Here is a 72089-nt window from a genome sequence, read left to right on the forward strand (position 1 = left end):
TACTGACGTCCTTTTTATTTGTGGACACTGCATGTCGTGCTGCAGGTCCTGATAGACGGGTAGACACAGCTCCCCCATCACAGTAGGCTATCCGGTTCAGCGTTATTGGCAAGATCCTTTCTCCGGACTTGCCGTGGTCTTGGTATGCATTTTTGTTATAGACATTATGGGTATGTCGGGGCCCTGTTCCGGCAATGTTGTAGCACTTATGTTCTTTTAGAGGCTCATAGACAGGTGTCGACTCATGTATGGTTTGGAATGCCTTGTCGGCTGATTTTTGTTGTATAGTCTTTCATGGCACCATGGTAGCTCGTACCTTATATATAGTTTCTTGACAGTCTTGTCGTCCCATGTTACGTATGTTCATGACATTATCTTTCATTGTTGGATGTTCATGATCCATGTCTTTCATTTATATTGGTCTTGTCGGCCCTTAAAGATAATAAGGAAGGTTAGAAAATGTACGTTGGTGCTCGGCAAGTATGGCCCGGGTGCTAGTCATGACCCTCCAGTTGGGTCGTGACAAACTTGGTATCAGAGCAAGTCTGTCCTAGGGGTTGTCTATGAGCCGTGTCTAGTAGAGTTTTGATTATGGATGTGTAGCGCGCCACATTTATAATCAGGAGGCTACGTGACATCTAGGGTTGTTACCTTCTTCCTGAATCTAGATCGTGCGTAGAGTTGAGTCGTAAGTGTTCATATCTAATATTCACTTGGTTTCATAGCATGTGGTTTTGATCAGTGATAGCAACACACCCTCTCCTCAGCTGACTTGGTGAGCCCCACTTTATTTCGGGGTCCTATATCTCTTATCCTTTGTACATAACGTTTTGAGGTGTAGCCGGGGCCTTGTTGCCGGCATTGTCGTAGCACTCTCTTTTGTTCCTGTTAGAGGCTCCGTAGACATAGTGTGGGTTGTATCTATTTTTGGGAAGGTTAAACTAAAAATGCTGTAATCGTATCATTTGTTCCACTTTAACTATGATTGTACAATGTACTATTTTGGAGACTTATTAATCACGTAACTAATGGAAATGAACTGATGTTATTCACATGACCTCTTACTATCTAATTAATGAAATGTATTCTTCTATTTATTCATGGTTGAGTTGGGTAGATGACACTATATAGGCTTTCTCAACCGGGATAACTCTATTGAGAGCCGGTCACGCTCCCCGAGGTCGGGGCGTGACACTGCCGATTTGAAATACCGAAGGAAATTGTTTGTGACAACGAGCCGCATTTCATAGGTTCAAAAGTCATAGAGTTTTTGGAAAGGTTAAAAATCAATAGAATTACGTCTTCACTGTACCACCCAAGTGCTAACGGACAGGCAAAATCAACCAACAAGGTGATTATTCATAACTTTAAGAAGACGTTAGAAGACGCTAAGGGCAAGTGGACCGATGAGCTACCAGGAGTACTATGGACAGATCGGACAATGGCGAAGTCAAGCTCGGGAGAAACACCTTCTTGCTCGTGTATGATGTGGAGGCTCTGATACAGGTAGAATTGAGGGAGTTGACTATAAGGTTTTCCCGAGCAAAAGAAGAGGCAAACCACGAAGCGTTGCTGGCAAAGCTGGACTTGCTCGATGAACACCAGGACTTGGCGTACGTAAGGATGGTGGCTCAAAAGCAAAGGATGAAAAGATATTATAATCACAGGGCCAATCTCTGCTATTTCGAAGTAGGAGATTTGGTTTTGAGGAAGGTGAGTTAGAGCACTCAGGAAGTCAACGCCGGGAAGTTAGGACCAGCATGGGAAGGTCCTTACCGGGTTTCAGCTATCACCTGTAAGGGATCATATGAGTTGGAAAATCAAGATGGAGTCAAATTACCCAGTAATTGGAACATGACTCACTTCAAAAGTTATTATTGCTAATGGTTCCTACCAATACTGAAAGTATGTGCTACACTCGTTTTTCCTTCGACCAATTTTTATCCCAATCGAATTTTTCTGGCAAGGTTTTTAACGAGGCAACAACTGAAAGCATACTACGAAAAAAACGTCATCGGCAAAAGACAAGACCTTTAAATATCAAGGCAATAAAATTTTCACGTTAATGGTAAACAATTATGTGGATGGTTAAATAATCTTTGGTTCGATGGCAAGCTTTGCCTTTCATTATTAAAAAAATGATTATTTAACCGTTCATAAGTTGCTTCCACCGGTGAAGCAGCACTTTGGGTACAAGACTTCCAGGGCTCGAAAATGCATGCTTCGTATTCGAACACTGGGGGAGATAATATCTGATACGGCACCAGAAATGCCTCGAAAACTATAACTGTGAGAACCAGAATCAATGTTTCATCAGGATATGGGGACTGCATGATCAGCCTCGTAGAAATAAGTTGTACAAGTTAGCCACATGTATTGACAACTTTATTTACTTAAGCAAACGAATGCCTATGTACTTTTAAAAATAGAGAGAATAAATTAAAGTCCTTCTACTTTTATCTTATTTCTTGTCTGAATGATGAGTTAATTTTATCGTTTGAAGGTTAGCAAGAACATCAAATACTTGTGCCATAATGAATAGGAGACGTCGTCTTAAAGAGCACCATAAACATAAGGGTCCTCTCTTTATGAAACCCTCATAGTAAAGGGTTGATTTCTGAAGAATTTATGCCCGGTATCAAAAGCTATCGGATGAAAAATTATACCTAAAGCTTTAATCAACTAAACATAAAATGGATATTTTTGCATAACACTTAAGCAAAAAATTCTTTTATTATCAGGTACCGAACTTGATGAAAAGTTTGGCATAATTACAAAATATAAAAAAAATTATACATCATTGGCGCCAGAACCTGAAGGAAGAAAATGACCTACGTTTCCCCCGGTAGAGGAAGGCGGACTAACTACCGGTTCATGGCCTTCATATTCTTCAATCTCCCCTTCAGTTCCCGAATACTCGAAACTAGTATTTGAGGAGTCATTCGTAGCAGGCCGAGCAGGAAGATTTCACGAGCGGATAACTACAGTTCTTGAGCCTGGGCAATACAATCGTCTATGTTGGCGATTCCTATTTTGGCCTCCTGCATGGTCTTCCTCTTCATATTATATATGGCATAGGGCTTCTCGAAGACAAGGGAATCCTCTTGATCTTGGAGTTTTGCCTGAAGCTTATCGATTTTGGCATGGAGCTCTTCTCTTTTGGACTTCATGGCGCGGAGGCGGGCGTCGAGCTTAATATTTGTAGTTGAGTGAAGTCAATTTTGGTCCATGGACCTCTTAAGCCTCTCCTCCATTTAGGCCCTCTTCTCCTCGGCAACGTTAGACTCCACGGTTTTGGAGCATAAGTTAGCCTTCAAGTTATCGATTTGCTCCTCAAAGGTAGACTCGCGCTCGGCAATGGCGATGGCACCATAATGAATTTCGGCCCACTTAGCCTTATCTTCTTGAAGCTTTTCATGGAATTCGGCATCTTCTTGGCTGTGGGCCATTATACCTTGCTCGGTCTGCTATAACTGAGCCTCAAGCTCGTCCATCTCTACAGCTTTTTCCTCCAGCACCAGGAGGCGCGTAGCGAGTTGGTTCCTCTCAGCCAAAAGTTGATCCCACTTAGAAGCAAGCCCTTGTTTATCAAGGATCAAACTTTGCAGGCCCTGAAAAACAAGGAGGTTGGCCTTGATAAAAGAGATTAGAATTAAGGTTACCATTGTAGCGTATACATATCAAAAAAGAAATAGTTAGAAGGAAACTGGTAGGATACCTGTGCCGCACTATGCATGCCGTTGTTTATCAAGCACTCCCCATTAAGGAAACCCATTTTCTTCCAATCCTTCTTTGAATCTAGCGGCTTCAGGTAATTTGCAAGCTCCACCGACTTCGATAAAATATGACACTCTTTTGAAATCGAAAGAGTGGAACTTCGCCTCCCTCGAGGATCTTGGGAAGGGGTTGAGTAATCATTCCCCAAGTTTCCAGGGTCAGGAGACCTAGGAGAAGAAGCATCCCTTTCTCGATCATTTGTTGCCGGTGGAGGAGATGCAGTTGGTGCTGGTGGTGAAGGAATAACTGGCGTCGATGGGTGGGAAGTTGTTGGTGCAGAAGGAGAAGAAATAGCTATGCTAGAAGGAACGTTGGTTTTTATTTGCTCAATGATTGGGCCAGAAGAGGCTTAGGATAGGAGACAGCAATGCGGGCCGGGAAGAGAGAATCGACATTCTCTACCAAGTCCATCTCACCCCAAAGCGCTTGAGTTTCCTCTAGTGTTGGGTTTTGAAGCTCCCCTGGCTGAGCATCCGGTTAAGCTGATGAAGATCTCCTTTGAAGGAAAGCCTCTTTATCAATAGCTTCTCCTTCATCAACGAGGACCACTATGGCCGACTCGGTTGGTGTTTTCTTCGCTCTCTTCTCTTGAGTCGAGGAGGAGCATCTCCTTTTCGTTTTCTTGTTCTCGGACTAGGGCCTCTGAGAGGAGGCACCTCCACCAGAGACTCGGGCAAATCCACGAGCTCTGCTTCGAGCGAGGGCATTTTGCAACACCACCTAGCCTCCTCGGGGTCCTCTAAAGCATCCACTTCGGGACACGATACCCCCTGGAAGTCCTGTATCAAGCAAAAACGGATTTAGCAACTTATCCATGAGATTTCTTGCGTTTGAACAGGAATAAAGAAAAAGAAGGACGTGGCTTACCATGGTGCTTGGCCTTCCACCCGTATTTGGAGGCCATCTCCTTCCACCGTTGGGATTTTGGAGTTGTAATGTCCAGAATCTTCTGAACCCATTGGTCTAGCCTGGAACTCGTGGCGATTTTCATCGGGTAGCTAAAACAAAGGAAATTTAAAATCAACAATAGCGGTAAATGACCTTTTCACAGAGAAATAAAGCGAAAAATCGAAAACTTACTAAAAAGGTTCCACGACTCGGGAAAGGCTGGAGTTGTGGCCGGGATGATATCCCTGAAATCAATAACGACAAACCTCTCATCCATCCGTGGTCGTTGTCGTTGTCTATGCTGGTGAGGAGAGCGTGGTGACCACGCTTGCTAAATTTATTACTCTCCCACGGAAAATCTTGGGAGAGTACATGTTCATTATGTGTGCAAGAGTTGACGAAGGTAGGCAACCATCCGCCAAACATATGGGTCTACTTGTGCTAAGCAGACCTGATATCGGTGGCAAAATTCCAAAATTATTGGGGCGAGCCCTTCACTCGACCCTAGGGAGAATGGACCCAAGGTAAAGGGATACATATAGACATACATAAACCCCTCATTGGATTAGGTAACTCGCTCTACCACATCTGGGGCAAAGATTTCGATATTGGGGTAGTTGCAGTCCTCCTTCATAGTTGGGATACTTGAAGGGCGAATGAAGGAGAGAAACCTGTGATTTGGCCAAAACCGGTGGCCTTGGGAAGTTGCAGATGGAGCTTTTTCTTAAAGGTTATTTGCGGTTCTGAGTTTAAGGGGTATTATGGTGCTAACAGTTGGAGGTTCAGACTCAACATCAACCTTCTTGTCATTATTTTTCTTCGGGCCTCCACCGAAGAAAAGACCAGTATTATTGAAAAAAACAGTGTATGAAGACATGGTGGTAAGAGGCTTGTGTAAGGAAAAGTTCTTGCTGAGAAAATTGAAGGTTGGTAAAATTTTCTACGCATATGCAAAAAAGAAGAAAGACTTATGAAAGTTGTGAAAATGAAGAAGTAAAAATGATGAATAGTTGAGAAGTTATAGACGGCAAAACTCGTGATCATGATTACCTCGAGAACCGGCAAAAATATTTGATGTATCGTGGGGAAACACGTGTTCTAGCTATTAAATGCAAGAAGACGTGCGCCCTTTCAAATGTCAGAGACTGTTCAGGAACTTTTCCGCCAAGTAAGGAATCTTCACCTACTTCCCGGTAACACTAAATCGCATCACCGAAAAGTAGGGGCTATCTATATTAGTCGATAACAGGTGGTCAAATGATAAGATGACACGTAGAGCCGAAGATAGACAAAGGACGAGTTGAGAAATAATTGGTACCGAATGCGATATGTGTAACCGGTACCAGATGAATTCTGAAGGGAACACAATTAGCGGTAGAAGTTCAAAGATTTTCCATCAGATAGCATTTCATGAGATAATATTTGCTAGCATTAAATGAGGAGTCGTTACAGAGAATATTTGCATTCTAGGCTGCCGTTACATACTCATCAGTGGCCCTTTTTATTACCATTTAAAGAGAAGTTTGATCCTAGGATCTTGTTTCCCTAGGTAGAACTGTAAATAGTGGGACCAACAGCCATTGTAAGGACATGAAATATTCCACACGTAAAAGCTATACTATTTTCTTTCATACTTTATTATTTAAGCTCTCACTTTAACAATTTCATCGTTGCTTTAACTTTACTTTCATTTTTGCTCTCGGAAAGGCTGAGTTCAGAATCAAGCTTTTTATTTTCTTTAATTTCAATCGCTAAATCTTAATGTCACGACCCATTTCCTACTATAGGCTGTGATGGCGCCCAACGTCACTGCTAGGCAAGCCAACGATGAACTAACCATATAATTATTCTTTTTAATAAATTTTCAAGTAGTTAAATTTCATTTATTAAGAAAGTAAGGAATAGAAAATTCAATAAAATAAAGCGAAAGCTAACAAGTGAGCAAATGCAGTGAAATAAATGCTCCAAAACCATAAAGTCTACTAGCATGTCGTTCCAAGACCTGGTGTCACAAGTGTATGAGCACTAGTAGAAAATACAAAACTCTAAACTATTGTCTGAAATAGAGTAGACAGAAAATAAGTGCAAAAGAGAGACTACGGGTACTGCATAATAGACTTAGATAGCAGCTCACCACTAGGCCTAGGGGTAATGGGGGTGCGCGCCGGAATGACTGCCAGATGCACCTTCCTCAGATCATGCACGATTAGTGCAGAAGTGAAGCGTGAGTACATAAACAATATGTACCCAGTAAGTATTCAGTCTAACCTAAAACAAGTAGTGATGAGGGGTCGACATCGAAACTTACTATGGGCTAACAATAAAATACAAGAATGCTATATAAACATAGAATATGTGAATAATACTATTAACAGAAAGACAACGGTGATTAAATAATTCTTTCACTAATAGTAAATTCCAAAATGCCTTCCACTAATACATGCTAATTCCTAATAAACTCCGAATAATTAAATAAATTATAATCTCTCAATACATAAAAATAATATCGAGTGCATTCGGGCTCCAAGCATTAACACGCACGATTTATGCCGAGGTGATACGACCCGATCTAGAATAATATGTATATTGCCGAGGGTCGAGCGGCTCGAACCATAGATGCATCTATTATACTGTCGAGGCGTTCGGCCCGCTCCACAAGAAGAGAGGATACATTATGAACATCCGATTTAAAAGCTATTATAAGGCTAATACACAAAGAAGCACAATTTCTATTAATGGTCAAGTAACCCGCCAAAACTCAAGTAAGTGAAATTCGGTCTTTAGAAATCCTTTATCAAGTTTCAGTGTAATTTAGGCACTTTAATTAACAAGTAGGGTGAAAACATTACAAGAATTTCATGATTTGGGTTCTAAACTACCCGGACTTAAGCATGATTAGTAGCTACGCACGGACTCTCGTCACTTCGTGCATACGTAGTCCCCCCCTAAAATTAGAAACAAATAGTAATTTATATCACCTATGGGGTAAATTCCCTCTTACAAGGTTAGGCAAGAGATTTACCTCGTCTCAAAGCTTACTTTCCGGCCACAAATTCACTCTAAGGACCCAACTTAATGCCGAACAATCCGAAGCTACCCAAATGTTATATAAAATAATCAATATACGCTCAAAAGTTAATAATTTAGCTATTAGAGTAATTATCCAACTCAAATTGGAAGATTCTTAAAATTCACCCCCACCCTCGGCCCCACGTGCCTGGATTCCTGAAATATTTGAAGATAATTGTTACTCATAACCTCACGAACTCAAATATGTAAATTTCACCTAATTCCATAACCATTTTCATGCTTAAATCCTATTTTTATCAAAATCTAAGTTTTTCAACTAAACCCACAATTTCTACACTTTATATGCTAAGAATCTACCCAAAATACATGTATTAAACTCATCTCATATAGAAATTACTTACCTCAAAGTGCTAGGTGAAAACCTCTCTTCAAAGAGCTATAAAATCGCTCAAGAGATGAAAAAAATGAGCTAAAATTGCCTAATTCCCGATATTAAAAGCCCTCACTGCCTCCAGTGATTTCCGCTTTTGCGGACTTTGGGTCGCACCTGCGACGCCGCTTCTGCAGGCAAAGGACCGCTTCTACGGAACACACATAACCCAGCACTGGGCGCACCTGCGGAAGGGAACTGCACATGGGAGCCCGCTTCTGCGGCTCGCCCCTCGCACCTGCGACCTTACCCACACTGGCCCCCGTCCTCTTCTGCGGATTTTCCTCCACTCCTGCGGGCACGTGCTTGTGGACCAAGTCCGCTTCTGCGACCCCAGGCTACCTTAGCCATTTTCGCATCGGCGGCCACGCTCCGCAGCCGCGACCACGCAGGTGCGGAATATTCCTCGCACCTGCGCTCCCAAACCATCTCTACCAGCCTCGCACCCGCGATGATCCAACTGCACCTACGGGACCGCACACGCGGCCATTCCCTCTGCAGGTGCGAAAACACCAGGTTCAGTAGTAGCATCACTCCTAAATTTCCAAGGTTCCAATCCGTTTTTGATCTAAATTTCACTCGAGGCCCCCGGAACCCCGTCCGAGCATATAAACAAGTTTGTAAACATACTACGGACCTGCTCGACCTATCGAAACACGAAAAACAACATCAAAACTAAGAATCACAACCCAAAACCAACTAGAATCAACTTATGAACTTCAAGTTCTTCCAACCTACTCCGAACGCGCCGAATAATACTTAAACTACTCGGAATGACACCAAATTTTGCGTGCAAGTCTTAAATCACCATACAGAACTATTACTAGGTTCGGAATCACAATCAAACCTCAATAACACAAAGTCCAACTTCAAACCAAATTTAAAAAAACTTTAAAACCTTCAATGCACCAACTTTCAACTTTATGCGATGAAACTCTCCCGGGTCATCCAAAACCCGATCCGAACATACGCCCAAGTCCAAAATTATCATACGAACCTATTGACACCGTCAAATCCCGGTTCTGAGATCGTTTACTACAAATGTTGACCCAAGTCAAACTTAACCCTTTTAAGCCAATATTAAGGAACTAAGTGTTCCGATTTCGACCCGAACCCTTCCAAGCCCGAACTAACCATCCCTGCAAGTCATAAAATAGTAAAAGCACATACAAGGAGTCTTAATTTGGAGAACATAGATCTAGAAGGCAAAACAACCGGCCGGGTCATTACATTCTCCACCTCTTAAACAAACGTTCGTCCTCGAAGGGGTCTAGAATTGTACCTGGAGTGCCGAATAAGTGTGGATATCTGCTTCGCATGTCCTCCTCGGCCTCCCAAGTCACCTCCTCGACTGGTTGAACCCTCCACTGAACTTTTACTGTAGAAATCTTCTTGGACCTCAACTGGCTCTCATCTAACTGAACTGTGCTGTAGTCTAACACATGCAACCTGTCGGCATGATACTTTCGGATCATAGACAAGTGGAAGATCGGATGAACTCCCGATAGATTGGGAGGTAACGCAAGCTCATAAGCAACCTCTCCAACTCGTCTCAACACCTCAAATGGACCTATAAACCTTGGGCTCAACTTGCCCTTCTTCTCGAACCTCACGATTCCTTTCATCGGTGAGACTTTCAAGAGAACCTTCTCGCCCACCATAATATAAATCACGCACTTTCTGATCCGCGTAACTCTTCTGTCTGGATTGTGCTGTGCGAAGTTGCTCCTAAATCAACTTTACCTTTTCCAAGGCATCCTTCACCAAATCAGTACCATATAACTTAGCCTCACCGACTCAAACCATCCGATGGGCGAACGACATTGCCGACCATATAAAGCCTCAAATGGAGCCATCTAGATGTTGGACTGATAGCTGTTGTTGTAAGCAAACTCGACCAAAGGGAAGAATCGATCCCACCGCCCTCCGAAGTCAATCACACATGCTCTGAGCATATACTCCAAGATCTAGACCGTCCGCTCTGACTGTCCGTCGGTCTTCAGATGAAAGGCTGTGCTGAGCTCTACCTGGATCCCCAACTCATTATATACCGCCCTCCAGAAATGCGAAATAAACTAAGGGCCTCTATCTAATATGATGGAAACAGGAACACCATGTAACTGAATAATCTCCTGAATGTGAATCTAAGCCAATCTCTCTGAAGAATACGTGGTCACAAGCGGAATGAAGTGTGCTGACTTGGTCAACCTGTCAACAATGACCCAAACTGCTTCAAACTTCCTCAAGGTTCATGGAAACTCAACTACGAAGTCCAAAGTGATGCACTCCTATTTCCACTCAGGTATAACTATCTATTGGAGTAGGTCTGGCCTCTGATGCTCAAACTTAACCTGCTGGCAATTTAGGCACATCGCTACTTAATCGACTATGTCCTTTTTCATCTGCCGCCACCAATAATGCTACCTCAGGTCGCGATACATCTTCGTAGCACCTGGATAAATAGAATACCGAGAATTGTGTGCCTCCTCTAGAATCTTCTCCCTCAATCCATCAACATTAGGGACACATAGATGACCCTGGAGTCGCAGAACACCATCTTCACCAATAGTAACCTCCTTGGCACCACCTTGTAGTACCGTCTCTCTAAGAGCCAATAATTGCAGATCTTCGTGTTGGCGAGCCTTGATCTGCTTGAATAATGAAGACTGGGCGACGACGCATGCAATAACTCGGCTGGGCTCTGAAATATCCAACCTCATAAGTCTGTTAGCTAAGGACTGAATGTCCAAAGCTAGTGGCCTCTCCTCTGGTGAAATAAATGCCAAACTACCCATACACTCCACCTTTTTTGCTCAAGGCATCCGCAACTACATTCGCCGTACCCAGATGATAAAGGATGGTAATATCATAATCTTTTAGTAACTCAAGCCACCTACGCTGCCTCAAATTGAGGTCCCTCTACTTGAACAAATGCTGCAAGCTACGATGATCAATGTAAACCTCACATAACACTCCATAAATATAATGCCTCTAGATCTTAAGAGCATGAACTATCGCGGCCAACTTCAAATCATGCACGGGGTAATTCTTCTCGTGAGGCTTCAGCTGACGTGAAGCATATGCAATAACTTTCCCCTCCTACATCAATACACAACCCAGGCCAACACATAAAGCGTCGCAATACGCAGTATACATCCCTGAACCGGAAGGCAACACTAACACCGGTGCTGAAGTCAATTCGGTCTTGAGCTTCTGAAAGCTCGCCTCACAATCATCGGACCATCGGAACGGAGCACCCTTCTAGTTCAATCTAGTTAAAGGTGATGCAATAGATGAGAAGCCCTCCACAAACCGACGATAATAACTTGCTAACCCTAAGAAGCTCCTGATCTCGGACGCTGTGGTAGGACGATACCAACTCTGAACTGCCTCGATCTTCTTGGGATCTACCTTAATACCATCGCCTGATACAACATGCCCCAAGAATGCCATAGAATCTTTCACACTTGGAGAACTTAGCATATAGTTTCTGTTCCCGTAAGGTCTGAAGCACCACTCTCAAATGCTGCTCGTGTTCATCCATGCTATGCGAGTAGATCAAAATATCATCAATGAAGATAATGTCAAACGAGTTAATAAATGTCCTGAACACCCGGTTTATCAAATTGATAAATGTCGTCAGGGCATTAGTCAAACCGAAGGACATCACTAGAAAATCATAGTGGCCATATCTAGTCCGGAGAGCCATCTTCGGAACATCTGAATCACGAATCTTCAACTGATGGTACCCCGACCTCAAGTCAATCTTAGAAAACACCCTGGCACCCTGCAACTGGTCAAACAAATCATTAATACGCGGTAATGAGTACTTGTTCTTAATGGTAACTTTGTTCAAATGGCAGTAATCAATGCATATCCGCATAGTCCCAACTTTCTTCTTCATGAATAACACTGGTGCACCTCAAGGTGACACACTCGGTTTGACGAACCCCTTTGCTAGCAACTCCTCAACCTGTTCTTTCAACTCTTTCAACTCTTTCGGAGCCATGCGATATGGAGGAATAGAGATAGGCTGGGTTCTGGATCCAAATCAATACAAAAATTGATATCACGATCTGGCGGCATGCCTGGAAGATCAGAAGGAAACACATCGGAGAACTCCCGGACCACGAGCATTGAATCAATTGTTGGAGTCTTTGTAGTAGTGTGTAAGGACCCGTAAAACTTTAAACAAAAAACTCGGTGTTTTGTGGTGCCAAGCTTGAACAGTACCCTACGGACTTAGAGGAAAATGTCTCGCAGAAGAACGCATTTCTGTGGCCCATTATGCGGCCGCATAATCACTCTATGGACCGCATAATGGCCGCAGAGTGAAGCAGTACGTTGGCCAAATTGAGGTTAGCTTTGCGGTTGATTATGCGACCGCATAACCACTATACGGACCGCATATCGGTCGCATAATCCCTCTTAGGTTTTTGCGGAGGGAGTTCTGCGGTGTATTATGCGATCGCAGAACAAGTATGCGAACCACATACTGGCCACATACTTGGGCCGAAAGTTCAGGCCCCTGAGGGCCATTTCTGCGGTCACTTTGTGGACAGCATAACCATTATGCGGTCGCATATGCGACCGCAGACCTGTGTCGGGGCACCAATTTTTTTAATTTAAAACTCCACCCCCATTCCGTTAAAACACCTCTTTAGTCTATTTTGAAACTCATTTCTGATATTTCTATAGTGGGAGAGAGAGGTTTCTAGAGGAAGGGCCTAATTTTTATCAATTAATCTTCCACCATCACTCAAAACTTGGAAATATTCAAGTAGAGCACCAAATTCTTCATCCAAAAAGGTAAAGACTTCATCACCCCAGCTCTTAATTTCAAACATAGCTATAATGGGGTATTAGTGTGATACTTCATAGGTATGAGGGTGGTTCATCTTGCATGCATGTGATAAAGAGTGTGGAAAAAATAAAAAGTGAACTAGAACTATGAACATTTTTCTAATTTTGGGTTCAATTTTTATATTGCAAAAATAGATTGAGGTTGATAAGGGTTCCGGATAATTGTAGAGTCTAAAGAATCGCAATTGAGGTATGTATGGCTAACTCTCTTCTTCTTAGACTCGAACTCCTGGTGTCCGAATAATTTGTGTAAGTTCCGACTTGATCATATTAAAATTGTTTGCCTTCGTGTGTTGGATTGAAAGATTCATGCTCCCAAATTATTCTAGATATTCACCATGTCATCATACTATTTGAGAACGTAATTATGATTTCCAAGATCCCTCCCTTATGTGTGCAATGCCTTGTGTGATGGTACTCATCGATATGAGTAATGATGTTGCTTGAACGAATAAAAAGGGAAAGACTTGAACTGTAAAATATTCCCAAGTACCAAGAACTACTTAATAAATGAGACTGTTTGTGCCATGTAACGAAAGATGGAAAAGAAATGTGAATTGGGTGAACAATTGAAAGAGGTTATGTCTCAAGTGAGATGGCTTAGCCGATCGGGCCGAGATCGAACGCCATGCTGTACACATGGTGGCATTTGTGTTGGAATTATTGATTTACATTATGGATATGGATATGTCTCACTTAAGATGGCTTAGCCGGTCGGGCCAAGATCGGACTCCGTGTAAAAATACGGTGGCATTGTGAGTTGTAGCTTTGGCACTAAAGATTATTAACATAAAAAGAGGGAAGAATTGAACTGGAAACTATATGATCCTTACTTGGTGTTTCTTTGTATTTCTATGAAGTACTTATTGATTATTGTGACTGCCTTCTCTTTGTTTCACTGTTCATTCTACTAAGATTGGTGTTTGCCTTACATACTAGTACTATTCGATAGTACTAACGTCCCTTTTGTCGGGGGCGCTACATCTTTGAATGGATGTAAGTGGTTTCATCGCAGATAGCGTTGATCGTATATAGTGGTGCTCTCCCTCACACTGATCACATCAGTCTTGGTGAGCCCCATTTCTTCCGGGGGTCATGTAGTCCTTTTGTATAAGTTTTCATATTTTAAGGTATAGTCGGGGCCTTATTGCCGGTATTGTCATGTTGCTCTTTTGTACCCTTAGAGGCTCCGTAGACGTTTATGTGGGTCATATATGTGTGTTGGGGTGGTCGTTGGATCGAGTTGTATTTTGGAAACTTAACTATGGCATAATGTATATAATGAAAAATGGACTAGCAACGTTTATGTATGTATACCTGATCTCTCCCCTATTTAGTAGATGATAACGCGTCCTCTTTTCAGATCATGAATGAGTCGGGTAGGGAAGGTCTAATAGGCTTGCTCGACCGGGTTCACTCGGTTAAGCGCCGGTCACGCTCCCCGAGGTTGGGGCGTGACATAGTGTCTCAAACCTAAGCTAGATAAGCCATACAACCCTTCTCGACCATGTATAGAGCCTTCAGACAAGAGATAACCCGACTAGATGCACTGATAGGTGAACCCTTCCACTCCAATCTAGGAAACTCTGGCATCGCCAAGGTAACAGTCTTGGAATGGAAATCAAGGATGGTGTGATATGGAGACAACATGTCCATGCCTAAGATGATCTCAAAGTCGGTCATATCGAGTAACAAAAGTCCCGCACTAGTCTCATAACCACAGAAAGTCACAATACAGGATCGGTAGATCCGATCCACAACAATAGAATTGCCCACTAGTGTGGACACATAAACATGAGTACCCAAGGGCTCACGAGGAACACCCAGGAAATGAGCAACCAGAGATGAAACATATGAATACGTATACCCTGGATCAAATAGTACTGAAGCATCCCTACCGTAGACAGAAATAATACTTGTGATCACGATATCTGAGGCTACTATATCTAGTCTAGCTGGACATGCATAGAACCTGGCTGGAGCTGAAAGTACAAGGGGGGGAGGGGGGGTGAGTTCCTTATTTTAAAATTAATTATTATAAGTTGACTGGTTTTCCAATTAGTAGACTAGATGTAATAGCGAGACAATAAGAAGTGCAGAATTAAAATACAGAAGTAAAGTGCAGGAACTAAAGACACCGGAGTTTTTATACTGGTTCAGATTCAATGTGAATCCTAGTCCAGTCCCCTTGGGTTGCAAGGGAGTTCTCTTTCAGTGATTGATTTTCTTCAGTACAAAGCGAATGGTGTAGTTTACACCAACAACTCAGTTTCTATGTCACTCGTCTTTTCTTGATACAATGCCTCACCAATAATTTTCTCTATTTCTTCTCTAACTTGTTACACAACAGATCTAGTAGAGCTACAATGTTTGTTTGAAGTAGAACAAAGAAAGGGTAATTGGTTTGATCAAAGTATGTCTCTCTAAGACTTAAGGTTGTGTATAAATACTTTGTAGGAGACCGTTACTTAAGAGATTTGTCAACCCAAGAGATTTGATCCTTGGAAAGAAATTGATTCTTTCCAAGAATAAGGTTAATTCCCGTTACTCTTCTTTGATGTGTGGACTTTGACAGCTTTTCATTTTAAAGTCTTGATAGCGCCGGATTTGCTCCTTAATTTTGGGTCCTTCCAGTAATAGCTACTGATTGATTATCTTGCCGGATCTTCAATGCTTCTTTTCCTTTTTAACTCTTCAATCAATCTTTGATTGATTTCTTCCTTCAACTTTGATTGTTTCTCTTTGTACAATTCGATCTTGGTTGCTTTCCTTGAGTCCCTACACCAAAAGCAATTATATTATTTTTTTATCATTAAAACTAAAACCTAACAATCTCCCCATTTTTGATGATGACAAAAAAATAATATATGTAAACATCAGTTAACTTTCCTGTATTTTACTCCCCCTCAATGAGTGCAGTTGACTCCCCTTTAATAGGTGCCGTTGGGACTATTTCTTTTAGTCGACTTCTCCCGTAGTATCTATAGTCGACTCCCCCTGCAATGGATGTACCTGCACGAATATATGTATAGCTTTTCCCCCCTTTTTGAAATCAGCAAAGAGGGGATAAAAACAACAATACACCAGATACTAAAGCGGAATTTGTAGCATGATATGCATGCAGAGTTAAAAAAAATCATCCAACGACTGGTTATCCAGTCCAAAACAACACAGAAAAAAAATTGTTTGAAACTTCCACACTAACGACGCAAGAAATAAGTAAGAGTGTTGCAAATCGCCTCCTTCAGTTGATCAAAGCTAGCATTAGCTGAGACAGTCACTCCATCAAGCCTGTCGTGTACTTCCTTGAATGCCTTGACTGCGTTTTCCCTAATTCTGAGAATTGCAACCCTTATCTTTCAAACATCAGACCATGTCTCCTTGGAGATTACATGAATGTCCCCAACAGTGGACTGAGTGGCAGCAAGAAGATCTTTGATTGTGGTCAGCTGGTTGTCAATGGCGGTCAGTTTCTCAGCAAGGCCAGGATTACTAAGGCTGTGATGGAAAATAGAAGATTTGGTCTTGGAATCAGGTTGAACATACTTGACCTCACCTTCCTGTATCTTAACCCAGGATCCCTTCACACACACATATCCCATACTAACAAACGCCCTAGAATTGTAAGATTTTGAAATAGAGATGAAGGGATATTCAGAGATAGAGATATTATGAGCTTCATGTGAGTGATGGCCATGCCATACGGCAGGCTGGTGGGATCATCAGCACTTTCAATCACAAATTTATGACCTAGGATGATAGTTTGATCTTGAGTTTGGTCATAAGGAAATAGACAAGAGAGGTATCTCTTTGAGAGAAGGTGGAGAAGGAGCTAGTACGAGGGAGCAGAGTAGTTGCAACAATGTGGGCTAGAACACGAGTTTCAAAGCTAACATCTCTTGGACCTAACTGGCTCAGGAGGGATTCAAATGAACACTCAGCAATACAACATTTTTCTTGATCAAAGGTGATTTCAAAATTATCAGGCCAAGAATTTTTGAAAAGCATGGGAAAACCAGAACACTTACACTGGAAAATTGAGTCAAACATGGCACAATCAAGAACGATGCGCTTTCCTAACACTAAGGATTCCAACTTATCAGACTTACTAGAGCGAAGATTGGCATAAAACATTCTTACTAGGGGTTCATAGACTTTAGGAGGGGGAACAGAAAAGAATTTTGAACAGCCTTGATAAACAAACAGATCTTTTACCTTACAGTTTAGGGCTTCCATGTCATCAAGGTCGACTACTCTGCCATGAGCGATTGTCTTATCTTTCAAATCAATAAAAAATCCATGTTTGGAGAATCTTATAAATTTAGGTTAGACTCTAAAGAACTTGAGAGATCTATTTTCGATTTCTTTGGAGTAAAGGATTCAGGAGGTTCTTCCAAAGGTCTTTTTCCTAGGGCTTTTTCTCCTAGAGGATGAGAATGATCTGAGAGTTCTGCCTGAGATGAGGTGAAGCCTTCTGAGTGGTCAGACCCTAGGTCTACTTGTTCTGGAGGCTGGGAAGAAGGTTTTGCTCTGGAGCGAATACTTTTCCTGGTGGAGGCTGAGGGATATTTAGAGTGTTTAGCCATGGAAGAAACTGGTTGAAGAGAGTTTCGGAGAAGGTTTCTGGGCGATGGGAACGATGGAGATTGGAAGAGGGTTTCAGAGATTAAAAGAAGGGGTTTCTGATGATTGGGTACAAGAAAGGAAAGGGTGTCAGCTGAACAGGCGTGATGATTGGTTTTCCTTTCTTGAACGCTGCAACTGATGTGAAAGGAGAGGCAAAGAGAGGGAATTCGGAGGCTCTATTAATGACTATGAAAAGATAAAGTTTAAACATTAGGCATACAAAACATAAAAATATCACATATGTCCTAATATTAATGATCAATGGAAATAATACTAAGTAATTCTCTTAAAAAGCAAAATCTGTCTTCAAGTAAAGGTTTAGTGAAAATATCTGTTAATTGATCAGTAGTACCAACAAAAGATAATTCTATATTTCCCTTAAGAACATAATCTCTAATGAAATGATACTTGATGTCTATATGCTTTGCCCTAGAGTGATGCACAGGATTTTTTGAGAGACATATAGCGCTAGAGTTATCACAGAAAATTGGAATGGGTTTAAAGAATAGTTCATAGTCACCCAATTGATGAGACATCCATAGTAATTGTGCACAACATTGTCCAATGGTGATATACTCAGCCTCAGTTGTGGATAGTGCAACTTACCCTTGCCTTTTACTGTTCCAAGATATCAGCGCTTTATCAAGTAATTGACATGTTTCGCTAGTGCTTTTTTCTGTCGTCCTTATCACCTGCAAGATCAGTATCTGAAAAACCTTCTAGTTTAAAATTGTTAGAGCGTGGATACCATAATACGTGAGAAATAACTCCAATGAGATATCGAATAATTCTCTTTATTGCAGTCAGATATGATTCTTTAGGAGCTGATTGAAACCTGGAACATTTATAAATACTAAACATAATATCTGGTCGACTAGCAGTTAGATAAAGAAGGGAGTCAATCATTCCATGATATTTAGTTTCATCAACAGGATTTCCCTATTCATCTTTGTCAAGACTTGTTGAAGGACTCATTAGTGTGTCAATAGCTTTAGCATTACTCATACCGAACTTCTGAATCAACTCCTTTGTGTATTTTGTCTGACATATAAATGTTCCTTCTTCAGATTATTGAATTTGAAGTCCAAGAAAGAACGTTAGCTCTCCCATCATACTCATTTCAAACTCACTTTGCATAAGATTTGAAAATTTCTTGCACAGAACAGGATTAGCACTACCAAAAATAATATCATCAACGTAAACTTGAATAATGAGATTACCTTCCGATGATCTTTTAATAAAAAAGGTAGTGTCTACTTTACCTCTTGTAAATCTGTGATCAATAAGAAATGAGCTGAGTCTTTCGTACCATGCTCGTGGAGCTTGTTTAAGTCCATACAATGCTTTGGTCAATTTGAACACATGGTAAGGGAACTTTGAATCTTCAAATCCAGGGGGTTATTTTTACATATACCCCCTTCTCAATGAAATCATTTAAATATCCATCTGGAAGAGCCTAAATCTTTTAAAGGATGCGTATGTAAGAAGAATTCGTATTTATTCCAATCGAGCTACTGGAGCAAAGGTTTCATCGTAGTCGACTCATTCCTGTTGTGAGTATCCTTGAGCTACTAATCTGGCTTTATTTCTCACAACCTTTCCAGCCTCATTTACCTTATTTCTGAAAACCCATTTTGTTCCAATTACAGGAGCGTTTTCAGGCTTAGGCAGCAGTTTTCACACTTGATTTTTGTCAAATTGATCTAGCTCTTCCTGTATTGCTTGTAACCAGCTTGAGTCTTTCAGAGCTTCCTCTATTTTCTTTGGTTCAATTTGGAAAATCAGTGCTATGTTTGCTTTGTTCTTGAGAGCTCCCCTGGTTTTCATTCCTTTGCTTGGGTCTCCTATGATAAACTTTTGAGGATATTCTGGTTCACCTCTCCATTCATTTGGACGAATTGTACTTGTATGAGTAGTTGACTCCTTCGGATATTTTGCTTGACTGTTGTCAATCTCATTAGTTGACTCCATTACACCATCAAGTTTATTAGTCGACTCTTGAGATTTGCTTGTCTCCTGAATTTTTTGAATTTGATCTTCATCACCTACAATAATTATTTTCTCGGCCGAAGTGTTATTTTCATCAAAGATAACATGTACTGATTCTTCTACACATAGTGTGCGTTTATTATAGATTCTAAAGGATCTACTATTTAATGAATAACCTAGAAAAATACCTTCGTCACTTTTTGGATCAAATTTTCCAATTGTCCTTACCATTATTGTGAATGAAGCACTTGCTTCCAAACGGATAAAAGTAACTTATATTAGGTCGTTTACCTTTCCACAATTCATAAGGAGTCTTCTTCAGAATGGGTCTTATGAGGCATCGATTGAGAATGTGACATGATGTACTTACTCCTTCTGCCCAGAAGTGATTTGGCAATGAATATTCTAGTATCATAGTTCTTGTCATATCTTGTAAAGTCCTATTTTTTCGCTCAACAGCTCCATTCTGTTGGGGTGACCTTGGAGCAGAGAGAATTGTGGGTGTATCCTTGATCATTGCAGAAATCTTCAAATGCTCTGCTTTCAAAATCTCCTCCATGATTACTTTGAATTGTTGTAATAAGATACCCCTTTTCTCTTTTGACCTTTTTACAGAAGATCTCAAAATTTTTCAAAGCTTCATCTTTGTGAGATAGAAAAATCACCCAAGTAAAGTGTGAGTAATCATCAACAATAACAAAGGCATATTGTTTTTCTCCTATGCTAGCAGTTCTAGTGGGTCCAAATAAGTCCATATGAAGCAATTGCAAGGGCTTTGAAGCAGATACAATATCTTTATTTTTTAAAGAGCTTCTAGTTTCTTTACCAATCTGGCATGCATCACACACATGATTTCTAGAGAAATTGAGTTTAGGTAAACCAATAACTAAATCATGCTTGGAAAGTTTCTCTATCAGATGCAAGCTTGCATGACCAAGTTTCTTATGTCATAACCATGGATCATCATATATGGATGTTAAACAAATATGACCATTTATATTTTCAAAACCATCAAGAATATAGACATTTCCATACCTTTTACCTAGGAGGATTATTTTACATGTCTCATCTTCAATAGCACAGCCTATTTTCTTGGACTTTACTTCATACCCTGAGTTGCATAGCTGACTTATGCTCAGAAGATTATAGTTAAGTCCGTCAACAAGATAAACCTCGGTGATATCACGGTTATTATTGAAAGGAACTGTTCCGGTACCGACTATTTTTCCTTTTGAGTCATCACCAAAGTTGACACTTCCTCCGTCTATTTTTGTAACTTCTTTAAATAGGTTTTTGTCACCTGTCATGTAACTGGAACACGCACTATCTAAGTACCATTTTCCTTTGCGACTCCTTCTGTGGTGTTCCTGCAAAACATAATTATCACTTCCTTTTAGGTACCCAAGCTTGCTTGGGTCTTTGTTGGTTAGTATTATTGGACTCATGATTGTTTTTGGGTTTCCAAATCCATCCTGAGACATTTGATTTACGAAATCGACAAAAAGAATATTTATGTCCACTTTTGTTACAGTAGTGACACGTAAGTCCTGATCCATTTTTGGATCTTTCATTTATGTTAGTACTAGTGGACTCTGTTCTCGCTGGTCCTTCTCCAGTTGACTTGTAAGTCGCCCGGTTCGACTTGACAAAACTATGATTGGTGGATTTGCGCATGCCATTGAGTTGTATTTGCAATTCCTGAAACTCATCTTGAAGTACTTCTTTTTCAATTTCGCATACTTCAAGCTTGAATTTCCAGTCTTTTACTTCTTTGTTGAGTCTCTTTAGTTCATTCATCATTTTTTGAGACTATTTCAAAGTAAGGTCAAGAATATCCTGCAATTCATTACATCTTTCACAGTAATAAGATATTACCTCGCTTGTTTCACCTCGCACCATGAAACAGTTCTCATTGTCATCTTTGCATTCGTCATCTGAAATGTCCTCATCATTCCAGCACCCTAGGAGTTTGTTCATGTCATTTTCCAGAATTGTCATGAAACATAGATTTGCTATCTCTTTGTGTTCTGAACTGTCTTCATCACTCCAGCTTCCAAATGATTTGTTCTTGTTAAAACCTCTGGAAACCTTTCTTTTTAAGATCAGGACACTCAGCTTGAACATGCCCAAATCTTCCACACTCATAGCATTTGCCATCATTTTTGTCTTGTTTGTTATATTGCCTAGTTCTCCTAGGTGGTATCCTGCCTCTTCTTGTATTCATGTATCTCCTCATTAAACTATCCATGTTCCTTGATACCGTGGTAATTTCTTCTTGAATAGCTTCAAGGTCGTCATCAATATCATTGTCTGCTCTTTCAGTTGTAGCCTTGAAAGCAACTGTTTCCTTCTTTTCTTCTTGGTTTGTTTTCTTGAGATGAGTTTTCTCGAAGGCTATAAGTTCTCCTCGAAGTTCATCGTATGATAATTTGTTCAAATCCTATGATTTAAGTGTAACCACTTTTGTCTGCCAAGTAGTGGGTAAACTTCTCAAATTTTTCCTAACTTGATCACCACTTGAGTATGGTTTGCCAAAAGCTTTTAGATCGCTAATGATTTTGCTAAATCTGGCAAACATCTCTTCAATGGATTCTCCTTCTTTCATCTGGAAGAGTTCGTAGTCATGAACCAATATGTTGATATGGGTTTCTTTCACTTTACTGGTTCCTTCATAAGTAACTTCAAGTTTATCCCACATCTCTTTGGTTGTATCGCAACTAGAGATTTTCTCATATTCCTCACCACTTATAGCATTATAAAGCAGATTCCTTACTTTAGTATTAACTTGCACAACTACCATTTGTTCATCAGTATATTCATCTATATCTTCAGGATCAGTAGGTGGTTGAGCAGCAGCCGGCAGAGGAAAGTTCCCCTTTTTGATAACTCGCCCGACCTTGACATCATAAGACTTTGCGTATATTTCCATACGCACTTTCCAATGAGAGAAATGTTGTCCATTGAAATATGGTGGCCTTACTTGCGATGTTCCTTCTTGGAAGAGTGCTCCGACAATAACTTGATTAGCCATGATCTTTTCTCACAAACTGTTAAGCAAAAGAAAAATGTGAGTCTTGCTCTGATACCAGTTGAAAGTACAAGAGGGGGTGAATTGCTTATTTTAAAATTAATTATTATAGGTTGACTGGTTTTCCAATTTGTCGACTAGATGTAATAGCGAGATAATAAGAAATGCATAATTAAAATACAGAAGTAAAGTGGAGGAATTAAAGACACCAGAGTTTTTATACTGGTTCGGATTCAATGTAAATCCTAGTCCAGTCCCCTTGGGTTGCAAGGGAGTTCTCTTTCAGTGATAGAGTTTCTTGAGTACAAAGTGAATGGTATAGTTTACACCAACAGCTCAGTTTCTATGTCACTCATCCTTTCTTGATACAATGCCTCACCATTATTTTTCTCTCTTTCTTCTCTAACTTGTTACACAGCAGATCTAGTAGAGCTACAATGTTTGTTTGAAGTAGAACAAAGAGAGGGTAAATGGTTTGATCAAAGTATGTCTCTCTAAGACTTAAGGTTGCGTATAAATACTTTGTAGGAGACCGTCACTGAAGAGATTTGACAACCCAAGAGATTTGATCCTTGGAAAGAAATTGATTCTTTCCAATAATAAGGTTAATTCCCGTTACTTTTCCTTGATGTGTGGACTTTGACAGCTTTCCATTTTTAAGTCTTGATAGCGCCGGATGTGCTCCTTAATTCCGAGGCTTTCCATTAATAGCTACTGATTGATTATCTTGCCGGATCTTCAATGCTTCTTTTCCTTTTTAACTCTTCAATCAATCTTTGATTAATTTCTTCCTTCAGCTTTGATTGTTTCTCTTTGTGCACTTCGATCTTGGTTGATTTCCTTGAGTCCCTACACCAAAAGAAATTATATTATTTTTTCATCATTAAAACTAAAACCTAACAGGAGCGCCACCTGGCTGGCCTCCACCTCTAGGACGGCATCTACCCACCTACCCTCCGCCTCTGGGCGACCAGACGGTTGGTGTGGCAGCTGGTGATGAAATCATAGGTTGTTGACCCTACTGCACTGCCTTGCCCCGAAGCCTGGGGAAGAACCTCCTCACATGACCATGATCCCCCCACTCGAAACAACCTCTCGGTACAGTGGACTGCTGACCTAAAGTCTGACCTTGATGACCTGAAGGCCCACTGGAGGAACCCTGAATAGTTGGTGGGCGGTAGGAGCTCTCTGGCATGGCGCTAAAATAGGGCCGCACTGGAACACCCCAAGGAGGTAGTGGTGCTGGATATGTGTGCCTGCTAGACTGACCCCTCACAAACTGACCTCAGTCCCCAGCTGAAGCACCATTGAACCCTCCAGAATATCGAAACTGCTTATCCCTCGTCACCTGCTCTCGGCTCCACTGACCAACACTCTCGATCCTCCGAGCTATCTCCATAACTAGCTCGTACGAAGTCCCCATCTCAATATCTCGGGCCACAGTGGCCTGGATAGCAGAGTGCAAACCTGCAACAAACCTCTGCACTCTCTCTGCATCGGTAGGAAATATCATAAGTGCATGGCGAGACAACTCAGAGAATCTCGCCTCATAGTAGGTCACCGACATATGGCCCTGCTGGAGCTGCTCGAACTGAAATCGCAACTCTTCCCTCTGAGAGGGTGGAATATATCTGTCCAAGAAGAGGCGTGTAAACTGGTCCCAAGTCATGGGAGGATAACCTGCTGGTCTGCCGAGAAGATAGGACTGCCACCATCTACGGGCCCTACCCTCCAGTTGAAAAGTGGTGAGGTCCACCCCGTGGGACTCCAATATCCTCATGTTGTGCAGTCTGTCCCTGCACCAATCAATAAAGTCCTGGGGTTCCTCATGTCGCTCACCTACAAATACAAGAGGATCTAGCCTGGTCCATCTATCCAATATCTTCTGCGGCTCGCCGGCCGCAGCTGGTCTAGGCTCAGGTATAGCTGCTGCAACTGGCTGAGCTCCGCCCACGGGTAGTGCACCCGGGGTCTGATATACAGCAGTTGTATGCCCTGGAGCCTGAGCGGTAAGGGCCTGTGCCCCCCTCCCGCCTGAGATATGGCTGGATCCACTGGAAATAAACCAGCCTGAGTCATAGAATTCAAGAACCGCAGCATACGACCCATGACTGCATGGAATCCTGGCGCGGACATGAAATCCACTGGGACTGGCTCTGCTGCAGGCACCTCGCCCTGCTCCTCAATAATAGGATCCTCTACTGGATCCACTGGTGGCACAACTGGGGCAACTCTGGGATGTCCTAGTCCTCTACCACGAGCTGGAGCCCTCCCTCGGCCTTTGCCTCGGCCTCTAGCAATAGGGGGAGAAACTTCTCCATGATCGGGTACATCTGTCGCGCGCATTCTCACCATCTGTGAGAGAATAAGAGAAAGATACTTAGCACAATATCAACTGCACGATAGGAGATGAAGAAAGAGTAGTTTCCTAACACCCTATAGCCTCTCGAAGATAAGTACGGACGTCTCGCACCGATTCGCAAGACTCTATTATACCTACTCATAACTTGTGAGACCTACGTGAACCAAGTGCTCTGATACCATATTTTCACGACCCATTTCCTACTATAGGTCGTGATGGCACCCAATGTCGCTGCTAGGCAAGCCAACGGTGAACTAACCATGTAATTGTTCTTTTTAATAAATTTTCAAGTAGTTAAATTTCATTTATTAAGAAAATAAGGAGTAGAAAATTCAATAAAATAAAGTGAAAGCTAACGAGTGAGCAAATGCAGTAAAATAAATGCTTCAAAATCATAAAGTCTACTAGCATGTGTTTCAAGACCTGGTGTCACAAGTGTATGAGCACTAGTAGAAAATACAAAACTCTAAACTACTGTCTGAAATAGAGTTTACAGAAAATAAGTGCAAAAGAGAGACTCCCGGTGCTGCAGAACGAACTCAGAGAGCAGCTCACCACTAGGCCTCGGGGTAACAAGGGTGCGCGCCGCAATGACTGCCAGATGCACCTGCCTCAGATCCTCCACGATTAGTGCAGAAGTGTAGCGTGAGTACATAAATAACATGTACCCAGTAAGTATCCAGCCTAACCTAGAAGAAGTAGTGACCAGGGGTCCATATCGATACTTACTATGGGCTAATAATGGGCTAATAATAAAATACAGGAATGCTAAATAGACATAGAATATGTGAATAATACTATTAACAGAAAGACAACGGTGATTAAATAATTCTTTAACTAATAGTAAATTCCAAAAAGCCTTCCACTAACACATGTTAATTCCCAATAAACTCCAAACAATTAAATAAATTATAATCTCTCAATACATAAAAATAATATCAAGTGCATTCGGGCTCCAAGCATTAACACGCACGATTTATGCAGAGGTCGTACGACCCGATCCAGAATAATGTGTACAGTGCCGAGGGTCGAGCAGCACGAACCATAGATGCATCTATTATACTGCTGAGGCGTTCTGCCCGCTCCACACGAAAAGAGGATACATTATGAACATCCGATTTAAAAGCTATTATAAGGCTAATACACAAAGAAGCACAATTTCTATTAACGGTCAAGTAACCCGCCAACACTCAAGTAAGTGAAATTCGGTCTTTACAAATCCTTTATCAAGTTTCAATATAATTTAAGCACTTTAATTAGCAAGTAGGGTGTAAATATTATAAGTATTCCATGATTTGGGTCCTAAACTACCCAGAATTAAGCATGATTAGTAGCTACGCACGGACTCTCGTCACCTCATGCGTACGTAGCCCCCACAATTACCCACAATTAGAAACAAATAGTAATTTACATCACGTATGGGATAATTCCCTCTTACAAGGTTAGGCAAAAGACTTACTCTCAAAGCTCTCTTTCCGGCCACAAATTCACTCTAAGGACCCAACTTTGTGCCGAACAATCCGAAATTAGCCAAATGTTATATAAAATAATCAATATACGCTCAAAAGTTAATAATTTAGCTAGTAGAGTAATAACCCAACCCAAATTGAAAGATTCTTAAAATTTATCCCTCCCCCCCCTCTCCCCTCCCCCCGGGCCCACGTGCTCGGATTTCGGAAATTTTCGAAGATAATTATTACCCATAATCTCAGAACTCAAATATATAATTTTTCACCCAATTCCATAACCATTTTTATGGTTAAATCCCATTTTATCAATACCTAAGTTTTTCAACTAAACCTACAATTTTTATACTTTATATGCTAAGAATCTACCCAAAATACATGTATTAAACTCATCTCATATAGAAATTACTTACCTCAAAGTGCTAGGTGAAAATCACTCTTTAAAGAGCTCCAAAATCGCCCAAGAGATGAAACAAATGAGCTAAAATTACCTAAGTCCCGACATTAAAAACCCTCACTACCTCCAGCGATTTCCGCTTCTGCGGACTTTGGGTCGCACCCGCGACGCCGCTTCTGTGGGCAAAGGACCGCTTCTGCAAAACACACATAGCCTAACACTGGGCGCACCTGCGGAAGGGAACTGCACCTGCGAGCCCGCTTCTGCAGCTCGCCCCTCGCACTTGCGACCTTGCCCACACTGGCCCCCGTCCGCTTCTGCAGATTTTCCTCCGCTCCTGCGGGCACGCGCCTCTGGACCAAGTCCGCTTCTGCGACCCCAGGTTACCTTAGCCATTTCCGCATCGGCGGCCACGCTCCGCAGCCGCGACCACGCAGGTGCGGAATTTTCCTCGCACATGCGCTTCTAGGCCATCTCCACCAGCCTCGCACCCGCGATGAACCAACCGCACATGAGGCCATTCCCTCCGCAGGTGTGAAAACACCGGGTTCAGCAGCAGCAGCACTCCCAAATTTTCAAGGTTCCAATCCGTTTTTGATTCGAATTTCACCTGAGGCCCCCGGAACCCCGTCCGAGCATACCAACAAGTTTGTAAACATACTACGGACCTGCTCGACCTCTCGAAACCCAAAAAACAACATCAAAACTAAGAATCACAATCCAAAACCAAATAGAATCAACTTATGAACTTCAAGTTCTTCTAACCTACTCCGAATGCGTCGAATCATACTTAAACTACTCGGAATGACACCAAATTTTGCGTGCAAGTCTTAAATCACCGTATGGAACTATTCTCATGCTCGGAATCTCAATCGGACCTCAATAATACCAAATCCTACTTCAAGCCAAATTTAAAGAAGTTTAAAACCTTCAATGCACCAACTTTCAACTTTATGCGCCGAAACACTCCCGGGTCATCCAAAACTTGATCCGAACATACGTCCAAGTCCAAAATCATCATACAAACCTATTGGGATCATCAAATCCCGATTCTAAGGTCGTTTACTATAAATGTTGACCCAAGTCAAACTTAACCATTTAAAGCCAATATTAAGGAACTAAGTGTTCCGATTTCGACCTGAACCCTTCCAAGCCCAAACTAACCGTCCCCGCAAGTCATAAAACAGTAAAAGCACATACGGGGAGTCTTAATTAGGAAAACGGGGTCTAGAAGGCAAAATGACCGGTCGAGTCGTTACACTTAATTTCAGTCTTACTTCTTTATTATTTCGAGGTCAAATCGATTCGCTTGTCTATGAACCATGTTACAAATTCAACGGTACCATTTTATGGATAAACAACTACATCTAATTAATACACGTGTCTCCCTCTTTTAATCTACTCAATACACGTGGTTATTATATCTACACCTAGAACCCTTTCTAAATGGGAACACTCCACTTTCCCAATTTCTGCTGAATTACTCTAGGTCGTAACAACAGGAGGCTTTTACCAAGAGCAAATTCATGTTTTTAAGTAGGTACAGAATATTAACGCATCCACAACATATTGTGACAATGGTTCAGAATTATGGACCGCGTTAGTATTTTTTGATATCTTTTTATTTCCTGGTACAACTCAAAACAGAGCAGTGTAAGTAGGGTTTTGATTTTCCTGGTCCGTGGAGTACTATATTTTGTACTGAATTTTTAATTTATTAGAACTCATTTTCTCGAAGAAATGGAAAAAAACTTATAAAAGAAATAAATCATTTTCATATGCATTATCCTTTCCTTGTAGGAATAGTCTTTGACATCTATAAATTGAGGATCTCTATTTTTTCACAACAATAATAATAACATTTACAATGTAGTCATTAAAGAATTTTATTTATGGGGAGATTTTTCTCTCAATAAATTTTTATTTTATATTATTTTTTATATGTAGGTCAATTGACCAAACCCCCATTATAATATTATATTTTAATATAATTCTTTTATTGTCTGATTCATCGTCCACTAAGCTTTGTATTGTTAGCTTTCGCATGCACTATTTTATTTCGATCCCAACATAAACATTCACCCACCATTTTCCCAGTTTGATTAATGAAAAATACTCCCAAATTTCACTCTGTTAGGGAGTTCTTTTCTTTTCATTGAAACTTTGTGTCTGTTTGTGTAATAAGATGTCTATCTATATAGAAAAGGTATGGTTGCACTGTGAAAACAAGAATTCCGAATTCCAACGAAGCGGTTAAGAAAAATCTGCAAGTATAAACGCTGTCTTTATTGTATCCGGCAGAGAAAGTTGATTTCAGGCCTCAAAATCTTTCTTGATTTGGTTTTCCTTTTAGTTTTATTATACTATACTAATATCTCGACACGCGTATTGTATGTCTATATTGTTGTAAAATAGATTACTATTAAAATAAAGTTTTGAGTTAAAGAAATATACAGTCAAACCTCTCTGTAGAAATGATTCTTTATAATAATACTTCATTATTACGGCCAAGAGTTGAGTATAATCTCTCATATTATGTTATAATATATGTTCTCTATAGCAGCACTTTATTATAGCAATAAAAAAATTTGGAAATAAAAGAGGTTGTTTTGGAGAGTTCGACCGTAAATGAAAGACTAAAGTATAAGTTTGTGAAAGTTTATGTGATTAATCAATATGGATTAGCTTATTTTTTGAGGTCTAAGATTGGATAAACTACAATGTGGATCCAAACAAATGGGATCCATATTATGTGATATACTGATGCCTAATTAAATGGCTAAATTTATGTATTTGGATCTAGTTGCACAACAGCAGCACTCATTTTTGTTGGGTCCATGGAACTTGCAGGTAATGTTGTCCTAAATAAAGCAGTAAGCATTTGAAATACCACGCCAATGCAATATCTACCAAATAATTCCTTACTAAAGACTGATTGGATTCAAAAGCAGATCTGTATATAATGATTCATTTTCTTTTTTTAATTCATGCTTTGCTGCAACAACCGAACTGAGGACATTCTCAGCAGCAATATACAAAGCAATCTCACCCTCCTCATTTTGCTTACATAACAATTTTTTTTTTAGAGCAAAGTTTATTTGTAGTCACTAGGGCCAAACTTATATCACCTGATAGTCACAAAATAATCTCATGCAATTAACAGCCCAAAATTAATTAAAAGGTTAGTCCAAGACCACTGCCACTCAAAACCCTAACTTCCTTCTCCCTCAGCGATCATACCCTTTTTCCTCAGCCGAAGAAACTGCTGCCGAATGCCGCCGTCGCAAGCGCCGCCTCCGTATTGAACCACCAATCAACGCCCTCCCTCGTGATCCACTCCCGAGGGGACTGCCTTCACCTGATGACCGTCGTATCCTGTATTGCTCCATTTACGCAAATTGGACCATAGAAAATGGTTCCTGTATTGGAAGGAATACAAAATATGGAATATGAACACTATGTTGGATGGAGAGGAGGGAGTCATTTTGGCAGAAATTTTTAAGCCAAGGTGCCATATTTTGCTGGGAATGGTGGAGTTTTATTGAAGAAAGACCATATTTGGTTAGATTTGGGGCAGTGAAAAAATGTGTAAAGTATCTACCATAGAGTTAGGGCAAAACTGTTACCGTATTTGCTACTTAGGATGAGTGGTAGAGTTAAATTTGCAGCAAATAGTGTGCTAATAAATCTTCCATTGTAATTTTTGATTTTTTTTCCCTTTTTCTTTTTATTATTATTAGTTCTCTCTTTTTTGGTTTGATTTGTTGTCATTTCAGAGATCGATATTAGGAATTTTGTCCTGCATATTCCAAATTACTGCTTAAACTTTATTTGTTGTGATTGGCTAAAGAGAGAGGGGCAACCACCCTTTGAATAAAAATCCCAAGCTCTCTGTTATTGCCTCATTTTTTTTTCTGGGCTAACTTTCTTTGCTAGGGAAATCCTTTGGTTTTCACCAGTCTACATGTATGTCATTAGTTAATTTTGATGGGAATCATAATTTCAGGTCCACCATTAGTATATATTTACATGGATATTTATGTATTTCTTTCGGTGAAAATAGATTTGAATATTGGTATATTACAAAATATATACAAAATAGACTGTCACTATACAAAAATTATACAAAATAAACTGTTACTATACAATTTATATATAATAAACTGTAACTATACAAAACATATACATAAATAAATTGTCATTATACAAAAAATATACTAAATAGAATGTTACTATACAAAATTTATACAAAATAGATTGTCACTATAAAAAAATATGCTAAATAGACTGTCACTATACAATTTATATACAATAGACTATCACTATACAAAATATATACAAAATAGACGGTCACTATATAAAATATATACTAAATAGACTGTTACTATACAAAAAAATATACAAAATAGACTGTCACTATACAAAATAGACCGTCAATATACAAAAAATATACAAAACAGACTGTCATTATACAAAAAATATACAAAATAGATATTTCGGGCTATTAGATGCAATAAGTTTGGGCCGAAGGGCCATTTCGTCTCCGTGGAAAAAAATATTGGTTATCAAAATTTTGAGGGGGTTATAGAGGGTAGTTTTTTCATTTTTTTTAAGCCTTCCTTATATATCAAACTTCTGAACCTTATGAGAAAACCACCCATTGTATAAGATGTCAGCTGCCGTGAATAACTATTTTGAACTACAGTTAAACTTCTCTATAAAGCCTCATTTGTTTCGAATTTTTTTGGCTGTTATAGTGAAGTGATGTTATAAAGAATATATATTATGACATAACATGAAAGATTTGTTCCAAAGAAAACTTGGTCATTATAGTGAGGTGTTATTATAATGAAAAACTTTTATAGAGAGGTCTGATTATATTAAAGGTTAATCAAGAACGCCCATGAATAATATCAAAAGTTAGAAACAATAACCCTGCATTTTTTGAAGTTGATATAATGAACAGAAGTGATTTAAGTGAATCAATAACAGAGTCACAACTCTTCTTGTTTCAGTCATTAGTATAAGGTCATTTGCAATAGGGGAAAAAAAGAAGCATTGGATCAGAACCACATCTACAAATTTTACTCAAAGAAAAATACATATCATACATAGGCCTTTCAGTAAAAATCATATGGGAACTCAGCCTGCGCACATATACAGTCATAGTGAGTAGAGGTACCATCCAATACAGAGCAAAATCTATAGTAACAAAACTATAGAAAAGTCAGCAGAAAAATACCTGCTTTACACATAAGAGAGAGGTAGACCGGTAAAATAAATACAATTAGTTTAGGCCGACCGGCTAATTCATTTAAATTTACTCCAAAAGCACAAAAAGTTGTACAAAAAAACATAGAGAAATTAAATGGCCAGCTAAGTCAATTTTACAGACAAGATATGACCGAGCAACAGATGGCCTGAACAATATCAGCAATTGAAACCGATCAAATACACAAAGGAGCAAAAGTAAGGAAAGAAGATTACCGTTTGAAGTTAAGAGAAGAAATTAAAATGATGACTCTTTTATAAAGGATTAATTAAGAGGCCGAAATTAACCGTGCAACGCTTTGAGATGACTAAAGACGTGACTATTGGAGTTTGTTTTTTTAATAAATAGCACAGTTGGGTATTTAACAAGGGTATTTAGGTATGCAAGCTTTTTTGAAGTATAGGGAACTTGCATTTATAACATATAAAATTCCAAAAATCAGTATTTACAATGTGTTGTAAACTCCTAGAACGAATAATTCCACCTCTAGTCTATACTGTGCAGGGACAATAATGATGTAAAAAGCATCATGTAGGAGACAATTCAGAGGAACTATCTGCGAGATTTTGGTCACATAAATGTCATCTATTTCAGTTGCTGCAACAACAGCTTCTCTAATGTCCAGAGCCCGTGATCAACCAAACGATCGTTGCTGTTGCCAACCCCAAGAATCCACCGGCAACAACCTGCATCCGCGATGCAGCATGTAAAATTTCTTTCTTTTTTAGGTTTGGTCTACTCTGAGAATGACCAACTGTTAAAAGATCAAATGTTGAATTATTGACAAACATGTGTATCAAGAAAAGGTCAAAGACATATGATGAAAGTCTTTTAGTTGTTTTCCCCTTTTGATAGGAAAATCTTTTCGTACTAGTAATCAAACACCAGAAAGTTATTTTCTTTCGGTCATACCAAATGCACCATGATGTCTAGTGTGAGGAAGATACAGGAAAAAAATAGAAACACACACACGCTAGTACTAACTAAATACTTGTCTAATTCCGACGAGAAAATGCAGCTCAGAAGATCTATTTCATTGGTAGAGTATGTAGAATGTAGAACTATGTAGGATTTAAACCCAAGTTATATAATTTTTTTAATTAAAAATTGAAGAGAAACCTGAGGAGGAGTGTGACCAAGGAGTTCACGTAGTGGTATGCTATCTGCAAGAGGATGTCCAGCAGGAAGTTCACACACAATTTGGTTCAGAACCTGAAAAAGAACAACCCAAGGATTTCAAATGAATTTCAGAATATGTTTTTGAAATCTGTTGCAACTATTCTATACAAATGTTATAATTTCTTTAGACGAATGCATGTAGATTCACAGGAACAACTGCTTGCAAATAAATGCAGATATCCACAACATGAGCTTCAGACCTCCGCTTGACGTCCAGCCTGCAATCTTACACCTGTGGCATCATACATCACCTGCCACAATAAATTACCACATGAGCGATCTTTTGCATAACACACAACACAACATACATACTACATAATTAGAACATACTGCAATATAATGCAGAGAGAAGTTTGGAACATACTACAGATGCATTAGGGTCTATTTTCACTTTGTTTCTCATGGTGAAGCAAATCACTTTTTTACTCTAACCTAGCTTCATTGGCAGTATGTCCTTCTTAATGAAACAGAGATTCTACTGCATAAACTAGTGAACTTCAGTTACAGAAAATAAGAGAATGTTTCAACCTTGTCTTGTTGTGTATAATAGATTAAGATAGAGTAGTTCATCCTAGATTTTGAGGTGCCATGAGGTTGGACAAAGACATGTTCACTATAACGGAACAAGCCAATCCCATCTTTAAAAAGGGCATCCCGGTGCACTAAGCTCCCCCAATGCGTGGTGGGATCCGGGGAAGGGCCAGACCATAAGGGTTCATTGTACACAATCTTACCCTGCATTTCTGCAAGAGGTTGTTTCCACAGCTCGAACCCGTGACCTCCTGGTCACATGGCAGCAACTTTACCAGTTACGCCAAACCAAGCCAATCCCATCTTACATGCCACTATTTTATACATGACAGAGTATGTGGATCACTTGCAACCTCAGAGTACAGACACGATACGTATAGAAAAAGTAGCAACGCTTTAAGTCACTAATACATAACTTGAATTCTATGTATTGCGACATGTACAAGGTTAGAGGAAAAGTGCATCTTTCTAAATGTGTATGCATTTTACAATGTGATTTCATAATGAGGATGGGAAAGAATTCAGAGAGAGAGAGATGATACCACACATGCTAAAACTAATGCAGTAGCAAAGAGCGATCCTCCAAAGCCCTCTTGCAAACCAACAGCCGTGGCTAAAGCAGTCACGGTTGATGTATGAGATGATGGCATCCCACCAGATCCAACGAGTTGCTTCAGATCCCAATGTCTCTCCTTGTACCTGTAAGATACTCGGGATTAATAGATATAATCCTTTTTAAGATGTCTACTTGTCGACTACACCATGTAATTCTTTGTCATTATGTGCAGAGAACAGAAAGAATAAAATGACATACATTATCAAACACCAGTTATAAGTAATATGACGTCTCTATCCAGATGCTGATGCTAGTATTACCAGTACCGGGTTCATTTGAACCCACTACTTTTGATGCGGAGCATAAATTTATGTGTGAAAATCTACTAAAATTATAACAAATAGTAGATATGAAACTATAATAACTTTAAAAATACAATCGGTTCAATGATAAAAACATTAAAAATTGAACTCATAAAGCTTAAATCCCGGATCCGCATCTGTCTCTATCATTCTTTCATTGACCCTCTCCCCCACACGCATACCCGCTCGGCATATTTCTCATCTAATCTGTAACAGAGAAGGGCACCTGAACTTTATAAGCCTGATTTTACACCATACCACATGTTTATGCAGGATGGAATTGGACTTGATCAAATAAGAACTGGATTTAAGAAGCACTACCGCATGATGCCCTAGAGCATGCCAATCCTCATACTAATTAAGTAATATCTTAAAAACCATTGCTTAATGTCCAGAAGCATGTCAATCATTAAGTTTAATATTTTGGATCAGAATTAATAATGCTTAAGTCTAAAACAACAAAACAAATGGTGTCAGATATATTGCCAAACGAATTGAAAACCAAAAGATACTTCTCAATCCTAACCACAAGCTTTCTTGAATAAACAACAACTAGTACGACTCTATCTTAATCTAGTTGGGGTTGGCTATATAAAGCATCTGTATCAATTTTCATTCAAATATTCAATAATCTCTTTGAAGGCAACAAAATTTCTTGAATAAAAACAAAACAAATTCTTAGCAAGCTGATACATATACAACAATAACGCCTCAATCCCAAACAAGTTGAGATCCGATTGCATGAATCTCTATATCCATTAAGCTCTATTCAGGTCTCATTTTCCAATACGAATGTACATGCATTTCATCATTAGCCCGACGCACAAAGCATCCCTGCGGAAGGGTCGCACCTGATGTAGATAGCCTACCCTAATTCAAGAATGTACATGCATTCTGCTATATTCAGGTTCATTTTCAATGATACATATATATATGGGATCAATAAGCAAAAGAAAATAAATAGAAAGTGTGCTGAGAGGGGGTACCAAGAAGTGAAGAGCTTGGCGGATTGTGCAAGAGCAAAAGCAAGAAGAGCAGAGACCAGGGGATAATTTGTAAAAAAGGAAGAATTAGAACCATAATTAGACACAATTGTGGTGGTAGTAGTAGCTGATATGTTGATGGGGACTGAGTTTTGGATCAATGTCACTGTTGAACCCCTCATCTCATCCATTTCTTCTTTTTCCTCCCTATATTTCTCCAAATTATGTAGGAAATTTGGAGGAAGAAAGGGAAGAAACAATGACGATTGATCCCCTCAAGTGTTCAGGTGCTTTTTTGGGTTCTACTCCCTTTTTGGCTTCTTTGAGGGAATGAAACAATATGGAGAAGTGGGGGTGTCATTTGTCAACTCTCACCATTAATGAATGGTCATCCGAGGTTGCAGTCAAAAGAACGTGCCACTTGTTCTCCTCATGCATGCAATGCGAATAGTCTCTCTCTAAATAAAAGAGGACCTTAATTTTCTCTCTCTAAACAAGTGATGCAGTAATTATTACTCCATTTGAAAAATCAAATAATATTCAGTTTTTAATTTTATTTTAAACAGCCTAAGGTTATATCAGTAGCACTTTTATGTAAATTTTAAATATAAAAATCAAGTAAATGATCTTTTTCAAATAATTCAAATATTGAGATACACAATAAATTTAGATGTTTCGACGGTTGTACTTCAAAGATTATTAATTAATGTTAAAAGTGAGGAACTTGTCCAAAAATTGGATGAGAGTAAAAATATTGCTGATGTTTTCCTGATATTTGTGTCATGCACTCTTACTGTGATGGGAGAGGGGCTAGAATGATCTTATAGAGGCAAAACATTTCTCAAGTTTGTGCAGAGAGATTATTTTTCATGTTTTTTGGTGATTTTGGTTTGCGAAATAAAAAAGAAAATGAACACTTTCCTTTGCCATTCACGATACCGTACGTGCTTAAAGCAAATTCACTTTAGAAAAACGTACGTACTATTTAGCATTAACCATCTGCGCTGGGAAAATAGCACAAAACAAAGGATATCCCCGACATTCTACACAATAATTAACCTAATAAAACAAGCATCAGCACATGAATCACATGATTTTAAGTCATGAATAGGGGCGGCTGAATAATGCACATTTGCTCAATGCTTGCAACAAAAAGGCTCTTGTTTTTCAAGAACAATCTATGTCATGAAAATTGAAATCTTACATTAAGCCGTGGCTCCCAACTATGGAAAATTCATTAAGCCAAATCTGATAGGAAACATCTCATCTTTAGATATTCCATTGTGACGGATGAATAGAGCAGTAAAGGCATGCTACTGTACCAGAACTGCACTTTCTATATATATACAATGCAAAGAAGTTTGTACACTATTTATCACCATTAAGCACCAGCTCTACAGGAGTTCAGCATTGCTACTTAAATTAGTATGCAGCAGCTGATGGGCCCAGTATTCTCGGTAGGGAACATAGATGTGTATGCGAAACACCAAAAAAATTCACCAACTATTAGATTTTGAACCCATAATTTCAAAAGTATAATGAGTTCAGTGCTAAGAACTTCAATGGTTAAATCCAGTAAGCCCAAATCCTGGATCCGCCTCTCGCCATCAACATCTACCAGCCTTCAACTTTGAGCATGGGAAGGTAATCTGCGAGGTACATCTTTTCCTTATGAAAGAGAGCCAACAAAGGATCTGTTCTAATAGAAATGAGGACCATACTCCTTAGCTCTTTCAAAGTAGTCCTCAATTGTGAAATGGAAATTGCCACCAACTGCGGGATATTGTTGATGGGCAGCTTTTGTATTCTTCAAGTAGTTGCCTTTGGAAAGCTGGATCAGAAGTTCTTGATGTTGTGAATCACTTAAAAAGTGCTAGCAGAGAGATGCTACCTATGTAGATTCATACTCACTGGAAGAAAAAGAAAGAAATAGGATGTAGCTTTCATACTCACTCCCAAGGAGACAAGAGGGAACTATAACAGCATATCTTAGATAGCCGACGGTATTTTCACCATTTTGTAGCTTTTAAGTTAAATCTCAATGTGTCATAACATCAATCCTGGGAATGACCTTGCTTAATAGAATCCTTCCCCACAAGATTCATGAGCTCTGCCTTTGCTGCTACCGTTATTGCTTTGAAGTCTGTTTGCATATACCTTCCCCTGAAACCAGCAAGCACAGGGAGCTTATTCAATATACTTAGTTGAAGGTTATGAACATGAAAAGTGAGAGGTTCAACAGGCTTTTTTTGTACGGAACTCTTAGTCAAAAGTGAAAAAACCACCAAAACACTAATTCTTTTAAGGGCTAAAAGAGATTGATCATATCAGCAAGATGCTAGTCAGAAACCCTTCAGCACGACGTGACTTATTTGATATTCTAGGATGAAGATATTGAATATAAACACTAGAGGTTAATGTAGTAGGAATTGTTGAAATGAAAATGGCTACACTTTTTTCTGTTTTATTTTTGTCGGTTGGAGGATTAAAAGGAGAATGATAAACTCTTGAGGGCCCTGATTCCTCATCAGATAAATTTCAAACTGCACATAGTTGACAAAATAATCATACTGACACCCTTGCTAGTCTGCAATCTTGCCATGTTTCATTGCACAGCTATAGAAAGAAATACTCTGCATGTATATGCTGTAAATGATAAATGATTAACTCTAATCATCTTTGGCCGAAAAAGATCCGAGCATATTTTTCTCAATAGATCAGCTTTAGAGAGGATGTACCAGAAGTGAGTTCTCGACCACGTAGCAGACGGGAATGCTGGGCTCGCAATGCCATGCAATATCCTTGTGATAGCTCTAGGAGTAAACTTGGCATGTGAGTTGCACTGTAGGAATACCTGTTCCATGTAACAAGGAAAACATTAAGACTGCATTATTTTCTTCCCTTGGGAAGAACTATTTGAGAAGAGAACTACCTTTATATCAGCTGTCAAAAATGGGCTGCAATTAAGAAATCGATTGTGTTAGCATATAGATTGACATCTTTGGGAAAAGAACTGATGCTGTATATAAAAAGACAAACTAAAGAAAGTGTAGAAATACGTAAATGAATAGAACAAGCTGCAGTCTGTCACAGAAAACAAATTATTCTGATCCCCAAAATTTGAGGATATAAAAGACATCACAAAATAAGACACCGTGTACTGGATGCTTGAAATCTGATAGACAAGACATCTAACAACTTGGGAAGTAGCAATTACATCTCCTATGCATGAACAAAGCAATAGCCCAGAAACTGTGATAGGTTTCTCACCTGCTTCCACCAATCTTCTTTGGAACGTCAACTTCAGTACCACTTATAAAATACTCTGCAATTTTCCTTTGCAAGCAAGGTGTGTGTTGACGGCCAAGGCAACCATGCACCTTGTCACATGCTTCTGCTGCAAATACAGCAGCATCGTACATCGTGTCCATCTTCCTTACCTATGACAAAAGTCACAATCACAAGACTGGGAGACAACAAGAATACTATGTCATAAAAGCTTATATGCCTGATATTTTTGCATGAACAGCAGAAAGCTATACTAAAGCCCTTCAACTAGTAGGCAATGATACCCTGGTGCTCAGGATTGTCCTAACATATATGGATCACTTGGAGGTGACTTACATGTAGTCTAGGTAACAACTAACGCAAAGTCATGATAATTTACTGTAAGAGATAACCGGACAAAGGAAACAAAGGCTTAGGTGTTATCATTAAATTGAACGTGTTGTCTATTAATTTTAACTTAAACATAACATCTCTTCATCCCCTCCAAACACCAAAAAGAAAAAAAAAATATTTAGACAAAAATGCGCATCTGTTCCTTCAAATGAGTAGATTAAAAGTTCACGGGAAAATAACCTACCGATGGAACTAGGTAACTGTTAACCTACATTATTGTTGGCCAATGAGTTGGTAGCTTCATTTATAAATGAAAAGCTGTGTGGATTTCAGTACAGCACATGTTGTATAGTTAAAAAAGTGAAGATAACTCTAGGTGATATGCGCTCAGGCTCTTACCTAAGGATAGTAAATTTCTTATTTGTATCTTGCTCCAAGATCAAGAACCCAACATTTGTTTTATTTTTACATAAAACAAATATATGCTGATATTAATTTATCAGCTTCCGCTTCAAAAGGAAGCAAATTTACTTCAATTTCTCTTGCCAAGCAGAACAACAAAACAAGAATAGAGGAAAATGGACAAAAGACTAAGTAAGGACAATAAGCTATAGGTCAGTGAAAGTCACCATCTATTCGATACTAAAATCAAGTTTGAGACCATCTTGATACATCGAATCAAAATTCTGGAAGAAGCATGACCAGTCAATTTTTAAAACAGATGGGTGTGGCACTGAGTTGGTACTGTTCTGACAATCCTGCGCAAGTTCAATGACACTCTTCCTATGATGAAAATTCTCATCACGTTTAAACAAGGGTGTCCTCCTTTCATCTTGAACCCAGCTCTGGGATAAAGGGTTAGGGAGGAAAAACAGGACAATAGGAAGAATTGCATCTTTGGAGGAACATGAAGGAAAATCAAACTTCAGTTATTAATGAAGAGAGTCACCTTACAACTCTCAACCTCAGATAACCACTTTGTAAGCCATGTTGCTAAAGAACAGATATCCTTTGGGACTTCCATGATAACATAACAATAAGCCTGATCCTTCAGCTCATATGTAACTTCCCCCTTCAACTGAGATAGGAAAGAGAGAAAGTTATTCATGTCTAATAAAGAAAGCAGAAAGTGAATAATTAATGTTGAACTGAGGATTGCTTAAGAGCATCAAGTTTTGGTGTTAATGTCACCGTTTGAATAAAAAAATGGCAGACACATGAAGCGCACATACAAATAGATAACCATGCACAAACAGATAGTAAAAGGTTTCATAATATTAATATCTATATTGTTCCTTTAATATTTCTAAGGATCAGAAGGTAACCCTTAAAAAGTACTGCGCCAGACAAAAGAATTTTATGCTGAACATAAGGGTATTTAGTGAAGTACAACATTCTGCTGGATTTACCTAAAACTATAAACTGGAATTTTGCTGGTGCATCATTGTTCATCCCGTGTCAAGTCAAACAGCACTGCCGATTACTGCTAATATTTCTTGCTTAATAAAAAAAATAAGAAGCATGGGCCAAATGCTTATATTATTCACGGTTCTAGAAAAAGAATGATTGGGTTTGCAAAAGCACTAAAGCAATCAAAGAAATCATTACCTAATCCACCCATACAATTTTGGGGAAATTCAGATCTTTATAGCCAGCTGTGGCATCAATGCGCAATACTATGTAATACCTTTCATGAACTCCCTTCACATCCTGGTGGAAGACCACCACAAATATGAAGATGAGAGTAAGGCTATCAGAAACCAAAGACTGAAGAATATAATGTTTTTCATTTTTCCTGTCAGTTTTCTTGGAGATGAATTCTGCTCAGGTAAGGTTGTTATTAAATGTTATATCCAAAAATCAAACTTGCTGAAGAGAATTGCATAACTCTATACTCACTATCTTCATCATCATCCTCAGTTTAACTAGGATCAAAGATTTTGATGAATTACTCCATGAAATCTTTGTGTTTCTAAGATCTAAATCTTTACTGCTAAAAGTGTCAAAACATGACGTAGAATAACCAATATCAATCTGGAATAGCAAGAGAGGTCAGGAAATTCACACATAACTTACATCAGTATGTCTAGTCTTTCACTAATATGCGCAAAAGACCCCATAAAAGAACTACTGTCCATATAATAGCTGCAGATGGAACTTACCTTCAGTGTTTGCAAATGGTTTGACAAGTCATTGACTTGCAGTCTGGTGCTGTTTGCTACACTTGGTATGTCAAATATATACTGCCCATCTTTGATCTCAGAGCTAATATACATGAAGTGTATAACATAAGATATAACAGAAGTTTGTGAGAGCATATGTTTGTTCTCACAGGAAACAAAAATAAGGTACTCACTTCTTCAAGATAGCAGCAACCACAGCATCTTTCATAGCTAGCAATGCAGGGAAAGTCTGCAATAAGTTGTTAAGTTCATGATGTAATGTGAAAAATGGAAGCCGCCACAAAAACAGCAAAAGGAGGCAGACAACCACTTTTAGGTGTCTTTCTCGTTCTTTTAATTGCAAAATCCTAATCTTGCAGGTCTAGTCCTTACTAAGTAATGTTCAAAATCAAACCAAACGTTAGACCAACTGAAAATAAAATTTGCCCTCGAGCATATAAAAATCTGCCAACTGGCTGCTGCACTTAATCATGCTAAATTAACTTTAACTAACCTGATGAAAGTTTAACGTGCATGTTACACTCATCTGTGGGAGTAGGTGCAAGTATTGGACCTCGCCTAGCTCCAATTGTGTTAAGATCGTTAGTATAACCTGTGAGAGAGAAAACCAGCTCTTCAGCATCTTACTAAGATAAAAGAATGTACAACTACATCATTCAGTTCCGGTCTTGCACTATCCCACATTTGTATAAAAAAGGGAAGCTACTTTCACAGCAAAGGTATTCAACAACAGATCAGAAGGAATATACAGAGGACATGCACACATCAGGTGGTGTGAAAGTTTATTATCTATCTCTAATTGAGTAATAAAGATTAATATATGTTCTGATAACTGTAGAAGACATGTTCCAGCTCTGTTTAGGCAATGACTTAAAATGCCAAATACTGCATGTACAGGTCAATTTCATAAAATAAAATAAAAGAAGGAGCAGGTATTATTATTCAGGATCTAGGATTTTCTTCTTTTCATGTCCAATGTTCCATAAGAATGTTTCAAGGATTAGTAGTCTCATCAATATACTGCAAGTTATAAATTTAAACACAGCCAATACATTCAGTCTGTGACTGTGCTCAAGGATGTATGATGAAAGGGCCATGCCTTTGGGTTGCAAATACGTTGTCTTGAAAAAGAGTTTTTAACCCAAATAAAAGATCAAAATGGTTATATATAGAAAAGGTGATTGGGTAGTAATAGAAGCATTCAGAAAACTGATACTCAGCATACCAATTAAAATGACAGAAAAAGTACCTCTTCTTTCATATCAAATTTACGACTAGCAGACTCTTTAACTAATGAACATATTTTCCCAGCAGAGTTCGTGCTGTCACTGAAAATTTGACACAGCAATTTGTTCACCACATACTCGTCGACACCATCACTGAGAATAAACAATATGCAAAGCTTTAGAACCCTTAGATTCAAATGAACTCTATGAATATTAAGAGTTTTTTTCATTTCTTTATCACCTGTACATAAGACTGCGAGTCTTAAAATAGGAAACATCATCAAAAAAGAGATGGCAATAAGAGATTCTACCATCACGTCCAGCACGACCAATCTCCTGCACAGGTAGCATCAATATTTTGGTTAAAAGAATTGCAAAAGTCAGTATCTCGGAAATTGCAACCGTCATAAGCATAAATATCGACCTGGACATACTCTTCCAAGCTTTCTGGTAAGCTGTAATGTATTACCTGAGACAGAAGCATTTAGCAAGTCTTAATATGAATGTCGCATAGGAAGTCAGGCACAATTGCTGCACATTTAATGCAGCAGTACTTGGAATCTTTAGTCAACATAAACATTTTGGAAATTGTTTAATGTTGAAGTGCACCTTGTGGCCAGAAAAATGAGAGATGATGAAAGCTATCAAAAGGAAGCGTGGGCAACTAGTAATCTCACATAGCAAAAACAGATAGTTACTTTTTATAATTACAAGAGAAAATCCATGTTGACTTGAACTGGGATCCGAAACCAACCACATAGCAGAATAAGTATTTAGGAACAAAATGCTGAATATAGTGGTGTTCTTGATTTCTTCTTGGAAACCTCCCTAATTTGGAGGTTAATGCAGACAAAAGGGCAAATATATCATATTGGAAAACCAAGATCTGTTCTTACAGCTTCAATATCCTTCTTATTCAGTCCCATGCCGAATGCCACAGTTGCAACAACCTTCCAGAAAATATTGATGCAAGTTAAAAAAACTTCATTTATATAAAAGGATAGTATTTATTATCTGTAAATTAAAATGAATAGAAAATATGAATTGCTTCTCTCACCACTCTTATCTTGTTTGCACAAAACAGTTCCTGCGTACGGCTCCTTTCCTTTGCGAAAATTCCACTGTGATAACTCTGAAAACAATTCAAATTGTAAGTCACTTAACCCATTAGGCATCAAATGATTTACATGAGGATGCAGGTAACTGTAAACTGTTTACAAAGAATAAACCAAAAGGCAGATACAAAACCTTTGCCGAGATATTACTGTCACATAGATATTTGCAAATGAGATCAGTTTCGAACTGTGTACATTGAGGAGGGAAACAAGAAACCAGAAGTCAAGTTATGTGATACAGCTACAGAAAACAAATATAAAAAATGAGAGTATCACAGACAAATAGGAAGCAGCACCTGAAATTTGCAGTAAATGATGATGCTTTTAGCCTCTGAAAAGGGGGAAGTCTTCAGCAAGGTCATCAGATCTTTCATCCTGAAATCAATTGAGTAAATTTGTAGCTTTCATTTTTTTTTGGGGGGGGGGGGGGGGGGTTATTCAGTTTGTCAAGGGAAAAGATTATGATAGACTTACCTGTTTTCGCTCAGAGATACTGACAATTGCAAATTATCCCTTGGTTTCACTGCTTGGATAAGATTACTTGATGGAATATCCAATGCATGCATCACACTATACAATGTTTTAGTAGTTGCTGTTGCTGTCATTGCAAGTATGCATTGAGCCTTGAGTCTATCACGCAGTAATGATGCTTTAAGCCGCATATACGAAGGCCGAAAGTTGTGTGACCTACCAAAATGTTCGTGATTGTTGATACCACATAGAAGTTACATTTAAATAAGCAAAAGAGAAAGAGAAAAGATAACAAAGTTGCAAAGCTAGACTAGAAAATGTAACTTTGAAAAGGTCAGACTCACCATTCAGAAACACAGTGGGCTTCATCAATAACCACAAGTGAAATTTGAGTGTCACAAAAAATGGATAAAAATTCTGAATTGAGAAACCTCTCTGGTGAAACAAAAAGGACCTGAAACATAAGCATCCACTTATTTTTTAGGACAAGGAGATACCGGAAAGAAAATGACCTCATGGAACTGCTATCGCATCTTGTTTATAATATTAGTCAACACTCAAATGAGATCGAATTTTTATATGCTCATCCAAGAAAGTCCACATTAAACTTGGCCAGCAGATGTGTGACTAAATGTGATAGTGAATGGATTAAAGCTACTTTGATAACGGTGGTGTCCGGCAGCTTTGCACACATCAGCTATTCCAATGGCTACATGTATCATTCTATCAGTACATGTACGGAGTAATTCTAGTCACCAAGACTTTAGGCAAATGGGAAGAAATCACCTAGCCCTTTTTTTTGGCCTCGGCTGGGATTAGAACCCTAGTCTCCTATGATCTCCATTCCAGTTCCATCAGCTGCCAGGTCACACATTTGGGTGTAGAAGTATATAAATTTAGTCGTAAAATAGCAGTTGTCAAGTGGGTTCAAATAAAATATTTATGCAAAATTTAAACAGCTTTAATACTAATTTATATATATACACAATATTATTTTTTTGTGAAGCGGGTTCAGTTGAACCCGCTAGCCACCACTTGGGTCCGCCACTGGGTGTACATCAAAGCAACTTTGGAGGAAGTAAAAAAATCTTACCTTTATGGATCCCTCTTCTAGTAACTTATAAGTTTCCAAAACCTCCTCAGGTGTCTGCAACAGTGAAAACATTAACTCAGGAATAGCTCAAAATGCCATAAATTCAACAGGGCTAAAATTGCTAATAAGTTATACGCAACCTGGCTGCTACACAAAAGACCACCCTCCACAGCAGCAGGCAGCTGCTTTAGCTGATCAATCATTAAAGAAATCAAGGGGCTAATAACAACCGTAACTCCCTGAAAAACCATTGCCGGCAACTGATAACACAGCGACTTCCCAGCACCCGTTGGCAAAACCAACATTGTAGATTTCCCTGAAAGCACCATCTTGATTGTCTCCAACTGGCCATCTCTAAATGAATCATAACCAAAAGTCAGTTTTAACAACCTCAACAAATTCTCATCCAACGCCTCATTTCTAACTCTCATCACAGCATCTTCAATCAACTTTGCATCAAAATCCATCCTTTCCCCTCCTCTTCCCTTAACTTCCACAACTAAACCTTCTTCATCGCACAAACCATTCCCCCCTTCCCCTTCCTTACCTACAACCCCAACTTTCTTTTTCCATCTTCTATAGAACTTTTTACCACTTGATGAATTAGAATTCCTTCTTTTGAATTTTGATGCAAACTTTTTACCATAACCATTTATGTTGAGCCTTACAAAGTTACCCTCATTAACACATTTAACCTTCTTTGCAGGCAACGAAGATGACACGTTGCTCCCTATTAAATTAGGATGTTTCCTGACAACTGCTTCCTTCTTTTCAGTCTGTTGAGCCAGTCGGGGTTCAATAGAATCAGCTTCAGCAGGCTCAAGATTGAGAATGGCTTTTCGGGTTTTCGAAAAGGAAGCAAATTTGGATAAGCACAAGCCTCCAGCAGGAAGAACTTCACCAGAACTGTTGTCATTGGACAAAAGGGTGTCGTTACGGTGGATTTGGAAGGGTAAATCGGAGAATTTTGGTGGGGAAAGTGGATTTTGAATTAGGGGTTTCGAACAGGAAGCATTTTTCGTTAAATTTGGAAGAACTTCACTTGAAACGGTGTCGTTTTTATGAATTTGGAAGGGTGAACTGTAGGGATTTTGTGGGTTTTGAATTGGGTTTTCTAGGGTTTTAGGATTGGAAGGAGGATTTTTTTTGGGTTGTTTGGTTGAGGGTTTTGGTCTTAGAATTGGGCGGGAAGATTTTGTGGATGTTATAGAGGTGTATTTGGCTTGAGTTCTTGACTTTGCGGTAGAAAGGAGAGCACGGCGCGACGGCAACGGCGACGGAGGAGGAGGGTGGCGTGGTGGGGTTGAGGATATGTGAGAGCCATCGGAATCGGAGTCGGAATCCATAGAAGATTTGCTCGGAGTTAAAGACTGGACTTTTGCTTTTTTCACTATTTCCTCCAAATTTCCCGCCAAGATCCTGTGAAGATCAATGTTTTTTGAAAATATAAACAAATTTCGTCACTAAATCATTTTCTCTTTCTTTTTCCTTTTCTCGAGAGAATATGAGATTTGGAATAATTTCATAACTTGACAGCAAACAAGCTATTAGGTTATATGTTACACTAGTCCTAGGGTATGCGTTTTGCGCGTGATTCTCGTCTCAATGACAAGACGATCTTAAAAATCACATATATTACTAAATAATATGTTTGAATTATAAAATAAAAATTAAAGTAAAAGTGTAAGTTTTTGAGAATGATGAATGTTGATCATATTTACCTAACTTGATAAAGGAATAAATCATACCCCGCAAAAGTCATCTAATGCCTCAGTTGTATTTCAGTGACCTAAACACAATGTAGCATTAGAGTATGTGTATTGCGCGTGAACCGATAACAATAAGTATAAAATTATAAAAGTTAGATAAATAATTTTAAATGTGTTTGAGATATAAAATAAAATTGAAAATAAGCTCATGAAAATGATGAATATAAGTCTAAAAATAAAATATGTTGAGTCAGTGTTCTAAAACAATAGATCATAGTGATATAGTTCAAAATTAAATAGCTATGCAAATTTAGGAATTTACATTAAATATATCAAAGTAGAAAACTGTCCTTTACTTTTCAATCAACTTCATAATATGAAAGTTAAACTGTTTAATTTTTGTCTTAATATGTTAGTTTGTCAATTTTTTTAATTATAAATTATAGGTATTATAGAAAAAAATAGTTAATAAATAAAAGTAATATACATTATAATTTTTTTGTAACAGACTAATATATGTTATTTTAATTGATTTTAAAAATATTATAACTTCTAACATAGTTTAAATTAAGAAATATGTAATAATTTGAAAATTTTGTTTGATTTTAAAGTGTGAACATTCTAATACATTACTATAGTGTTCCTACGAATTACTAGGTATTGTAATTATGATGAAAATTTAGCTGTAAAATATCAATTTAGAAAGAAAAAAAAAAAGAAAGGATGGTGGCAATACAATTATTTAATTTGAGTGAATCTAAAACATTTATTTTGTATTTTATTTATAGTTTTGAAATTGAACAAACGGAATCTAAAGGGCGAAACGAAAAACAATGACTAATCTTACTCTTCCTTTTCTTTTTAAAAATTGTTATTACTTTTCCTTTTCAAATATGTTATATTACACATAATTCAAATAAGGAAGGTCTTGGTACACAAAATCTATATTATTATTGAAAGGAGAGGAGAAAGCATTCTTCTTAAGCCAAGTGGCAACCTAGAATAAAGCCACATGGCATAAATAGTTAATATTAGTTGTTTATTAAATAATTAGTTATTGGTTATTATTTTTGAATTTAAATATCTATAAAATAATAAAATAAAATATTTTACAATAAAAACGAAAATATCTATCAAATAATAAAATAAAATATTTTATAATAAAAAACGAAAATTTAAAAAAATTATTCATTCAAATTGGCGAGTAGTTTCAAGTTGGACTTTTTAAATTATTTTAAAATAAAAACACTAAAATTACAAATAAAATAAACTACTGCCAATTTAAAATTTCTTTGTTTTTTTAATAATTTTTGTTTTTCTTTTTAAAAATAAAAAGTTTATTTATTCAAAAACTATTTTTGATAATAATAGAATAATTTATAAAATAAAATAATATGTATCTTCTATTAATAAAATGAAAGTAGCATACAAAAATTTAAATAAAGTAATATGATAATAAATATTGGATAATATAATGAAGAAAAATATAGAACTAAATAGTTATTCGATGTCTATATAAGTCTTATTAATTTAATATAGATTTTATTCATTAAAATTCAGATAATATTATTGAGAACAATAGGAAAAAATTTTAAATAAAAAAATATTTCAAGAGTAATAAAATATATATCTTCTATTATATTACAAAGAGAAAGTAGTTGACAAAAATATTAAACAAAGTAATATGCTAATAAAATTTTCTATTAACAATGCAATTATATTAAATATTGGATAATATAATAAAAAGAATACATAACAAAAAAGTTATTCGATGATTATATAAGTACCTTTAATTTAATAGAGATTTTATTCATTAAAATTCACATAATATTATTGACAACAACAGAATAAAATTTAAAATAACAAGATTAATAAAATACATATATCTTCTCTTATATTACAAAACGAAAGCGAGCAGGCAAAGATATTAAACAAAGTAATATGCTAAAAAACACTATTAACAATGTAAAAATCTAAAGGGCGAAACGAAAAACAGTCAAAGACTAATCTTACTCTTCCTTTTCTTTTTAAAATTGTTATTACTTTTCCTTTTCAAATATGTTATATTACACATAATTCAAATAAGGAAGGTCTTGGTACACAAAATATAGTTAATTTTGAAGTCCTAAATATTAGGACAATAATAAAATGATTATTCTTAAATATTAGAAAAATATTAAAATGACTATTTTGTCTAGTGTGAATTCTTTTTTATTAAGGGTAGAAAAGGCGAACGACATTTCGCTAAGGGCCTCCGTGCTTTTAATATAGTACTAGTTACTATGTACGTGCGTTACACGTAAATCTTTAGTCAGAATTTTGATATAAAAGAACAATAAACTAAATTTAGTAACAAATTATTTACAAGATAAAATTCATTGTTGCTTCACCGTATTCAAAGAAATAAAATATTAATTATACAAATGATGATAAATCAAGTCCCTGATTAAAGATTTTAGAGAAGTATATATTTTTAATCACTTCTAAAAATAATAGCAGATAAATATTTTTTTGGTACATATGTGAATTATATATATATAGTATACATATTCTATATACTATTTGGCTAGTTAATATAATTATTTAATTATATATACAGTATATATATTCTATATACTATTTGGCTAGTAAATATAATTATTTTTGACAAAGCGATCAATTTTGTATTTTGCCCTGGATTTAAGCATTGTATACTCCGTGATTATTTAATAAATTGCAAGGGATTTCGATTTTTGTACATTTTTCACTCAAAATGATCACCCCACTCCTTAAAATATAATAAAAATAACAATCACAACTATGCAAGAAAAACAATTACATGTGACACCTATTAAGATGATTATTTTAAAACATACAATGTAACATTGTTGAGAAGTTTTTTAAATTTTTTGAACATATGTAAGAGTAATAAAATACATGATTAATCACATGAATCACATAATTGCGTCGAGTTCGTACATTTTTACTTGAAAATAATATATAAAATTGCGAAGAAGTATAGGATAATTTTGAAACTCAATTCAATCGTTTGAGTTAAAATAATTTTAAAACTTTTGGATAAATATCCACTATTTAAATGTGTACTATCGAGAATAATCAAGAATTACGTGGACATGAATCACATGAATCACATAATTGCGTCGAGTTCGTACATTTTTACTTGAAAATAATATATAAAATTGCGAAGAAGTATAGGATAATTTTGAAACTCAATTCAATCGTTTGAGTTAAAACAATTTTAAAACTTTTGGATAAATATCCACTATTTAAATATGTACTATTGAGAATAATCAAGAATTACGTGGACATGAAGAATATATACATTTAAAAGAATTATATTACTCTAAAATAACATATGTATCCCTCAATAAATCAGTAGCTTAAATAGTACAAACATTTATTTTGTAAAACAATAAATATTTATTATCTAGAATAAGGTAAATATGAAAAAGATAAATAATTTGAAAAATAAAACTTAAGTTCATAAACTCAATATCCCCAGAACAATACACAAAGATAAAATCAATACCTTATATTATACATGCTTCCTAATTGTTTGGAAAGTTCCAGCTAATTTTCACATTCTATATGAACATCGTGATATATTTTTGCTTTTGTAACAGAGCCGATCCAATCATTTTATTGCACTTACTTTAAACTGTTTTTAACCAATCATCACGCATAATACATTAATAATAATATTCTAAATATTTTGCTTTTTATTTTTATATAAATTGATGTAACATTGAATTGGAAACAATTTATGGCACTTGAACATCTAATAAAAATAAATCAATCAAAAAAATTTTATGTTAAACTTCAATATATAGAAGACTTGAACGAACCCATTCTAGGAAATAATGTAACATATATACATCGATTTTCTTTGAGAAATTTGTAAAAGAATCAATTACTCATAATGAAGTAAAAATAAATAAATTAAAGAGAACAATCTCATTTGTGTTATTAGAACCACCTTATTATCATGTAAAATAAAATATTCATATAAACTTACCCCTATATTTTTTATCATTTAAAAGTAGATGTTATATTTTAAAAGATTATAACTTAATAATATTTTTATTATTTAATATTTTAAAAATTAACTCAATTTATGTAATAACTCCTCATACTTAGGAACACATAATATATCATATAATTTAGTTTTAGCTTTATATGAACTAATAAGAATTAACTTTAAAGGATAATAAGAATTTTTCAATTTGTTTAAAATGTTATAGATGTTTTTAAAGCATAATACTAAATTTCTCTTAAAGTACGTGCCTTATTTGTTATAGAGAATTGTAATTAGGAATAATTCTTTTTGATAGAAAATTATGGACGTGCTTCTCTTATGACGTTGCAGGGTTGTCAATATGTGTAGTTTAAATCGAAAAAGAATTCCATTATTAGGTAATTTACTATCAGATCCTTAAATTATACAAATATTTAAGGGCATAAAAGTTGATTAATGTTTCAGGGATATTTTAGTCGTTTAACATTTAACATAAATTATTTGTGCTTTTATAATTTTATATATATATATATATATATATATATATATATATATATATATATATATATATATATATATATATATGAGAGAGAGAGAGAGAGAGAGAGAGAGAGAGAGAGAGAGAGAGAGAGAGAGAGAGAGAGATAGATCATCATTTAGTATTATATATAACACTATTTGATTAAGAAATAGGGTTTAAAGTATTAATTCAAACTAATTGAAATAATGGCCACTAGGCCCTAGTCAGTATTTAGTACTAGTTGGCTGGAAGAAAAGAAGACCAATTTAATTAGATACTTTACATAATTTGTATCTTAAGAAATTTGTAAAAGCTATAACAGAAAAGTGTCAAATATTTTAGAATGATATGAAATTGAATAATGTCATGTAAATTTGATAGAGAAAATAATAATAAATGCGAACACGATATAACCACAAGTTGAACATGTCTACTTTAATAATCGCTATATGATCTAACCATTCAAATTAGGTCTTAGTGGTATAATATGATCTCAGGCATATGGTATGAGGTATTCATGTTGATAATTGTGAATAATAAAGATTTAGGCATATTAGCTCAAGAAAAGTTTGTTTTTATGGCCGCAAAGGCGAATCTAGTATTTTTATAATATGGGTGCACAACTAAAGAAATGAGAAAAAAGAAAGTATTAAGTGGAATTGATTCATGTTCCTTTAGGTAAAAAACTAAGCATTCAACCAAGTGCATCATTTAGTCTCTTTAGAGTATGGTGCGAACAGATAATATTAAATCAATTCTAGCAAATATGTACATAAAATGCCTAGTTTGGTGAATAGACTATGGATTCACGTTCCCATAAAATAGACTATAAATCGGCCCGTTTATGGGAGCTTTCTTTGATTGTAGTGAATGGGTCAGGAAATCTCTATCTTTATGATAAACATATATTCAGTTTGCAAATTCGTTATACAAAAAATAAGAGTAATCCAAAATTATCATTGCAGAACAATAACAACAATTAGCAGAATGAAATAAAGTTTTATGTAAATATTTGTTTTTGCTAAATAAATCATTAAAAAGTACTAAGTGATTACTACTATTTATCATCATGAGGGATCTTCACAAGAAAAAGAATTAATTAACTCATCATCATCCATCATTTAAATTGTGTTTCCCTCTTTGATATACTATATTATTATCGCTACAATAAATAACTCACACTTGTCTTACAATAAATAAAATATATTATTTCTGCTTAGAGTTGAGACTCTTCATCTCCCATCTCCTCAACTCTTGAGAGACGGTTCGGACAGTCTTGGAACTCACATGTTTTCCATTATTACTTCTTCTTCTCTCCTTAACTTGTGCTGCTGGTATTGATAGGCGATTATGGCTTTCACTAGCATCCGTTTTGTAATTTGTACACTTCTTTTTCGATTATCAATTTCACCTCTTTTACTTGTTTTCCCAATGAATTCAGACTCTCTCCTCATCTTAAAATGTTTCTTCTTTTTCCCAACACATATATATTTCTTCTTCATCACTAATTTGAGACCTTTTTCGTTTGAGAATATATATTCTTGGTTGTACTTCATCATCCATAGCTCTCTTGAGTTTCTTTTCTCTCTCAGAAAGAGAATTATCTTCTGTTGGCATAAGTTTTTTCTCTGAAATACACATGATCACATTATCACTAATTTTCTTGTCAAACTCATTGATCAGTAGTAGTATTATTGCTTTTCCAACAAGTAAAACCAATCATATCAAAACCCATTAATCGTTTCTTGAAATTCTCTTTCTCCCACCTTTTCCTAGTCGGACTTTTGGGGAATTCCACCAAATTAGCATCTCTTCAACTTGCAATGTTGGGACTTTCCTGTATGGGTATTTTCTTGTTGATTTCTAATTTTTCTTTCTGATGAATTTCAGAAGCACGTTCACAAATCAAGAGGAGACCGATTGGAATGAACTTCTATATCTTCAACGTCTTCAACTGTCAACTGCCTCATCTTTCTCTACAATCAAATTACTTTGGAAAAAGAATTGTTTGTTATATAGACTTTGCGTTTACCTAATTCAGCCCAAACTACAACTCCCAATTACACAAGGAAAGAGTTAATTTCTTACGCGGTCCTTTCCTTCATAATATAGTCGTTAATTTTAGACTCCCAGTGTAATTAGGTTATGCATTTCACGGCTGCTTTTCATCTCTTCTTATTTGCAAATTCAGTAAATTTTACTGAACGCCCATATAATATGATTTCAGTTGTTAATATTCTTTTTATACAAAATTAAAAATTAATTGGAAATCCTACATAAATAAGGATTTTCATTATTTTAGAGGATTTAAATGTTTGGTTCTGGAAAACATGGGATGCATGCAACTAAATAAAATTATAAAAATAAAAATAAAAAGTAAGTTGAAGAAAATATAAAAATCTCAATTGAAATTACTAATATAAATATATATAATTTATGACATTTCAGAAGAGATACTAACACATTTTTGTCACTTGTTTAAAATTTAAATTTTGGATCTTATTTGAGCTACTGTTTTTTTTGGGTCAAATATCAAAAGTTTTTATTCAACCAGTATAGTTAATTACATCCCCTCTAGCTCATGTGGACTATAGAGCTAGACTCAAAGAAGCACATAAAGAGGAGAAAAAAAAACCTTTCTATTTACATTTCAATAGTCCCTCTACTATCTATTGACAGTTAAGTACTACGATCAAAGAGGAAAACTATTCAACCCTTCCAAAAACTGCTTCCATTTAGCCTTTTTTTATCCTTTGACATATAGTTGGACAATATCTCGAATACCTTAAACCCCTCCAAACTTGACACGTATTATTGGTTATATTCTTGAACTATTTGTGGTCTTAATTACCCTCTATACTTGGTTATTTGATAGTTGTTACCCCTTTGGACGATCTCATCCTAGAAAAGTGGCATGCACTCGCCTGCCACGTGGATTTTCCTATCCATATGCATTTTTTGAAAAATAAAATATATTTTATATCTTTTTAAGTGTGTTACTTTTTTAGATAATTTTTTTCGAATAATATTTATAATAAAACTTGGCTAGAACTACATTATTTAGGCTATTTTTTTTTATTTGGCTAAAAATAATAAAGTTTTAGTTATTGTTTCTTGAATTTGACCTGAAAATAAAGATTTATACAGTTGAAATAAATAGTCAAGGCATATAAAAAGATATAAAAAATACATAGTTTGATTTTTATTATTTTGGCTATAATTTTTTATATAGCTCCAAATTATGGAGCTCTAAAATATATTTTTTTATAGATATTACCGGAAAAAGTAAAAATACACAGTTAAAATAAATAGTCATTACATCAAAAGAAGAAATAAAAAGAGTGTACAATTGCAAGTTCATTATTTTGGCTATATCTTTTTATTTGGTAAGAAATAATGGAGTTGTAGCCATTTTTGTAACTGATTTGACTCGAAAATAAAAACATAATTAAAATAAATAGACATTATATCTAAAGAAAAAAATAACAGAAAATGCACAACTAGTAATCCATTATTTTTGCTAAAAGTTTTCTATTTGGCTAAAATAATGGAGTTCCAACCAAACTTTTACAAATTTGGCCCAGAAAAAGAAGAAATATGCGGTTGGAACAAATAGACATTATATCCATAGAAGAAATTAAAAAGAATAAAAATTAGAGTAAAGTCCACATTATATGTTAAGATGAAGCAAGAAGAAATACATAGTTGTAATAAATAAATCATTATATATGACAATTAAAAGTTAAAAAATAACCTACTTGGAAGCCGATTTTTCAATTTTTCTTCACTCTTACGCGCTTAAAAGAGAGTGCACCCACACTCTTTGCCACATCAGCATTCAGGGAGGTAATTGCTCTCAAAAGACCAAGTTCAGGTGGGTAATTAAGACCGCAAATAATTTAAGAGTGTAACTAATAACCCATATCAAGTGTAAGGTGATTTTTAGGTATTCCGCCTATCTCGAATTCTTTGGTTAGTATCAATCTTTCGCCCCTGAAATCTTCGCATATTTCGCTCCATCCATATATGATAAACCAAATAGGAATGCCAATATACTAACTCGGAGTCTGGCATTGTTACTTCTTTTTGAAAGCCAAGTAATTTCTTCTGCCCAACTTTCAATTAAGTCTCTCTCTCCTAGAGGTGTCAAACGGGTCGGGTTGACCCGGTTCCGGACCGACACAAATCAATTTTAGACCGGACCGGACCTGTAGGTAGGGGACCGGGCAAGGCTGGGTTGGGACGAAAAACGGATTGTGCCGGGTAGGATAGAGGTACCGGTTAACCGGACCGGACTGATTCAATGACTATTTCAATTTTATTTTATTTTAATATAGTTAATCGTTGGCAACGGTCAGCTACCATTTTGATTGTTGCCCAACGAATATTTTGCAAGAATAGCCCTTTTTGAGCATTTATTTTCAAAAATAACACTTTTAGTATTTACTAATTTAGCCTTTTGAAAAACTATAAATATACCCCTCCCTCTTCTTCATTTCTTCACTCATCTCTCAAACACAAATTCTCAATTCAAGTTAAATCATGCCCCGTGCTTCTAGAGTGCGCTCATATGTTTGGGAACACTTTGAGGTGGTAGAAGAAAATGAAGAAGTTCGCAAAGTAAAGTGCAAGAAATGTGGTCGAGTCTTAAATATTTGTTAAAAGTGGGAGGGCACATATTGTTTAAGGAGGCATATGAAGAGTTGTCTTGAGCGACCTCCGAAAATTCGTATTTAAGTTGATTTGAGACAATTTGTATTATTTTAAAATTATTAGACTTATTTAAGCTTAATATTTTAGTTTGTTAGATTAATTTGAAGTATTATTATGCAATGAGAACTATGAAAGCCTTTGAAGTTTGATTTATATTTAATAATTATAAGTTATATTGTTTTCATGTTCATTGTATTATCTTAAAATCGTAATGAATTTTTCAAATATAAGGCTTTAAATTTTAAAGCCTTTGAAATTTATTCAAACATTCTTTTTATACGTTAGTTTTTAGTGTTTTATATTTTTAATTTATCTTAATATAAATTACGATTGTTATACAAAATATAAAATATAAAATACAAACAAAAAAAAACTCGGCCCGACCCATTAGGCCCAGAACCGTTCTAATTAAATTTTGCATCGGAGAAGTCCAAAACCGGTAAATCCGGTAAAAAATAACCGGAAACCGACCGGTTCCCTTTTTCCTTACCCCCGACCGGCCCGGCCCGACCCCTTGATACCTATACTCTCTCCCATCCAGCGAAGTAGCGTATCCCAGATGGTTCTTGAATACTGACATTCAAAGTAGAGATGGGACATTGTTTCTATATTTCCTACTGTTGCATAGCACACGTTCATTTGCTACACGTACACCCCAAGTTGCTAATCGATCAACAATAGTAAGTCTTTGGTGAAGTGCCAACCAAAGGATGAAAGTATGCCTAGGTATTGCATTTGACCCCAACAATATTGTTTTCCAATAAACTTTGGGTACTGGGGAGTAGCTAGTGTGTAGGCCTTCTGGATATTGAACTGCCTCTTCTTGCAATATTTACTGATGTTGTCAAAAGAATCGATGCCTAGGTACCATTGTCTTGTGTCAAACACTTTTCTTACGAGCCATCATGCTTGCTTGGGTGTGTTGATTGTAGTAAAATGATGCCCCTTTATATAAAATTTGTATATCCACCTTATCCAAAGAGCATCTTTCTTTCCATGTATAGCCCATATTAACTTGCATAGTGCAGCTTTATTCCACCAGAGGAAATTGATAACATTCAAGCCTCCAGCTGAAGTAGGCATACATACTTTTTCCCACGCAATCAGTGCCTTTTTTTAGGAGTTATGATTGTCTGTCCATAAGAAAATCCTACAAGGATTAGTGACTAATTGGATGATCTTTTTTAGCAGCAGAAACACTTGTCCCCAGTAGGTTTGCATTTCAAATATGACACTCTTTATCAACTGTAGTCGACCACTGTATGAGAGAAATTTGGTAGTCCAGCACTTGATTCGAGCAATGACTTTCTCAACCAGTGGCATACATTGTTGCACTGTCAATATTTTTTATGATAGGGGCACCCCCAAGTATTTGAATGATAGTCCCTCCAGTTTGAAATGTAACTCAGAGATGATCATTTTTTTAAATTCCTGAGGAATTCCAGCCATATAGACAAAGCTTTTATCCAAATTGGCCATGAGTCCAGAAACCTCTGAGAAATGATTGAATGTGTCAAGAAGTAGCTGTATGGAAGTCTTGTCAGCCCTACAACACATTATTAAATCATCTGCAAAACAGATATGTGTGAGGTTCAACTTTGCACATCATGGATGAAAATTGAAGTCAGGGTTGTCCTTAAGTGTCTTGAGAGTTCTATTCAGGTATTCCATTACTAGGACAAACAAGTAAAGAGACATTGGATCCCCTTGTCGCATACCCTTCTTTGCTTGGAAATGATTAGTTAGGCCACCATTGATCGGCAAAGATTAGTTCACAGTAGTCACACATTCCATTATCCACTAAACTATTTTGTTAGGGATCCCATATTTCAGTAGAGCCATGCGTAAGAAAGGTCATTCAACTGAATCATATGCCTTACTTATGTCCACTTTTATGGCACATCTGGGAGATACTCCTTTTTGAGTGTAGCCCTTCACCAGCTTATGGGCAATAATCACATTGTGTAATATGCTCCTCCCTTCTATGAATATTGATTGTGATGGTCCAACTATATAATCTACCACTATTTTCAATCTTGATGTAAGTATCTTAGCAATGAGCTTGTATAAGGTGGTACAACAGGCTATTGGTCAAAATTCTTTCACATATGAGGGACTTGAGACCTTTGGCACCAATGTTACAGTAGTACTGTTAACATTTTTCAGCAGCTTCCCATTCTCAAAAAATTCCTTCACAACCTTTATAACCTCTTCTTCAATAGTCCCCCAATATGTCCTGAAGAACTCAGCTAGAAATCCATCAATGGCAGGGGCTTTGTCATTAGGCATATCTTTAAGTACCTGTTTGATTTCTTCATCAGTCAAAGACTTGATGATCTCTTGATGTTATTCTCTGTTTAAGCAGGGGCCATTTCTAGCTATTATAACATCAAGGCAAGGTAACTTAGTGGTATTTGTCCCTAGAAAGTTCTAGAAAAAAGATATGAACTCTTGTTCAACCAAAGAAGGATCAGTCAATTTTTGTCCATGTTCATTGCATATAGTAGAAACTTTGTTTCTAGTCTGTCTTGCTTTCAAATGTGCATGGAAGAATTTTGTGTTTGAATCTCCTGTTGCTATCCAAACTGCCCTTGATTTCTGCCTGTACACTTTCTCTTGTATGCCTTCCTATTTCTCTAATTGCACAAGTATCTCCTTTTCCTCCAAGATCAATTGGTTGTTAAAGAGATCAGAACCAACATCAACTTGTATGCTCTGTAGTCTTTCATTTAGGATGTCTACCCGCTTCTCCACAAAATTGAATGTTCTGTTGAGACTTTTTGTTCTACCTCCTAGAATCTGCAGTTTCTTCCATACTTAATACATGGCATGAATAGATTGGCTCCAGGCCTCTTGGACTATCTGGTTAAAAGTGTCCTCTTAAACAACATATTCAGTGGCCTAAAAGGTTTGGGTAAAAAGTTCTTGGTGACCTTAGTGCACACTAGTATAGGATAATGATCAGATACCCCATAATTTTCTTATAGTGCCTCCGTATTATTGTACTTCATAAACCAATGAGAGTTGCCAAAAGCCCAATTTATATTATTGTAGATTCTATCTTCAGCCTCCCTTTTGTTGCACCGTGACCATTGGTATCCTTTTCTATTTAACTGACTCGGTCCAATATCAGTTATGCATTTTTGTAAGTCCTCCGCCTCAGCCTGGCTAACAAGATTACCATGGATTCTATCAGTGACAGAAAACATAGTGTTAAAATCTCCTAGAAGTAGCCATGCCTCCATCATAGTGTTGTTGATTTGTCTTAATTGTTCCCATGTTTTCCTCTAGCCTACTATCGTGTTATAGCCATACACAAAAGTCAAGCAGCAAGTAAAGTTTGAGCCTTTATCACTGACTTCACAATGCACCAATTGGAACCTGCTAGTACTATTTTGACATCCACCTGCTGAGTTTTCCACAGTACCCAAATTCTCCCATTAGGAGCATGTGAATAGTTAGCAAACATCTCCCAATCACTTCCAAATTTTCTTTTATCTTTCTCAACATTCCAGATTTTGATTTTCATCTCAAGGAAACCTAGTACTGTTATTTTGTGTTTAAGCAGAAAGGCGAGTTCTTTCTGCTTGTAGGGCTTATTAAGCCCTCTAATATTCTATGAACTAATAATCATGGGGTGTGTGCAAAGGGTACCCCGCTCTCTTTGGTCACCTGGTGGCAACTTCCTTTTCCTGAATTCTCAGGGCACTAAATCTATTCTACTGCAGCATTGCTTCCATAACTTAATCCGACAATCCATCCCTTAATGATGACCTTACTTTGGGGCTATGCACCTGCTTTCCTTTGATTTTTGCTAATTGGAATTTAGAATGATCATCTTGCATTATCAATTCAGAACTCTCTTCTTTCCTTATCAATTATGCAGTGTTCTCCTTACTAGTAGTAACCCTAGGCTTTGCTCTATCTGTTTGACATTGTTGTTCTTTGGTTATAGCTGGCTTTGCTATCCACTGAGTAACTTGTTTCCTCCCTTTTTTCTACTATTCTCCTGCTTGCTTCTTATTGCATGCATTCTTCTCTATGAGATAAAGGGGGCCTTTAGGAGCAGGAGCAGCTTTTTGCTTCCTTTCTGCCTGGTCGTTGTTGCAGTTGCCCGTTTGGCCAATTTGAAGGCAATCTTGACAAAAAGAAGCCTTCAATCATAGCTCAATATCTACTCCTTGTGTTTTCCATCAGAAGTTTCAATCAACATTGTCTTTGGTAATGGCTGAAACGCATCCATTTCAATCAACATGCGAGCATATGATATCCTGGCTTCTTGGGTTATAAGTTTATCTGTACATATCGGTTTTCCTACAGAGCTTGCTATTCTCCCTAAATTTTTTGCAGTTCAGTACTGAATAGGCAGCCCAGGGAAGTTAACCCAAACAAGGATATTGTTTGTAGTTTCCTTGCTCATTTGAAATCTGGTTCCTATTGTTTTAGTATCATTGGACGGTTATTGAATGTGTATAGACCATTTCGAAGAACTTGATCTCGATCTTTTTTAGAGTTGAATTTAAAGATAAAGTAACCTTCTTTGTGAAGTAATACCTGAGGTGTCAAGACAAAGTGCCATACACCATACACAAACTTCAACATATCTTTGAATAGGAGAATCCACCTAGCACATAGCCAATTAGGCTTGTCCTCCATTTCATATTCTGCTCTTCAATATCTGTGTAGTTCAATCTGACTACTTTGATTCCATCCTTAAGAATATGAGGATAGTTATTGGGCTTTAACCCCTGCTGTTGTGACCTATTTCCTTGAATGACATCAGCTAGGGTTGGTTGTGGTACCCCCGATCCAGTTGAGAAGGTTAATCTTCTCACCGTTGTTGCTGTATCTATCTCAAACTGCTTTGGATATGTAGAGGTCTTAGCCACCGGAGCCTGCAATTCTGCCGGAGCCATTGGTTCCTTCCTCATAGGGCCATGTAAAATGGTCGAAGCACTACCCATTCCTTGCATCCAATGAATTAATTGGACAAGCCCTAGGTTTTGGGGAATACCCGTTTCTGGTGTGACGGTCTAGTAGCATCCTCTACCATCTTTTCCTCTTCATCAGTAGACTTTGCCGCAACTATGGAGCTCTTCCTCTTTTAGCGAGTCATGTCTGCCAGCGTACATTAGCAGACCTTGTTTAACATGCGCCGAGAGAGAATTTCACACAATCGTTACCTGATCGCTAATCCTTTCATATATCAATGTGCTAAGAAGAGTAACGCGTATAATAAGCTAAATAAGGTTTTAAAAATTCTTTGAAAATATTTAAACGTGAAGACTAGATACTAAGGACCCGTTTGGATATAGATTTTGGCTACTTTTTCCAAAAAAAATTTAAATTATTATTTGTTCATAAAATTTGATTAGTTTCTGGAAAAAAAATTGAAATAAATTTTCAAGTTCCCAAATGAATGAATATTTTTCTTCCACTCACAAAACTTTAATCGTTTTTCAAATAAAATGCATGCCCAAACACAACTTCAACTTTCTAAAACTATTTTTCAAAACACAACTTCAAAAACTGTTTTTGTAAACTTCAACCAAATCTATGTCCAAATGCTAGCTAAATTAATAAGATGTTTCAATTATCAGAAACAATAATTGTGCGCATTTGTACATGAAAGCTATGTTTATAGTACGTATGAATATTTCATTTTTTCAATTGAACTATTTTTATTTCACTTCGATTGATATCAATTTGCTCAGGTACGGATAAGTCCATGTACTTAAAATCCAAAAGTCAAATGTAGGATTTCTGTTAAACAGATGTTCAAATTAAAATAATTTAAATTGCAAGGTGACCGTTAGAATTTGCAAGATATAACTTTTAGATATATATGCACGTGCAATAAAACTTACCATAAAGTATAATATAATGACATGTTAATAATAACTGAATAAAACTTCCCACACCCTAGCTAATTAACCTTTTTATCTGCAGCAAAAATATAATGAACACAAATGGAGGGGTTCTGAATTAAGGATTTCCTCTAGCACCAGAAAGTAAAAAGAATTCACACTTGCTCTCCAGTGGAAAACTACAATCACATACAAATGACTAACAAGAATACGGCCATTGGAACAACCTCCAATGCCTTCTGCTATTTATCTCCCTAACAATCAATTAAACTTTACAATGATTATGTTATTAGAAACACATTTCCTTCTTACAAAATAATTCAAAACAAACAAAAAAAGGAATTGTTGATTACCAAATAGGCCCCCATGAACTGAATTGCACCAAGAATACTCACATTATGGTGCAGTTGCACTTGGATTCAAGTTTTGGAGGATTCAAGCTATCACCTTTAATAGGAGCTCCTACAATGCGAGTTGTGGATTTGTCGGTTTTCTCATCACTCTCGGTGTTGGTGTCGTTTCGAGGAGATTTTGTGTCTGTATCCATCTTCTGCCTAGTCTTTAGTGAGGACTTAGAATTACGTCTACCAGAGGTTCTACCACGCGGATCCCTTCTATCCGAATTTGCTTTGCCCACTACAGTCACTGTGGGCCGCAAATCTTCAAACATAACTGAATTCTCTTTTTCAATAGCTATGTTTGCAGCTCGATATGCAAGGTCATGTACAATGGAGCTACAAAACAGTATTGTGTCAGTAGCTTCTTCTAGTGTCAAGCTTCTCGCCTTATTTCCTCCTTGCCCCTCCAGCGTAACAGTTGATTCTTCTGTCAAAAGAGATGGATCTTCAGATACAAAAGAGTAAACTGGTGGATATACACCTTAAAACTTTCCACAACGGGATTAAAGGATTGTAAACTTGATTCCCTAAGTCATTTGGTTCAACAGTTAATATAGCAAACCCAAAAGGGAAAACCTTAACAAGAAAAGCATATTTACAATGCAAGAAACATACATACCGAGAATGATGTCTTTGTGATCCATGGACTCAGATTTTTCAACAGTCGCTACAATTTCATTGCCATCACCAGATGCTGCATGCAAGGACTGCTCGTTTAATTCATCTATGCTGCTCTCCGAGTGAAAGGAGCAGATATCAGATTGTGAATCAGGAGAACCCACATGACCATTCTCAATTTCCAGCTCAGATATTGCATCTAGTGAGCTCTGATTCAAAGAAGTCGCAACCTCCACTTTGTCAACGGAGGAATTTGAAACATCTTCCTCAATAGGACGAGTTTCAGAAATCAAACCACAAGGTTCCACGTTCACAGAATTGTCTGAGTTGTTTGCCAAGTTTTCACCATTCACAGATGAAGTGGACTCGTCAAAATTTGCAATTGACGGCACAGATCCTGTGTGATCCACTGATTTAGAGGAAATTCTACAATTATCATCACTCTCAACATCAGTGCAAAAGTTGTTCACTTTTGTATTTTCCCCATGCAGCAGTTGTTCTTCTCGATCAACATTCTTTTGCAAGTGGGCAGAAGCAGATGTTTCAGAGAACTCTTCAAGGGAACTTGTTGTGATGCTTAAAGTTTGGACTGCATGACTTGAAGTTCCAGACAAGGATGAGTTGGAGCTTTGGAGCTTTCTATCACCCTGATTCCTATAATTTTCCAAGTCAAGTTTCCTTCCACTTAATTGCCGCTGGAAGCGAGTCTCTGTCTGACCAGTGGAACCCAAGTCAATGGATGATGAAGCGGATGCACTGCCATACCCAGTGGAGCTTCTCAAGCTGTTCACTGTGTCTCTTACATATGATAAATCATCATAATTTATATTAGTGGCATAAAGTGTTCTGTTTTGAACAATGTTTCCTTTCCCACTACTTGATCTATTTAGCAGCACTGAAATACCTGCACCTTCTGGAATTTCAGCAATCAGGTCAGGCTCGGAGCTAATGTTAGCATTGGGCGATTGAGCCATTGCTTGGCGGTTGGCAAGAGCTTGCACACCTTCATCTACATGCGGATTCATAAAAGACTTCTCACCCGCATCAGGACTCAATCTAGTATGACAATCCCCTAATATATTCTTGCCAGTTGCTTCTGAGGAATTACGTGAATCGCCAGCTGGCACAAAACCATCAACTAGTCTGTCTTCTAGGATTGCTGTCAAAGTTTCAGGAGAACTCTCACCAAGCAATTGTACTTCTGAACTTCTGCAATCTGGACAAAGCTTTAGATCTCCATCAATTGTTTCAGTGTCATAGTACCACTGACCACATCTACAACACTGTACCGCATCTTCTAGAGCATCTATACGTGTCACATTGACATTCGAGTTCAAGACTTCCAAATCTGCTGTGATTTCCACAGCTTTATCACGTGGACAGCCAATTTCATAGCCAACAAGTTGAGAATCAACCATCAGGTCACCATCAAGTTCACCAAGCGGACTACAAGATGCCCTATCATATATTTGCTTCCCAAGAGCTTCATTCGTAGCATCAGCCTTATCAAGGACAAAAACTTCCTCCTGTAAATCAGCATATGTTGTCTTTACTTGACCATTACCTATATCCTCCTGGTTTTGCTCACTTCCTTCAGTGTCATGTAGTGCAGTCGTAGCTTGATCGGAGCTAGCATTACTGCTAGTTGTGATAGAAGAGTTTCTGGAAATCATAGAACGATGTGCGGCGCTAGCTTTACCTGCGTAGAAGGTTGAACTAGGGACACTTGACATGAGAGGCCTGAACATATTCTGGGGAGCTTTCCTTTGATCCTACAATGGGGTTGTGCAGGGATGGACTTCAGAAAACATATTTTCTCAAGAAATTCAACGAGAAAGCTAGACATTCTCCCATGCAGTCACTATTTAGCTGCAACTGAGATTTTGTATGTGCTTAATCAGTAAAACTAAGCGCTGAGATTCCCCCCCCCCCCCATAATTTGCTTATTAAGTTCCATGCTTTTGGTGTTATTGCAACAGTGCTAGTAAACAGGGCTGCAGATATCTTTAATTAGTTTGCTGAGGAGTTTCACTTGCACTGTGGTGATGCAATGGGTTAACATTTTCAGTTTTGCAAGTTTGAAGATGTTTACTTGCTAGCAATGCTACACTCACGTGGTTACTTCCCAAAAAAAACTTACAAAAAATGCCAATGAAGGAAATCACAAAGTAACTTGGTAAGCGGGAAGAACAAGCAGGAGCAAAAGGTTAATTGATGGCCCTTGTCAAATATTCTTAGTCCTCTCTTAAGTGGTGTGTTGGCTTTTGTTTGATTGCGTAACAAAAACCACCTAACTCATGTATTCGGTCTTAGTCGTGCTCAACTTGAAGCCTTTGGTCTCCAGGATTTGTTTCCAAACCTCCAGCCTAGCATTGACACCTCCGCACGTCTCGTCAATCAACACGATGTCATAAGGGAGGTATAATGAGAGGTAGAGGGAAGCCAAAGAAGTATTGATGAGAGGTGATTAGGAAGGACATGAAGCTTCTTCAACTTACTGAGGACATGACCCTGGATAGGAAGTTGTGGAGGTCGAGAATTAGGGTGAAAATTTAGTAGGTAGTAGAGCTTTATGTCTGTCCTTGCTGGTAGTTTTAGGCCTCATTTGTTTTTATTAAGATTAAGACATTTAAGAATAAAATTAAGATTAAGACGTAACAAAAACCACCTAACTCATGTATTCGGTCTTAGTCGTGCTCAACTTGAAGCCTTTGGTCTCTAGGATTTGTTTCCAAACCTCCAGCCTAGCATTGACACCACCGTACGTCTTGTCAATCAACACGATGTCATAAGGGAGGTATAAGGAGAGGTAGAGGGAGGCCAAAGAAGTATTGATGAGAGGTGATTAGGAAGGACATGAAGCTTCTTCAACTTACTGAGGACATGACCGTGGATATGAAGTTGTGGAGGTCGAGAATTAGGGTGAAAATTTAGTAGGTAGTAGAGCTTTATGTCTGTCCTTGCTGGTAGTTTTAGACCTCATTTGTTTTTATTAAGATTAAGACGTTTGAATCTGAATACATATCTGAATATTAATACATGTATTAAGATTAAAACGTGTGAATCTGAATATTAAGATATTATATTAAGATCTGAATACTAAATAATTAAGACTGTTTGTTTTCTCTACATCTTAATGTGTAAAACTTGTCTTTATTTTAAAATTAAATAGTACTAATTAATCTAATACTATATTAATAAAATATTTTTTAAAATTATATGGTGGTTGGTGGTGATGATGGCTCGCAATGGTAATTGTGGGTGCGGAGTTCGTAGTGGTTGGTGGTGGAGTTAGTTGATAGTCGTGATTGTGGGTAGTAGATGGTGGATGATAGTAATAGTTATCTGTGGTTGTGACTGATAACAATGAGGAGTGATATATAGTGGTGGTTGTGGTGATTGGTGATTGTTAAAGTAATGGTGGTTGGTGGTGATGGTTGAAAATGATGGCTAGTGGTAGTGACAACTGGCATTCGTGCTTCACAGCGGTGGTGGTTATGGTTGAGGATGGTGGTAATGGGTGGTGGGCAATGGTTGATGGTAGTCTATAATGGTGGGGGAAGCAATAGAAGTGGTGATGATGATTAGTGGTGGAAGTGTATGAGTAATAGTGAAATATCATTTTTATATAAATTCTTGAAATCTTAATAATGATATTAAGACTCTGTTATATATCTTAATGACTAAGATCTATTCAGACCCATTAAATAGTTGTAAAATTGAAAAAACAAACAGACTTAATGGTTAAGATCTGAATGATTAAGATTCAGATCTAAAAAATAAACGCACTTAATAACTGAGATCTGAATGATTAAGATTCAGACCTCCATTAAGTGCAAACAAATGAGGCCTTAGTATTACTCTTTTTTAGTCTTATTCTTGGTTGTCTCTATCTATCTGATGTCCTTCTGCTTCGCTTCTGTTACTATCTTGTTGTTGTTACTGCTTTTTCCATGTCTTTTTTATTACTTTATTTCCTTTGCTTTGTTGCCGACTATGTTGACCCGGGGGTTTATCGGAACCAACCTCTTACCTACACAAGATAGGGGTAAGGTTTGCGTACACACTACCCTCCCCGGACCGCACTGGTGGGATTCCACTGGGTCTGTTGTTGTTGTTGTTGTTGTTGTGACTTATTTACTACCTTGGTGTAAAAAGACATGCCTTTAACTACAAATGAAGCATCAATGGACAACCACATGATGCAGCACTAAAACATAAGTCCGTACACAATCTACACCTCACCTTCCTCATGCAAGGTGCATATAACAAGTATACTGCTCTTTGTAACTGTTACTCTTCCATTCTATGTTATATGACTATTATCTCAAGTAAACTATAGCGACAAACTTTATATATGATTTTAAATATGATGGTGAGCACTCTAATATCAACCCATACCTGAGTTTGAACCTAGAAAAGAGATAATAATGTAGCGTATCAATCTTTCTTACCATGCTTAGATCCACTAGCCCCATTAGGAAAACATAACCAAAAATAAATGTAACAGACACCGTTCTTCATTTTCTGGAGAACTTTGACAAAATATTTGTTGATAAATAATTTTAAGAAACTATTGTTAGTTGGACTAGCTAATTCTGAAATTAAACTAAACAAATAAAAAGGTAAGAATTAGAAAAACAAGTAAGTATATTTTCAGTATGTAGTTGTTTTAAAATTTCTCAAAAGTTAATTAAGTTCCCAACTTGGCAACTTCTACTCACTTAATAATGATGAGGCTATCAGAATTTTAATGCAAAGGAAATAAAAAGAGAGTACAATAAAAATAAGCTTACCTCTCAACTACCTACCAACATAATAAAAAATTAAAAACAAAAGTTTGTTTCTTGATAACTTTCTTTTCAAGGAAAATAGCTTATTGGAATTCAATAAAAGAATATCATATTTACTACTCTTCCTTTCCCCTTCAAAGAGAGTCATTTAGTATAATAAATTGCACAATGAAAATGCAATTGCATGTATACAAAAAGATCCTTTGTAATAAAAACAAGAAAGGAAAAACCATAATTTTCTCCATTTTTTTATCCCAAGACCAGTATGTTGCCATTCAATCTTTTATGCTTCATGGGAAAATCACAATTTAAGAGAAATCTGGGAAAATATTTCAGCTTAAAGGGTTTAAAGGATGACCAAGCTTCGCTGGTAGAATAACCAATTAGCCAACTAGACAGACACCTTACTCTTCTGTAATTCCAGATCCTATACGTCACATTATAGTCCATCACCCGGTGCTATCAGTATTTCATTGATATAGTAAATTACTTCTCTCAGCAGATTTAGAAAATTTGAAAATATGGAGAAGAATACAGGTTCAGAAAGTACCAATTAAAAAAAAGAACACAAATTTGGAAGATATTAGTGTGCGTGTGTGTCTTTATATTGTAATTTAAGAATATTGCCAGGATAGCTTCCTTAGTAAAATGTGGTACATCAAGCAGAGATCCGTACGCATGTTTCAAGTGTAATGAAAATGTTAAAGCCGTTAAAGAAGTTTTTAGGCATAAATAAACCAAAAATTGTAACTTCCAACACCATCGTATACTTCCTAAAATGTCAATATTTCTTTAAGCTTTCTACTTGCATTTTTGACAACTAGTCCCAAGCATTACAAAGTATACATGTCAGCTGGGGACCACCCAAACACCATTTTTAGCACAACTTGAGCAAAATGGTTCCATTTTCCAATCAACTGTACATGCTATTGACATCTTTATGAGAAAGTGATAGAGAACATTAATGCCAGGTTCATATTAGTGTTTCACATATTCGAGTAACTAAAAAGAATGGCAAGATTAGAAGGAAAGTAATATACCATTTGCCGGATTGCCATGTCAAAGGATCTCTTCGGAGCAGAACTTGAGGACACTACTCTTGTTGGCTTCTTTGAAAGGCCAAGAGCTTTCTTACTTTGAAATCCATTGATACTTCTTGGACCTGAGCGATCTGAACTGCTCACAGGAATGGATTGTAGAGAATCTATGTCGTCATCACCAGACGATGCAACTGAACCTTTACTGTGAGAGCTAAAATGGTCACGTTCATGACTATGCGATGAACTAACACTTCGAGTAGCAGTCGGGGACATTGATTGTCTTCCAGACCTAGTTCCGCTTCTGGATGCAGGAGAGGACCCTCTCACATAGGAAGCAGGGCGATCACCCAGTGAAGTGCGAAGATTAGGAGGTGCCTCTAAAGAAAATCCTGGAATATTTGACTGCCATGCCCTAATCTTTGGTGATGCCGAGTTCCCTCTACCAGTCTTGACAGGAGAGGTGCCCCTCACTCGCGATGGAGCTGCCGTACCACTAGAACCTGTGCTCATCCTCCGAGGAGTTGGTGTAGAGGACCTTGGAGGAGGTGTAGAGAGTTTATTAGGTGAGGGAGACGGTTTCCTTGTTGGAGTAGAATGCCGCAAATTAGGTGGTGGACTTGAATGAGGAGCTGAAGATGGTCTCCCTCTTGATTGATTGGCAGTATAGCTAGACCTAGGAGATGGGCTAAGGCGATTTGGACTGGCGCTACCTCTACTACTTCTGTAACTCTTGTCCATCTGTCATTCAATCCATATGAAAGTTATTAAATTGATTAATATTAAAACAGGAGCTCCATGCATTTGATATGGTTAGGTAGCATTTGGTATGTTATTTGACTATAGTTATTAATACAGTTCCCGAAAAAGGGGAAGGAAAACAGTCACACAACTAAAATGCTCACCGTTGACGATCTAGAGATTGAAATGGGTTGACTTCTAGGTCGGCCCCTCTGCTCAAGATTAGTCGGGCGTGTCTCATGACTCTCGTCATCCAAAGAAGGAAAAAGAGGAGTGTCCGGAGGGGTCAATAACCTTTCATCAATAACTCAGCATATTAGGCATGAGGGGTATATTGAAGAACTTACACCAGCTAACAAGCATGCTAAAAGAAATAAATAGTTACGTCTCTGAATGAAAAGAGAATGCATTTCATCTTTCTAAAATTTTACTGTAAACAAGAAAGCCTACATTTTTTGGCTCCAAAGCTTTGGGCTAGTAAACAACAGAAGTTTTTAACTAAATCAAAAACATTTATAGCAAGTTTGGACAAACATGTAGCTATTGGATAAACTATGGATTTGAGTTCATTTTCATCATCTATGCACAATCTGACAGAATCGGGGAGAAAAGAGTAAATGCATGAAAGATAAACATAACCAACCAGTCATAGTCATTCTTATCACCCTCCACATTAAGCAGGTCACTACTCTCTCCTCGAGCTGGAATCGATACTCCAAGCTTATAATCCGAAAAATACCTCAATTTAGTTGCTGCCAACAACAACGAGCAATATAGTCAGACAAATTAAAGAAAGCACAACTTTCTGTGCTTCACAGCAAAATAAAGCTCTGAAATGTAAGCCAGAAATTATTGCAAACATCTTACAAAATAAGTCGTCCAAGTCATCATTTGATTGAAGCAAGAAGTTATCTCTTTCTCTGGTTTGCACCTCATTAAACAGGGCAAGATCATCATCCTTCTCCCTCAAATGAATCCCACTTTCAAGACTACGCCCTCTCTTGTGATTTTCTGCCCTGATCTCCCTTCCAGGAGAGCATCTCATAGCCGGTGAAGGAGGCATCACAGTGTCCGCTTCAGCTTACTCAATCAGTCAAACTCCCCCCAGGAGTCCAACACTAAAATAGCATATCATGTTCCCCATAAACAAAAATCGCGCAAAGACTTTCAACCCACTTTAACTAAAACAACTCAGCTTTCACTTGGGAATCAAAAAGCTAACTCAAGTTTACACGTAAATCTCAAAGTGGGAATTCAAATTACTCCAAACTACCTCTTCTACGTACAATTCACACATAGACAAAAGTCCTTGCCACATTGCACTTCAGTGTCTGAAACTAGCTAAAATAACCTCAATTCCAAACACCATAATCTAAGGCCAAATCTGAATCTTTAGCCACTAAGTCAACTTTATAACAAAATCCTGGCAACAAAACCACAGTTCAACTCCAAGTGATCAATCACTATAAGCGTGGATACTACAAAATCAAACAGGAATTCCCCCAAAAATGCACAATTACGAACCAGTATCCTCAAGAAACCTAACCCAATCACTAATTAAACAAAAGCAAGTCAAATAACTGTTCCCCTTGAGCTTATAACCTCATCAAAAGTGGAATTAGCATAAATAGAAGAAACCACTCAAACCCCACTACTCCAAAAGCTTAGCTTGACACCATAAGCTTGAAACTTGAAGAAAAATCTGAGCTTGAAAGAAGAAAAGATCAAGAATCAGCAGAAACCCAAAGCTGGATCTGCAAGAAATTGTACAGATCAGCAAAATGCAAAGATGGGTTGTGAAATAAAACAAAAGTAAACCCAAGAAAGCATTTTTCCTAAAAATGCAGAAGAGTGTGTTGTGGATCAAAATAGAAGTAAACCCTAAGCAACCATTTTTTCCAATAAAAAATGAACACCCAAAAAGGTACAAGAAATGAAATTGTAGCAGCAGCAGCAGAAGCAATTGATAACGATGATGATGATGATTCTTGAAACAGGCTTTTGGCTTTAGGGTTGGATAGTAACTTGCTGTTCTGCTTCTTTCCTTCTCAGCAACAACAAGCTTCCCCTTTTTTTTCTCTCTCTCTCTTTCTTTCTGCTATCTGATAGTTCCACTTTCTTTTTCCTTTTTTTATTTTTAAATTTGGATAATTACAGTTAGATAAGAGAATATTAGCAGCTAAACAGAGTTTCTTTGTGATGTTTGAGGTTATGGTTGTGATATTTACAG

The 72089-nt window shown here is 37.3% G+C and overlaps 4 protein-coding genes across 7 annotated transcripts; all 4 read right to left on the bottom strand.

Moving 5' to 3' along the window:
• Window positions 1-22043: 22043 nt before the first annotated feature.
• Window positions 22044-22634, bottom strand: LOC142169683 (uncharacterized). Its single transcript, XM_075231582.1, has one exon. The coding sequence runs from the start codon at window positions 22632-22634 to the stop codon at window positions 22044-22046; it is 591 nt and encodes a 196-aa protein (XP_075087683.1).
• Window positions 22635-32487: 9853 nt separating this feature from the next.
• Window positions 32488-36077, bottom strand: LOC107819978 (uncharacterized). The gene is made up of 5 exons (XM_016646174.2): window positions 35743-36077; window positions 34381-34537; window positions 33508-33558; window positions 33248-33340; window positions 32488-32814 (listed from the first exon to the last, which is right to left on the bottom strand). The coding sequence occupies exons 1-5, from the start codon at window positions 35928-35930 to the stop codon at window positions 32743-32745; spliced, it is 561 nt and encodes a 186-aa protein (XP_016501660.1). The 5' UTR covers window positions 35931-36077; the 3' UTR covers window positions 32488-32742.
• A 984-nt stretch (window positions 36078-37061) lies between these two features.
• LOC107819977 (ATP-dependent DNA helicase Q-like 5) lies at window positions 37062-46878 on the bottom strand. 4 transcript variants are annotated; one of them, XR_012699310.1, is made up of 20 exons: window positions 45589-46877; window positions 45449-45502; window positions 44700-44809; window positions 44359-44571; window positions 44181-44259; window positions 44018-44071; window positions 43827-43901; window positions 43666-43719; window positions 43194-43238; window positions 43011-43105; window positions 42793-42922; window positions 42037-42135; window positions 41717-41772; window positions 41523-41625; window positions 40310-40438; window positions 39010-39179; window positions 38672-38696; window positions 38478-38593; window positions 37693-37902; window positions 37432-37570 (listed from the first exon to the last, which is right to left on the bottom strand). XR_012699310.1 is itself a non-coding variant. In XM_016646173.2 (19 exons), the coding sequence occupies exons 1-19, from the start codon at window positions 46792-46794 to the stop codon at window positions 37794-37796; spliced, it is 2922 nt and encodes a 973-aa protein (XP_016501659.2). In that variant the 5' UTR covers window positions 46795-46877; the 3' UTR covers window positions 37062-37793. The 4 variants fall into 4 exon arrangements, 2 of the variants coding, with proteins under 2 accessions (XP_016501659.2, XP_075086989.1); XM_016646173.2 differs by having other exon boundaries at window positions 37062-37902; XR_012699311.1 differs by lacking the exons at window positions 37432-37570; window positions 37693-37902; window positions 38478-38593; window positions 38672-38696; window positions 39010-39179 and adding exons at window positions 40770-40859; window positions 40969-41070 and having other exon boundaries at window positions 40414-40438; window positions 45589-46878.
• Window positions 46879-62381: 15503 nt separating this feature from the next.
• Window positions 62382-72087, bottom strand: LOC107796156 (uncharacterized). The gene is made up of 6 exons (XM_075230889.1): window positions 70727-72087; window positions 70503-70611; window positions 70024-70153; window positions 69122-69859; window positions 63290-65060; window positions 62382-63097 (listed from the first exon to the last, which is right to left on the bottom strand). The coding sequence occupies exons 1-6, from the start codon at window positions 70920-70922 to the stop codon at window positions 62664-62666; spliced, it is 3378 nt and encodes a 1125-aa protein (XP_075086990.1). The 5' UTR covers window positions 70923-72087; the 3' UTR covers window positions 62382-62663.
• Window positions 72088-72089: the final 2 nt, after the last annotated feature.

The sequence above is a fragment of the Nicotiana tabacum genome, chromosome 15 (assembly GCF_000715075.1).
Source record: "Nicotiana tabacum cultivar K326 chromosome 15, ASM71507v2, whole genome shotgun sequence".
NCBI lineage: Eukaryota > Viridiplantae > Streptophyta > Magnoliopsida > Solanales > Solanaceae > Nicotiana > Nicotiana tabacum.

What these genes read in the sequence shown, in the direction of transcription:
- LOC107796156 (XM_075230889.1), bottom strand. Translation starts at nt 70,922, where the DNA reads ATGCCTCCTTCACCGGCTATGAGATGCTCTCCTGGAAGGGAGATCAGG. An exon ending in CAATCTCTAGATCGTCAACG is followed by an intron (nt 69,860 to 70,023) that starts GTGAGCATTTTA and finishes ATTGAATGACAG; the next exon opens with ATGGACAAGAGTTACAGAAG. An exon ending in ACATGGCAATCCGGCAAATG is followed by an intron (nt 65,061 to 69,121) that starts GTATATTACTTT and finishes ACCCCATTGTAG; the next exon opens with GATCAAAGGAAAGCTCCCCA.
- LOC142169683 (XM_075231582.1), bottom strand. Translation starts at nt 22,634, where the DNA reads ATGGCTAATCAAGTTATTGTCGGAGCACTCTTCCAAGAAGGAACATCG.
- LOC107819978 (XM_016646174.2), bottom strand. Translation starts at nt 35,930, where the DNA reads ATGGATGAGATGAGGGGTTCAACAGTGACATTGATCCAAAACTCAGTC. An exon ending in CATTAGTTTTAGCATGTGTG is followed by an intron (nt 33,559 to 34,380) that starts GTATCATCTCTC and finishes TTATTGTGGCAG; the next exon opens with GTGATGTATGATGCCACAGG. An exon ending in TTGGTCACACTCCTCCTCAG is followed by an intron (nt 32,815 to 33,247) that starts GTTTCTCTTCAA and finishes TCGCGGATGCAG; the next exon opens with GTTGTTGCCGGTGGATTCTT.
- LOC107819977 (XM_016646173.2), bottom strand. Translation starts at nt 46,794, where the DNA reads ATGGATTCCGACTCCGATTCCGATGGCTCTCACATATCCTCAACCCCA. An exon ending in GTTGCTGCTATCTTGAAGAA is followed by an intron (nt 41,626 to 41,716) that starts GTGAGTACCTTA and finishes CATGTATATTAG; the next exon opens with CTCTGAGATCAAAGATGGGC. An exon ending in ACCATTTGCAAACACTGAAG is followed by an intron (nt 40,439 to 41,522) that starts GTAAGTTCCATC and finishes TTCCTATCTCAG; the next exon opens with TTGAAGGGGGAAGTTACATA.